We start from the raw sequence: 64,057 nt of genomic DNA on the forward strand, positions 1-64,057 counted from the left end.
CATGTTCTTGGATGGGAAGAATCAACATCATCAAAATGCCATACTACCCAAAGCAATTTACAAATTCAATGCAATCCCTATTAAAATACCAATGACATATTTCACTGACCTAGAACATATCCTCCAAAAATTCATATGGAACCAAAAAAGACCCTGAATAGCAAAAGCAATCTTGAAACAGAAGAACACAGCAGGAGGAATCACGATACCAGACATCAAACAATACTACAAAGCCACTGTGATCCAAACAGTCTGGTACTGGCATAAGAACAGACATACAGATCAGTGGAACAGAATTGAAAGCCCAGAAATAAACCCAGGTCTCTATGGTCAACTAATCTTTGATAAAGGAGGAAGGAACATAAAATGGAGTTAGAAGAGCCTCTTTAACAAATGGTGCTGGGAGAACTGGACAGGGACGTGCAAAAAAATGAAACTAGACCACCACCTTACACCACACATGAGAATAAACTCAAGATGGATTAAAGACTTAAATGTAAGCTGTGATACCATAAAAGTCCTAGAGGAAAACATAGGCAAGAAAATTTCAGATATCACACGTAACAATATCTTCACGGATACATCTCCTAAGGCAAGAGAAATAAAGGAAAAAATAAACAAATGGGACTACATCAAACTGAAAAGTTTCTGCTCAGCAAAAGAAAACATCAGCAAGATGAAAAGGAAACCAACCATATGGGAAAACATATTTGCCAATGATATCACAGACAGGGGACTGATCTCCAAAATATATAAAGAGCTTATACGACTCAACATCAAGAAAACAAACAACCCAATTAAAAAATGGGCAAAGGACCTGAACAAACACTTCTCTGAAGAGGACATACAGAAGGTCCATAGGCACATGAAAAAATGCTCAACATCATTGGCCATCAGAGAGATGCAAGTAAAAACCACAATGAGATACCACCTTACACCTGTCAGAATGGCCATCATCAACAAATCAACAAACAACAAATGCTGGCGAGGTTGTTGAGAAACAGGAACCCTACTGCACTGTTGGTGGGAATGCAGACTGGTGCAGCCACTATGGAAAACAGTATGGAATTACCTCAAAAACTAAAAATGGAACTGCCATTTGAACCAGTGATTCCACTGCTAGGAATATACCCGAAAAATCCTAAAACCCTAATTCAAAAAAACTTATGCACCCCTATGTTCATAGCAGCCCTGTTTACAATAGCTAAGTGCTGGAAACAGCTTAGGTGCCCTTCTGTGGATGAGTGGACCAAAAAGCGGTGGTACATCTACACAATGGAATACTATGTAGCAGAAATAAAGAAGGAACTCCTGCCATTTGCAACAACATGGATGGAACTAGAGAGAATTATGCTTAGTGAAATAAGCCAGGGAAAGAAAGCAAAATACCATATATCACCCAATACAGGAAACTAAAGAGCAACACAAACAAACGAACTAAATAGGCAAAGACTAGAATAGTTGTCAGTAGGGGGGAGGGGGGAGGGAGAGAAGGGGGATAAGTAAGGGAAGGCTCTAGTCAAGGAATATATATGAATGACTCATGGACATGGACAACGGAGAGGGATATAATTGTGGGAGAAGGGATGGGCTGGGAGGGGGGAGCAATGCGGGAAAAATGGGACAACTGTAATTGAATAACCAAAAAATAAAAATTAAAAAAAAAAAAAAGACAATTTTGGAAACCTTGAGAACCAGAGGAATTCACCCAAATGGATAGGTATTGCAGGCAAATCCAGATGGCAACAATGTGGCTTGGCTCCTTAATTCTGAGAGGCTAATTAGAGTTCAGCCTGGAGATTCCTTAAGAGACTCTGGCAAAGCAGATTTAAAAGGAGCCTATATGATCAATTACTGTTCTTGTCCTACTTTTGGAAATAGCAGGCCAAATTTATTGAAACTAGATTTATACATTGAATTTGTCTTGGCTATCTTTGGTAAAATGAGTGTGATTTTGGAGTGAAGAAATTGTTTCAATAGAAATTATAATACATAATTGTAGATATTAGATTTTGAACTGGATAATTATCTTTAAATTTTTTATTTATTTATTTACATGTGGACTAGACTGGATCCTGAATTTTTCTGATGAAAGCATTTAGCCATAGCATTCTAAACTAGTATTTTATTTTTCTCCCATCCTTTGCGTTGGAATTATTGAGAACTGGAACTTTTTTTTTTTTTTTTTTGAGCCTTGCAATTACAGACTATGACTAAAAGACATAATGTGGACTTTAGGAAAATCATCACAACAGGCTACCCAGTTGGAGGGAATGTACTCTGGTAATCCAAGTCAGATCTGAAGGCCATTAAAGAAACACAGGAAAATAGTGAAGAAGAGGACCCCTATAGTCCTGTGAGCCAGTCAAGGATCTCAGATTCTTCTTCAAAAAGCAAGAGCCTCACCTTGGCTGGGGTGGATCATTTGGTTGGAATGTTGTCCCATACCTGAAGGGCTGCAGCTTTGATTCCCCGTCAGGGCACATACCTAGGTTGTGGGTTTGATCACTAGTCTGAGTGCATATAATCCTGGGTCTGGGCACATATGGGAGGCAACTGATCGATGTTTCTCTTTCACATTGATGTTTCTCTCTCTCCCTCTATCCCTTCCTCTCTCTAAAAACAATGGAAAAAATGTCCCTGGTGAGGATAGAAAAGAGATTTTTTTTTTAAAAGCAAGAGCCTCACTAGAGATACATTAATGTATAGCAAGGCTGTTGTCACCATGGGCTTTGCACTTCTTTTCAGGTTTACATCCCTTAAACCAAAATCAGCTCTCCCACCCCATGAAAGGCCTGAGGGCAGACCTCAGAATTACCTTCCAGTTGCATTTCAAATCACCTAACAATGGGTGAATGGGCCTTTGCCCAGCTTACTTTCACTGAGAATACTTGTTAGCATAACTCAGCTGTCCTGAAGAGGGCACTGGGACTACTCCTGGCAAGTCTTGGGGCAGCCATAACACTGGTTTGTTCCATGGGGAGGATTTGCCTACCATGAGGCCACTCTCAGAAACCTTACCCAGGCCTAGAAGATTTTGCCACCAATTCAGGAGAAACTTTACAGGGCATTCAAAGATCACTTGACTTTTTGTCTAATGTAGTTCTAGATAACAGACTAGCTCTTGACTCTCATATAGCCAAACAGAGGGGAGTCATCACTATCATTGATAAGACATGCTGCACCTATATCAATAATTCAGATAAGGTTGAGACCACTATCCAAAAGACAGATGAACAAGCCTCACAACTACCTAGGTACTATCAGGGAACAGATCCTAACATTACCTGGGATACTATCAAAAGTGCCCTTCCTGCCTTCATCTAGTTTCTGCCTTTACTTGGCCCACTTGTTGTCCTGGTCCTCCTATTTATATTTGGACCATGTCTTTTAACCTACTTGTCAAGTTTTCATCCTCCTGGTTGAAAACAGTTTCATATGAAGCTTATAGTCATGCATGCAAGGCTTCCAACCAGTGCCCCTCAACCTGCCACTGAACTGTCAGAAGCCCTTATGAAGTCCCTTGACTTAACAAGGACTTTTTATTCTTTCTGGGTTTAGGACTACCTGTACTCCTTAGCAGGAATTTTAGAAGATACCTCCAGCCTTTATCACTTAAAATTAAGTAGAAAAAATATCTTTCTGGGAAGAATGAGACAGGCTGAGCCTCTCTTAAATGGATGGGAATGCTCTTCAGTTATTTTTTAAGCCTCTTCTAGTTAGGTTTAAAGTTTCTCTTCAGATACTTCCCAAAGAGCTCCACTCTATCTGCGCTGGTCTATACCAGCCTACAGCAGGAACCTGAAAAGCAAAGAGCTCCACTCTGCACATGTCTGCAGAACCCCGCCCTATGTAAGCCAGACCCTGGCATCAGTTTGGAAAGCCAAATTCTTCATTAGTGTATGTTCCCTTGGTTCATCAAGCTCCTTCTCTTTCTCTGTTCCCTCCCTCTTGTTTTCAGTAAACCTCTTATTTAAAAGTGTTTCATCTCCTCCTGTGATTTTATCTTGAGGGAGGTGCAAGAACCCCTATGCCCACAATAACACTTGAAATTTGTGTTAAGAATATATTCACGGACTTCTGTCCAAGATGGAGGCGTAGACAGACATGCTGCATCTCTCTCCACAACTAAGAAGGAATACAACTACCTCAAAACTAGAAACAACCAGAAGTTCCAGAAAATCGAGCTGCATGGAAGTCCAACAAACAAAGATATAAAGAAGAGATACTCATCCAGACAGGTAGGAGGGGCGGAGCTAGGGCAAAGAGGACACAGTGTGGTGGTGGTGGTAGCAGCAGCGGCAGCAGCAGGCCGTCAGAAAGCACAGTTACTCATTTTAAGAAGTTGGGAGGGACACCTGGGGAATGCTCCCAGCTCCTCACCAGATTACGCAGCTCATGGTCCCAGCACCGGGGAAAATTGAGCCTCATTGCTTCTGACTGTGAAAACCAGTGGGGGTTGGGGTGGAGGCAGAAACTGCTGGTCTCTCAGTGGAGTACGGTTGTTTGAGGGGCACCCATGATCCTAGAACATTCGCGGACCCACTCACTCTGGGAACAACGGCCAGGGCAACAGCTACAGGGGCTCCAGTCCCATATGGAAGTGGGAGAAGTGCCTGGAAAGGGGGCGAGTGCTGGGCAAGTGACATTGTTCCCTCTCAGACTCCTCCTCCACATATAGTGCCACAACATAGTGAAACTAGTCTCCCTGTACTGACAAATCCCTAAGGCTCCACCCCTTAGAACATAACAGGAGCAACAGCTCTACCTAAGACACAGAGGCAAACAAACACAGCAGCCTGTCAAGAGGAGGACACAGAAGTATGGCCCAAAAGAGGGAATGGATCAAGGTTCCAGTGGGAGAACTAAGTGACGAGGAGAGAGCCAACCTAACAGATGCAGAATTTCAAACACTGGTAATAAAGATGCTCACAGGCTTAACAGATATGCTTGAGTACATCAAACATAAGGGAAGAAGTGAAGGCTATGCTAAGTGAAACGAAGGGAAATCCACACAAAACCAATGGTGAAGGGAAGAAAACCAGGGTTCAAATCAATGATTTGGAACATAAGGAAGGAAAAAACAGTCAACCATACAGAAGGAGGAAACAAGATTTGAAAAAAATGAGGAGAGGTTGGGAACCTCTGCGACAACTTTAAACGTGCCAACATCTGAATCATGGGGGTGCCACAAGGAGAAGAGGAAGAGCAAGAAATTGAAAGCTTATGTGAAAAAATAATGGAGGAAAACTTCCCAAATTTAGCGCAGAAAATAGACATACAAGTCCAGGAAGCATGGAGCGTCCTGGGTGAGCTGGATCCAGAGGGGACCACACCAAGACACATCATAATTGAAATGCCAAGGGTGAAAGATAAAGAGAGAATCCTAAAAGCAGCAAGAGAGAAGCAGAGTTGCCTGCAAAGGGGTGCCTGCAAAGGGGTGGCTATAAAACTATCCGCTGATTTCTCAAAAGCCACTTTGCAGGCAAGAAGGGACTGGCAAGCACTATTTAATGTGATGATAAGTGACGACCTACAATCAAGATTACTCTATCCAGCAAAGCTATCGTTTAGAATGGAAGGGCAGATAAAGTGTTTCCCAGACAAGGTAAAGTGAAAGGAGTTCATCATCACCAAGCCATTATTATATGAAATGTCAAAGGGACTTACTTAAGAAAAAGAAGATCAAAACTACGAACACCAAAATGACAACAAACTCACAACTATCAACAACTGAATCTAAAAAATAAAAACAAAATCCAACTAAGCAAACCAGAATAGGAACAGAATCAAAGGTGCGGGGATCATTTGGAGGGTTATCAGCTGGGAGGGGGAAGGGGGAGAAATGGGAAAATGGTGCAGGGATTAAGAAGCATAATCAGTTGGTACAAAATAGACAGGCGAAAATTAAGAATAATGTAGGAAAGGGTGAAACCAAAGAACTTATATGCACAACCCATGGACATGAACTAAGGGGGGGGGATGGGATTGCTGGAGGGAAGAGGAGTACTGGGCAGAGGGGAGAAAAGGGGAAAAATTGGAACTACTGTAACAACATAATCAATAAACAGACTTGACAGTGACCAGAGGAGAGGGAGGAGGGGGAGAAGGAGGGGAAGATGGGAAACTGTCTAGTCAAGGAACTAGTATAAATAACACATGGAAATGGACAACAGGGTGGGGAATGACTGTGGGAGAGGGGTGAGGTGGGAGGGGAAGGTGAGAGCAACTGGGGAAAAATGGAACAACTGTAATAGAACAACAATAAAAAATAATAATAAAATATTTATTTATTTATTTTGTTAGAGAGGGGTAAGGGAGAAAGAGAGGGAGAGAAACACTGATGTGTAAGAAAAATATCCACCGGTTGCCTCTCACACACACCCCCAACCGGGGACTTGGCCTGCAACTCAGGCATGTAGTCTGACTGGGAATCAAACCAATGATCGTTTGGCTCACAGGTCTGCACTCAATCCACTAAGCCACACCAGCTGGGGATGAAACTTGTTTTACCTTGATTTGGAGCTTGTCCCTAGATTTGATTAGCAAATAGAGTTAACTTATTCCAACTGTTTTAAAATAATGATTTTTTCCATACTTGTCTCATGGCTAATGGAATTTTTAAGTGAAAAGTTCAGGTCTCTGGCTTTGCTTGTCTGTATATGTCTATATTTGTCTTCCTCCAGAGGAAATTATTGAAACTGTTTTTATAAAAAGAGCTGTGTTTATTTGACTTAAAGAAATTAAACACTTACATAAATTAAATAAAACAAACGCTTTTTGGGATCACATGGTCTAGTAAATTAGTTAATATGGAAACTGATTTAAGGTTTTTAAATTTTATCTTGGTTAACAAAAATATGTTCATGACTATCTCTGTTACTTACTTTAGGCTTGAAATTTTTTTGTAATATATTTATTGATTTTAGAGAGGAAGGGAGAGAGAAAAAGTGAGAAACATCAGTATGAGAGAGGAACATCTGTTGGTTGCCTCCCACATGCTCCTGAACTGGGGATCGAACTGGCAACCTAAGTATCTGCCCTAACTGGGAATCAAACCTCAGTCTTTTGGTGTACAGGATGACACTTCAACCGAGCCACACCAGCCAGGGCTAATTTTGGCTTTTAAATATAGAGAAACTAAAGATATCTGGATCTGTTAATAAAAATATTTTATGCTATATTAAGGAAGTACATATTTCTAAAGATTATGAAATATATTTGCCAATCAAAGAAACTATATTTCTAGAGGTTGTAAAGTGATTCACAAATTAGTCTTTTGGTTGTCACTAAAATTAAGGTTTAAGCTTTCACAGCTATTTGCCTTTCTGTATTTGCAAAATCTTTGTCACTTAGTTTAAGTAAATTAATGATTGATGCTACTTTCTGATAATGGATCAGCAATTCTTTCAAGGAAAGATCTTGGTCGAAAGAGGGAAAATATAAATAGTAATATAAATGGAGTCACTTTAAAGTGGAACTGGAGCTGTCTTACGCGTAATGTTAAAAAAAAGGGCAAAATAACTTTTGAACTAGGCCTAAGGAATCTCAATGTAGAATACTGTTTCTGTTTTTGTTGAAGCACCCCAATCAAGGCTAGTATCTCACTGACTTATAAGGAGAAAAAGGAATAGGACTTAAAAGTCCTGGAGTGGTTTCAGTCATGGGGCAATTTAGGGATTAGCCAGGAACTCAGTAAAATCAGCCCTCCCTAACATAACTTGGTTTCTCCCATTCCTAGGACCCCTCACAGCTATAATCTTACTTCTAATTTTTGGTATACAATTAGAAAAGGTAACTGAAAACTTAAATAAACATGTTAATCTTATTTTACCCACACCAACAGATAGTAAGTTACACCCATTAATCCAGGGAACTGGGTATACGTATTTAAAAACCTGGATATCAGGATCCCTGTAAGACCAACTGAACCCTGTATGTACAGGTTCTCATTTGGTATTATTAGAAAAATCATTCCGTTTTTAAACTATAAGATATAGCTTCCTGGATACATCACCCTTGAGTGAAGCCAGCTATACCAGCCAGTGGGAACAAGGAACCAGATCTACAGTTCTCCTCTGAACCCCTGTCTGACCACAAACCGTTATGTCATTCATGTTCTCAGGAATCCCAGAATCTAGGGGATCCTAAGACTTTCATAAGTCAGGTTGCCAGAGAATTTCTCTCCTCTAACTTAAAGATGTACTCCATCCATGTTCAGCAGGAAGCAATTACAGAAGTATTACGTACTCTCATCCTCATTCCCTTGAGAATGAGTGAAAAATATCAGGAGGAATTATTAGATAGGGCAAGTCTCAAGGTCTGGGAAGTTCTTATTAAATGCTATTCTTGCTAAATGTTAAAATGTAGTACAATGTTTTGCAGACACAGCTAGCTGTAACCAGATGAGCTTGACCAGAACCTTAACAGATAAGTTTAGCCAACTGCAAAGAAGACATTTACTTGTAATTAACAAGATCTGGGGAAAAATCAACATGTAATTAACCAAATAGGGTATAAAAGCAATGGCTAAGCCTCTGAGGAGACAGAGCTTTGGATGTGAATCCACTATGTCCTTTACTTGCTGTAAGTGAATAAAACTACCTAATGACAGCCATGTCTCATTCTTGAATAAAGTACCTCAAGCTGTGAACTCCTTGAGTTTGATAATGTTTGGGTGGATTCAGAGTTGCCTTGGTGACAAGTTTTTATGAGAATATTGATCAGAGAGGTTGAAGCGATTGACTACAAGATGTAGACCTAATAAGGAAATATGAAGCCATGCTGGAAGAAAAGTGGAGGGATCAAGGAGGTCTTGATAAGGTTTAAAAATTGGTACAGTGAGAAAAAGAGAATGAGCTGGAGAGAAACTATTAGACTAAAGTTCATTGTTTCAAGGGTAAAGAATTCTAGGTGATTACAAAGTTCAAGGTATGACCATGGAAGAAGGTCATTGGAGATAAGATGATCAAGGGAATGAGAGGCTGGGGTGTTGGATGAATAAAAATATGGAACCTGAAGTCACTTAAAATAATGGAAAAACATTGAGTGGAGAAGAAATTGAATATAAGGAGTGAGCAGGGGTCAGTAACTGACACAGGAAAAAGGCTGTGATGTGCTTTACCAGAGAAAATTCTTGTGTTAGATAAGCTTCATTCAGGCATGAGTTATAGAGTTATTGGTTGTGACTTCGGTTTATTGAATTAGGAATATAGTACATCCAGAAAAAGGAAGAGAAAATTTGCTGATTTATATGTGATGCCACTCCAGAAAGTGCTAAAGTAATATCTGTCATGTGTGATGACACTATGGAAAATATAGAAAAGCATCTAATTTTGTGGATTTGAGATAACAACTGAATTTTAAAAAGCATAATATGTAACATTGTTGCAAGGCTGAGAGCCAAAAAATGTAATGTTATGTTACTCAGAATCAAGAAAATGTTAAATCCTTCTCAGTCTTTTATTGTAAAGAAATACTGCATATAATGCATTATTTTTATATAAAATAAGGTGTCTAAACAGAAACACAGTGAAACAAGGTTATATATTGATTGGTTGACAGGAATGTGACCAGGAGTTTGCAAGAACCTCACTCTGTATTTCCACTATGAGCAATGGCTCAGTATTTGCTACTTCACTGATTATGGTGACTTTATTGAGACCATATATGGGAGTCATATGTGTTGGAGTATTTTAATACAAATTGCTGACATCCTAAACTTTTCTTTGTAAATATTTCAGTATGTAACCTTTTGGGATTGACTTTATTCACTAAGAGAAATGCCTTTGTGGTTCATCCATTTGCAATGTGTTATCAATAATTTGCTCCTTTTTACTGTTTAGTAATAGTCCATTGGATGGATGAACTTGAGCTTATCAAATCAGTAATTGAAAGATGATTGGGTTGTTTTATGGTTTTGCTATTATGAATAAAGCTTCTATGAATATCACATACAGGTTTTAGTATGAAGATCTTTTCATTTCTCTAGGATAAATGTCCAAGGGTGTCCTTACAGGGGTAATATAAAGGGGGGACCCCAAAAAACCTCAAGCTGTCTTCTGGAGTGTGAACCCCTTGTAATACAGGCTTCCCCTGCTAGGGGAATGTTCTAGGAACCCATCTGTATCAATGTACCAGCTGGTATTGTTGTGAGGCTGCGTTTGGCTTCACTGAATTTTTTTGAAGACTCTTTCAGCGTGTTTGCCCATTTCATTGTGGGTGATTTATGAGCACACCTGTCCACACCTCGCTGAGTATTCAGCAGTTTTTGACCAAAAACAGCATGACCTCTGTGCCCCACCCTCCCTCTTTAACAGGTCTTGACTTAGGTGACTTTTTTTGTTTGTTTCCCTGGATGAAAAAAATTCTCTAAGGGAAACATTTTGCCTATGTGGAAGAGGTGAAACAAAAATGGCAGGAGCACTAAAAGGCAACAAAACCAAGTTCAAAACTGTTTTGAGCAGCGGAAAAGAAGTCTCAATAGTTGTATTGCATCGAATGGAGAGTACTTTGAAGGGGCCTGAAGTTTAAACATGTAAGAGTAAATAAAATGTTTTATAAATAAATTCCAGGTGTTTTGGGTCCCCCCTTGTATGAAAGTATACGTTTAATTTTATAAGAAACTGCCAGAATGGTTTCCAGAGCCTTAGCATTTTACATTCCCAGCAGCATTGTATGAAAGATACCATTTCCCGCATCTTTGTCAATATTTGGTATTACTATTTTTTATTTTGGCAGTTCTAATTGGTGTATGCTGGTAGTTTATTATGTTTTTATTAAATTTAAATTTATTTTATATTTAGAGAGAGGGGAAGGGAGGGAGAAAGAGAGGGAGAGAAACATCAATTTATGGCTGCCTCTACGTGTACCACCAACTGGGGACCTGGCCTGCAACCCATGTATGTGCCCTGATTGGGAATCAAACCAGTGACCTTTCGATTCGCAGGTCGTCACTCAATCCACTGAGCCACACCAGCCAGAGCAGTTTATTATGGTTTTAATTTGCATTTCCCTAATGGCTAATGATGTTGAACACCTTTTCATGTGCTGCTTTGCTTTCTGTATATCCTTTTTAGGAAATTCTAGTCAGGTCTTTTGCTCATTTACTAATTGGATTTTTTAGTTTTTAGCACTGAGTTCTAAGATTTCTTTATATATTCTAGATACCAATCCTTAGTTTGATATGTGGTGTACATATATTTTCTGCCAGTTTCCAGCTTGTCTTTTCACCATTTTAACAGGGTCTCTTATAGTACAAGTTTTTAATTTTGGTAAAGTCCAATTTATAATACTTTTCTATTATGGATGCCATAGTTTTTGATGTCTTGTATAGGAATTTTTGACAAGGTCTAGTTCCAAAGATTTCTCTTTTGGGCCTGGCTGGTGTGGCTCACCGGACTGAGCACCAGCCTGTGAACCAAAGCATCACCAGTTTGAGTCCCCATCTAGGCACATGCCTGGGTTGCGGGCCAGGTCCCCGGTCAGGGGCATGCAAGAGGCAACTACACATTGATGTTTCTCTCCCTCTCTCCCTCCCTTCCCATCTCTCTAAAAATAAATAAAATCTTTAAAAAAATTCATTTTCTGCTAAAAGTTTCATAGTTTTACATTTTACACTTAAGTCTATGATTCATTTTCAGTTAAGATTTTTCTCTGGTATGAGTTCAGGTTGAAGTTTCTTTCTTTCTTTCTCTCCTTTCTTCCTTCCTTTCTTTCTGCATACCTATGGCTGTTTAATTGTTCAAGCACCATTTTTTTGAAAAAGCTGTTTTACTATTGAATTTTTTTATACCTTTGTCAAAAATGTTGGATATATTTGGGTTGGTCTGTTTCTGGGTTCTTTGTTTCCTCTAATCCATGCCTATCATTCCTCAAATTACACTGTCTCAATTTACTGTTTATAAGTCTTATCATTGGATAGAATGACTCCCCCATTTTTCCTTCTTTTTCAAAATTGATTTAGTTATTAGGTACTTTGCTTTTCCAGTTAAATTTTAGAATAAACTTGTCTATAACTATGAAAAAATGTTCCTGGAATTTTGATAGTAATTTTGTTAAATCTAGAGATCACTTTGGGGAGAATTGATATTTCTACTCTATTGAATCTTCTAATCAATAAATACTGCATATCTCTCCATTTATTTAAATCTTTGCTTGCATGCTTGCTTTCATCAGGGTTTTACAGGAAAAGATATACCTATAAAATGAGAGGACCAGTGTACTCTCAGGGGCTTCAATCTTGCTGTTAACTCCACAGCCTCAGTTACCTCACTTGTTATAGTCAAAGTCATTGCAAAGATTTAAAGAGACATTAAAGATCTGAGTTCTGCCTCTGACATGTTTACTTTCCTTCTTAATGTTCCTCTCTTTCACTTTCGGGCCCCTTGAATCCTTATCTGTGAACCCACATGCGATAATAGTGAGACTGACTTTGAAGGAGTTGTTGTGAGGAAGTGACATAAGAATTCAAGTAAAGCTCCAAGAAGACTGTCTGACAGAGTGGGGTACCATAAGCAATGGCTACATTAAAGTTATTATATAAATGTAGTGAGTTAAAACTGTACTTTCATTTTTTTTACTAAGAGAAACTGTTGCTAGAAATCAAGGAGCTGGTCCAAAGACCTGCCAGCACAAGGCAGGTAGCAGGATCTTGCTGAAGGCTTGGGACAGTGGAGGAAACCGCCCCCCCCAACATAGCAGACATGAAAGAGAATGTCAGGACCAAGTGTCTGCCATGGCCTGAATTTCGTAGAAAAAGAACGAGAACATATATGTTTGTGTTTGTGTTTGTGTAAAAGCAGATCTGGAAGAACACACACCAGACTGAACTGTGGGGAGTTGGGGAGACTTTTACTTTCACTTTGGCCCCTTCTGTACTTCTAAGATGTTTCATTTTTTAAGTATGTTTTATTGATTATGCTGTTACAGTTGTCCCAATTTCTTTCCCTTTGTTTCCCTCTACTCAGTGACCCCCACTCTCTCAGTTGCCCCCCTTTAGTCCATGCCCATTGGCTGTGCATATAGTTCTTCTCAACATCTTCCTATCTACTCCACTTCCTCCTACTATCCTTCTTAATTCTTGTACCATCTCCCTCCCTTTCCACTCTTCCACCTCCCTGCTGACCTCCCCCAATATGTTCTCCATACCTATAATTATTTTTCCACTCTCGTTGCCTACTTAGTTTGTCTTTGTTTTGATTCCCTAGCTCCTGTTGTTGGTTGTTGTGATACAGTTTTCATTTTAATGTTCATAGTTTTGATACTCTTGCTCCTAAACAAGTCCCTTTAACATCTCACCTAACAGTGGTTTGGATCTAATGAACTCCTTCAGTTTTACTTTGTCCCGGAAGCACTTTCTCTGCCCTTCTATTCTGAATGACAGCTTTGCTGGGTAGAGTAATCGTGGCTGTAGGTTTTTGCTTCTCATTACTGTGAATATTCCTCGCCAGTCCCTTCTTGCATGCAGTCTCCTTTGAGAAATCACCTGATAGTCTTATTGGGACCTCTTTGTTCATAATTCTCTTCTTCTGTCTTGCTGCTTTTAAGATTATCTCTTTACCCTTAATTTTTGACATTTTGATTATAATGTGTCTTGGTGTGGTTCTCCCCTGGGTCCAGTTGATTTGAGACTCTCTGTGCTTCCTGGACCTGTAAGTCTATTTTCTTCCCCAAGTTAGGGAAGTTCTGCTTCATTATTTTCTCACATACTTTTTCAATTTCTAGTTCTTCTTCTTCACTTTCTGACAATCCTATGATTCGGATGTTGGCCCGCTTATAGCTGTCCCAGAGGTTTCTGAGCCTGTCCTCATTTTCCTCACTTTTTGTTTCCTCTCTCTGCACTGGTTGACTGTTTGTTCCTTCCTTATGTTCTGATTTGCTGATTTGATCCCGGGTTTTCCTTCTCTCACCACTTGTTTTGTATGTGTTTTTGTTCATTTCAGCAGGACTAGCCTTCATTCCTTCCCCGTCTTGTTTAAGATCCGCTGTTAGTTCTGTATGCTGTCTTATAACTATAGCTCTGAACTGAGCCTCAGAAAGATTTTATATCTGCTGGTCCGATAAATCATATATTTGCTGTCTGGTCAGCTGCATGATTGGGATCTCTATCATGATCCCTGCCACCCTGACAGTTTTTGTATACTTTTCCTTCTTGGGCAGGGCTGTCACACCTCCTACGCTATAGGGGGCAGAGCCCCATGCACTCGTCACTACTGGGTGACCCTTCCCACCACACTGTGGCACTTTGTGTGGGGGCAGGGGTCAAAAATGGATTCCTGCCATTCACTCTCTGCTGAGAGACCGGGAGCCTCCTCCTCCATCCCCACGCTCTCTGGGCCTCACAGTCTGAGGCAATGGGGGTCTGCCTTCTCCAGCATTGGAATTGCGAGCTGATGGATTTGGTCTGTAGCCAGGGGTGCTCCCAAGATGCTTCTTGCCTCCCCTTAAATATGGGTGTCTGTGCTTACCAATGTCCCACTGCCCATCACCACAGCTGCCACCGCCAGCCCAGCTTGACCTTTCTGCCCCAACTTCACCCCTCCTATCCATCCAGATGAGCACCACTTGTTTATAACTTCATACAATGGACTTCCATGTAGCTTTGTTTTCTGGAACTTCTGGTTATTTCTAGTTTTGCAGTAGTTGTAGTCCTTCTTAGTTGTGGAGGGAGATTGAGCATGTCAGTCTAGGCCTCCATCTTGGCCAGAAGTTTAGCTGTTTCATTTTAATTGAGCCTATGTTACATTGAACAATGTTAAAATCATTTTTCAAAGGCCAACCAATTTTTTTTAATTAGCAAATTACATAAAAGAATCTCAGGATAGTTTCACTTAAAGAACTCTTCCATTCAGCCTCCAGCCTGGTTCTTGGGCTTCCTGACTCCTTGGCTTAGCAGCCCCCATCCACTGAGTTCCTCCTGCAGAGAAGTTTAGTTGCTATCTTCCTGTAGACCCAGGACATCTCAGCCAGGTCCAGAGAACCTCATTCACCACCACCCCCAGCTAAGCAAGCGTCCCTGCAGGTGTGTTACTAATGCAAAGACAATTCCTGTTCTGAGAGGAATTATTTGGTTAGCTTTTAAAGGATTTTATTCTCTCCCCCATCATACCGGTAAAGTAGCCTAAAGCTACTGAGTTCAATGGAGTTCCCTGTGAAAGGGCTGAGGGGGTTGGTTAGGTAATTAATCTAAAAGGATGTTCAGAGATATTAGAGACAAGCTTTTGGTGCAGTTACAATGGTATTTTGACATGACACAATTCATCAGGCACTCTTTTAAAGACTTTACAATGGAAATGGAGAGTGAAATAAGCCAGGTGGTGAAAGACAAATACTATATGATCTCACCTATAAGTGGAACTTAATGAACAAAACAAACCAGCAAAATAGAACCAGAGACATGACAACAAGGAACAGACTGACAGTGACCGGGGGTTGGGGGAGGGGGGGAAGAAGGGGAAGAATCTAGTCAAGGAACAAGTATAAAGCACCCATGGACACAGAGAACAGGGTGGGGACTGACTGTGGGAGCCTGGGGGTAGGGCAGGGGAGAACAATGGGGGAAAAATTGGGACAACTGTAATTGAACAACAATAAAATTAATTAAAATTTTAAAGTATATTTTATTAATTATATTGTTACAATAGTTCCAATTTTTCCCCTTTGCTCCCTTCTGCCCAGCAGCCGCCCTCTCCCAGCAATCGCCCCCCCCCAGTCCATGCCCATGGGTCATGCATACAAGTTCTTTGGTTTCACCCTTTCCTATATTATTCTTTTTAAAAATTAATTAATTAATTAATTAATTAATTTTTATAAGAATAAAAAATAACAATCCCCCCTCTCAGACTTAAGACCCTTTATAATCTTATAAAGGACTATGGGCAAATGTCTTGTGCTCCTCTAGTTGCTTTAAGCTGTGCATGGTCGTCGTCCTACCTACCCTTGGTCCAGAAATCCCTAATAAGTGTGGGGGTGTGGAGGGGAGGGTGGCCTTCCCACATGGGGAAGGACCTTGCAGACTCCAGGTCAGTTGGCTGTCCCTGGACAACAGTATGCTTGGTTTAACAGGCTGGCATCCTTATTTGCTTATAACCAGAATTTACTGAACCAACCTCCTTATAGATACTTGTTTCCAATATTTAGAAGTGAATGGACACTTCTATACAAAGTGCAGTATTCAGATTGGAATCACAATATCACTTCTCAAAGAACTCAGCCAGTGCCTAACTCCCAAAACCTGGTTTGAGGAACATGGCCTAGTTGATAAACTATAGCAAAATGTTCTGCTTAAAACTAAACTTATGATTACCTCCCTTTTCATCAATGTTATTGAGGGTAGTTGTATCCTCATTAAAGGTGTATTTAGGGTAGCCAAAGAAGGGTTATATTACGAGTACAGTAGTCTCATTCCAGAACAAGTGAGTAAGGTCAGCCTTTTTTTAGTTGAGTACTTCCAGATGTAGTATTCAACTAGGCCGAAACTAGAGTGGTTGGGGCTCTGGGTCTGGAAGTTTACAGAAACCTGTGTCCTTCTTGAGACTAAATTCTACCATTGATCTTAAGTGCCTGCATCTCCTGGAAATAAACAATAAAACATATAAAACTGAATGATAATGAAAAATCTGCCTTTCAGCCAAGCTTGTATAATGCACCTCAAACAGTACTCACAAACAAATTTAAAGCCAATGTGTGTATATTTAAAATGAAGAAAGACATAAAATAATACACAGCAAATGTCCAGTATAATAATTTAGGTAAAGTAGAAGGGAGGATCTAATAAAGATTAGTAGAAATTAATGTAGTAGAAGACAAAAAAATAAAATAAAACCAATAGAAAAGTAGGCTAAACCAATATAAATTTGTCCAAAACACTAGTAAACTTCTGGGAAAATTGATCTAGAATAGAGAAATTCACAAATAAAAAATTGAGTGTGTTCCAAATGCCACTAAATTGTACACTTTAAAATGGTTAAAATGGTAAATTGAATGTTATATGAATTTTACCCCTATAAAAATATTTGAAATGAAAAAGGGGAGATATAACTATGGATGCGGCACAAAAGAATCATACCATTTGATATGATATATAGAAAATTGCTTTAAAAACACCCCACTAAAAAAGTATGGGGGATTGTAGGTGAAACAAGATATGTAAAATGTTGATAGTTCTTGAAGCTGGGTAATGGGAACATGGAGGTTTATTATACCATTCTCTGTACTTTTTTGTGTATTTGAAAAGTTCCATTTAAAAAGCTAACAAAACTCAAATAATTTGAAAATTTAAGTAATTTGGTGATTTCTTGGAGCTAAATCAACTTTTAAATATAACATATTAAGGTTACTACCAGCTCAGAGTTTAAGAGTACAGTATTAGAGGTACATTAAGAAATAAGGAAAGGCCATCAATGTGAGCCAATGTTACCAAAGTAGGTCATGTTATGGGCTACCTCCCCCTCCAGTTCCTGTGGAACATAGTCCTTCATTCAGCAACTCTCCTTCTAGGAATGCATCCTCATGAAATAATTGGTCACATGTACAAACCTGTATGTGAATGAGAATGCTCTTCTTAGTAGGTTTATAATAGTGAAACATCAGAAACAAGGATCTGTAAGGTATTTGGTTCAAAACATCACGGAAATAAGCAAATAATTGGATATAATGCAGATATGAAAAATAATCTATTGAAATACCTGTGACCTTAGTCTCATTAATAAATGGTGAAAACCAAAGGAGAATAGAAAAAAAGAGGTACTTCTGAGCCAGTTTTATGAGGCTAACAAATCCTTGATACCAAAATATTACAAGGACATTACAAGAAAGGAAAATAACAGGCTAATATTTCTTATGGACAGATACAAATTTCCTAAACAAAATATTCACAAGTTGAACACAGCAATATATAACAATTATAATAAATCAGGATCAAATGAGGTTTATCCTAGGTATGACTGGTTGTTTTATTAGAAAACAAAACAATGTAATTGAACATATTAATAGATAAAAGAAAAAACTTGTGATCATCTTAATAGATAAAGAAAAAGTAGTCAGTAAAATTTAATATCCATTGAAGATTTTTAAAATTTTTAGTAAATTAGGAATATAAGGAAACATCTTTAATGTGATAAATGGTATACCAAAAATCTGTAGCAGGCATCATATTTATTGTTGAATTGTTGAAAGTGGTCCCCTTGAGTTCAGGAATAAGATAAGAATGACCCCTGACCACTTCTTGTACTCTAGGTCCTAGCCAGTGTAGAAAGGCAAGAAAATGAAATGAATATGGAATGGAAAAGAAGAAATAAAGCTTATGATAGTATTTGCAGATAATATGGTTGTATATGCAGAAAATCTCAAAGAACCTGCAGATAAAAATTTACAATTATTAAGAGAGATTAGCAAAATCAATATACAAAATCAATATCAAAAGCTCAATTATATTTCTATATACCATCAGTGAGCATTTAAATGAAATTTAAACAAATATTACATTTACAACAGCATATAAAATGAAATACAGGTTTCCCCTGTTATCTGAAAGTAGAGAATTCCTACTTACATTTCCCAAGCTGAAATGATATAAAGGGAAGCTATTACCATTAATTTCTTTGAACATTTTTTGAGCAATCCTAGACACAAAAAATAGTCTACCAAATGATAACAAATATGCTTAATTACATCCAGTTTTATAATGAGTGTAACACCCTTACCAGTTGTTGTTGTTGTTGTTGTTTTTTAGAATAACAATTTTGATAGCACCATACTCACTGAGAATTCTCAGAAAGTATTTTGGCATATATTATTTCCAACAAGTTTTCTTAGGCTCTTCTAATGCCTTAGGACACATTTTGCTAATGGATGCACAAAATAAACTAAGGTAAAGCACAGATGCTAACAGACAGTTCAAAGTTATGAGGGATTGGGGCTGAGATGCTAAGTGTAGCTCCTTGGAAGGGACTTGGCAGTGCCCCTCTTGCTGCTCTGCTTTTATAAGGGCTGGCTGCAAAACAAATGCTGAACTCTATTTTCTTTTTTTCTTTTTTCATAAAACCAAAAATCCCCTTTGTATTTTTTATTTCTTTCACTTAATGAAAACAGGTACTAATGTAGGTGTTCCATAAAAGCAAAGTGGTACAACATAAACTCTCAAAAATGGGAGATAACTGTAACTTGAACTAAATTTAATAAAATGTGTAAAACCTTAAGCGAAAGTTATAAAGCTTTATTCACAATACCAAGTGTTTATGAGGATGTGGAGCAACAGGAACTCTTAAATCCTAATGGCAAAAGTGGCAACTGGTACAACTTTAGTAGAGAGTTTGGTAGTATCTAGTAAAGTTGCAAATACACATTTTCTATAAGATAGCAATTTCATTCCTACATACATACCCTATGTGTGCATATGGACACCAAGAGGCAAAAAAAGATGTTTATAATGACATTTTTCATAATTGCACCAAACTGGTAACAACTCAAATGTCCATAAGCAGTGGAATAGATAAATGATTTATTTATTTTTTTAATTTATGTATTGATTGATTTTAGAGGGAGAGGAAGGGAGAGAGAAACATTGATTTTTTGTTCCACTTATTTATGGATTCATCGGTTGATTCTTGTATGTGCCCTGACAGGGAATTGAACACACAGCCTTGGCAAATTAGGACAATGTTCTATCCAGCTGAACTACCTGGGCAGTGCAATAATTTATTTTAAAAAATTTTTGAATTTATTGGTGTGACATTGGTTAATAAAATTACCATATATAGGTTTCAGGTGTATAATTCTATAACACCTCATCTGTATATTGTATTGTGTGTTTACCACTCCAAGTCAAGCCTCCTTCCATCACCATTTATCCCCCCTTGACCTGCTTCTACCTCCCCCAACTCCCTTTCCCCCTAGCAATTACCATACTGTTGTCTGTGTCCATGAGTGTAGCTCAAGAGCCGCAAACGAGAGCTGCTTAAGTGTCCATGATATTCCAAAAAACAAAAACAAAATAACAAACAAACAAACAAAAAAAACACCCAGTGGACTAGCAGTTGTGGACATGTCATTTATTACTCACATTACAGGTGAATGCGCCAATGGCAGTGGGTCAGTGCAAGAGAGGCCGCATTCCCCTGTGTCTGAGATTTGTTTTAAAGGGTTCAAGATAAAGGAGGCACATGTCCTATGCATGACTCTAAACTACATGGCCTGGCTGCTGTGGCTCAGTGGATTGAGTGCCAGCCAGCGAACCAAAATTTCCCTCATTTGATTCCCAATCAGAACACATACCTGGGTTGCAGGCCAGGTCCCCATTTGGGGGTGTGCGAGAGGCAACCAATCAATGTATCTCATGCACATTGAAGTTTCTCTCCCTCCTTCTCCCTCCCTTCCCCTCTCTCTAAAAATAAATAAAATCTTTAAACTAAATTACCTCTCAGAGTAAAGAAAAGGTCAAGAAACAGTCACAGGACAGGAAGGCACTCCAAAAATGTGATAAGAAGAGAATTAAAATCCATTTATAAAACAATACACATTCCACTTCCAGTCAAGATGGAGGTGTAGACAGACATGCTGCGTCTCCCTCCACAACTAAGAAGGACTACAACTACCTCAAAACTAGAGACAACCAGCCCTGGCTGGTGTGGCTCAGTGGATTGAGCGTCGGCCTGCGAGCCGAGTGTCGCTGGTTCGATGCCCAGTCAGGGCACATGACTGGGTTGCACGTCAGGCCCCCAGTTGGGGGTTCAAGTGAGAGGCAACCACACAGTGATGTTTCTTTCCCTCTCTTTCTCCTTTCCCCTCTCTCTAAAAATAAACAAATAAATAAATAATTTAAAAAAAAAAACAAAAAAAAAAACTAGAGACAACCAGAAGTTCCAGAAAATCGAGCTGCATGGAAATTCAACAAACAAAGATATAAAGAAGAAATACTCATCCAGACAGGTAGGAGGGGCGGAGCGGGGGCAGAGAGGACGCGGTGTGGTGGCGGCAACAGCAGGCCGGCGGAAAACACAGTCACATGTTTTAAAAAGTCGGGAGAGACACCTGGGGAGTGTTCCCAGCTCCTGGCCAGACCACACAGCTCATGGTCGAAGCGCCCTGGAAAATCAAGCCTCATTGCTTCTGACTGTGCATACCCATGGGAGTTGGGGCAGAGTAAGAAACTGCTGGTCTCTCAGCAGAGTCTGCTTATTTAAATGGCCCCCGTGGTCCTAGAACATCTGCAGACCCACCCACTCTGGGAACAATGACCAGGACAACAGCTAGATAGATGCCAGTCCCATACAGAAGTGGGAGAAGTGCCCGGAAAAGGGGCGAGTGCTGAGCAAGTGGCATTGTTCTCTCTCAGACCCCTCCCTGACATACAGCACCACCACAACATGGTGAAACTGGTCACCCTGTACTGACGAATCCTTAAGGCTCCACCCCTTAAACGTAACAGGAGCGACAGTTCTACCTAAGACACGGAGGCAAACAAACACAGGAGCCTGTCAATTTGAGGAGACAGAAAAGTATGGCCCAAAAGGGGGAACGGATCAAGGTTCTAGTGGGAGAACTAAACGATGAGGAGATAGCCAACCTAACAGTTGCAGAATTCAAAACACTGGTGATAAAGATGCTCACAGACTTGACAGATATCCTTAAGTATGGCAAACACATAAGAGAAGAAGTGAAGTCTAAGCTAAGTGAAACAAAGGAAAATCCACACAAAACCAGTGGTAAAAGGAAGAAAACTGGGGTTCAAATCAATGATTTGGAACATAAGGAAGAAAACAGTCAGCCAGTACAAAATGAGGAAACAAGAATTGAAAAAAAATGAGGAGAGGCTTAGGAACATGCCAATGTCCGAACCATAGAGGTGCCAGAAGGAGAAGAGGAAGAGCAAGAAATTGAAAACTTATGTGAGAAAATAATGACGGAAAACTCCCCAAATTTGGCGAAGGAAATAGACAATACAAGTCCAGGAAACACAGAGAGTCCCAAAGAAGCTAGACCCAAAAAGGACCACACTAAGACACATCATAATTAAAATGCCAAAGGTTAAAGATAAAGAGAGAATCTTAAAAGCAGCAAGAAAAAGCAGAGAGCTATCAACAAAGGGGTGCCTATAAGACTTTCAGCTGATTTCTCAAAAGAAACTTTGCAGGCAAGAAGGGACTGGCAAGAAGTATTATAAGTGATGAAAAGCAAGGACTTACAACCAAGATTACTCTATCCAACAAAGCTATCATTTATAATGGCAGGTCAGATAAAGTGCTTCCCAGACAAGGTACAACTTAAGGAACTCATCATCACCAAACTATTATATTAAATTTCAAAGGGACTTAATTAATAAAAAGAAGATCAAAACTATGAACATTGAAATGACAATAAACTCACAACTATGAACAACTGAATCTAAAAAATAGAAACAAAATCCAACTAAGCAAACCAGAATAGGAAGGAATCATAGGTATGGGGATCATTTGGAGGGTTATCAGCTGGGAGGGGGAAGGGGGAGAAATGAGGAAATGCTGTAGGGATTAAGAAGCATAATTGGTTGGTACAAAATAGACACAGGGTTGTTATGAATAATATAGGAAAGGGTGAAGCCAAAGAACTTACATGCACAACCCATGGACATGAACTGAGGAGGGTGGGATTGTTGGAGGGAAGGGGTTACTGAGCAGAGGGGAGCAAAGGGGGAAAAATTGTGATACTGTAGCAACATAATCAATAAAATATATTTAAACAAAATAATACACATTCCTTCTGGACAGGGGCCGTCTGACTAGCCCTAAGTCATGGGAGGGGGAAGGGCCATGTATTGACCCCACAATGAGCCTTTCTTTTGTTTTTTCTTTGCTTAATCCCTTCATCCTTCTCACCCAGCCCCCAAACCCCTCCCCTCTGACAGCTGTTAGTCTGTTCTCTTAAATTCATAGAATGGAATGCTGTACCTCAATGCTGAAAATGATGAACTAATGTTATATGCAACAAAGGTGAACTACAGAAATATAATTGTAAGGGAAATGAACCAGACATAGAAGGATACATGTACTGTTGTCCTATATATAGAAAATTCAGAAGGGAAGCAATAATGTTGGGAATTCATATTTGAGTGGTAAAGCTCTAAAGAAAAGTAAGCAAGTAGAAGTCATAACTGTCATCATTTTCCTTTAGAGGAAACAGGTTGTGATTTCAGGAGTTCTGGCAATATTCTATCTCTTTTTTTGCTTTATAATAACTATGCTGTATTACATTTTATACATTTTTGGATTGTAAACAACCAGCCAGGTAATGAGATCATAGGTATACACTCTATGAAAACAAAAGTAAGAACATACTGTTACGGCAGACAGCGACAATGGACCACTCGGAGACAGTGGATAGGGTAAGCAAGAGGTTTATTGAGAGCTGGCAGTTGGGTGGAGCCTTATCAATAAGTCTCCTGACATGCACCGACTCGGGTCTGGGGTCTAAATTGGGTTTTTATACTCATGGATTAAAAAGGGAAAAAGGGGAAGGGCTGAGGCAGGGGTCTGAGCAAGTCAGCAAGTCTGCAGCAGTCAGGAGATGTGGTCAGCACTCTCCAGTAAGTTGGTTGTGCAGTCCCAGGTTCAGCTTACTGCAGGAAACTGTACAAGAGAGCTCAGAGAAAAATCCAGGTTAAAGGCAAAGCTGACTAGGGGGTGGCTAGGGGGTCTGTTGGCCACTACATGTTCCCCCCTCTAGGCCCTAGTCTAATTTATTGGGCAGACTAAGGGACTAAAGTAACATAATCCCCTTTGCCCCTGTCCCTTGTGGTCAGAACAAGGAGCTGTATATCTGTTATGGCAGCTCTCAAGCGCCTGACAATGGTACACAGGGTGCAGGGAAGAATGGTGACTGCAAGGAGGAGAAGGACCAGGGGTTCCATGAGACCTGTTACTAGGATAGTTAACCAGGGGCTCCAATTGAATATATTCTGATACCAGGAAGATGTCTTCTGACAGTCATACTTCCTTTGTTCTATATGATTCTTGATGGTCTGTAAGGTACTTTTAATGACACCTGTGAAATTAGCATAGAAACAGCAATCTTCCCCTAAGGCTGTACATAACCCCCCTTGCTTCATGAGAAGGAGACCTAACCCTCTCCTGTTCTGGAGGACTACTTCAGCAAGGGACTGTAGCTGATCTGTCAGCTCCTCAAGAGTTTCATGTAAAGCTAATAGGTTCTGATCAACTGCGGAGGAGAGGGCTGCAAGTTCCATTTGGCTAGTCATGAGGCCTGCTGTCCCTGTAGCAAGGGATCCAGCTAAGGCAACGCCAGCCAAGATGGGGAGGATGGGCACAGCCCTTCGTACTCACGACATCTCAGGGGGGTGAAGGAGTAGGCTGCCTTCTTGCCCATTATAAACAGTAACTCGGGGAACAATTTGGGCTAATATGCAGGGTCCATCAATCAGGTCACTCTTGAACAGGCAGGAAGTGATGCTGGTAGGACAGACAAACCTAGTCCCACTTGGGGCCTGAAGATAGCCACCAGGGAATTGGATTGTTTGAGAACAAGCCGCAACAGCCAAAGTCCCTTGGGCAGTCTTTGTGGCCAGGCCTTCAAAACAAGTCCCATTTCCAAAGATGTCCTCAATTAGGATGAGTGGGATAGTGTTAACTTCTTTACACTGGGTGATGGTTGGGACAACTGGCGATCCTACTGCCATGTAGAAGGGTGGTCTCGGCTGGAAGCATAACCACCAATCAGCGGCTATTTCAGGTTGACTCACATTAAGGGCTTTGTGGGTTGCTGCTACTATCCCAGAAAGTCTGGGAGACTCCTTCTTAGATAGGAGCTGGCTTCTTTGGTGGGAGGTTCAGGTTGGTGACAGGGGGAATGGTCTTGGAGCTGTTCCCCATAGTTGTGTCCCAGACCTTGCTTCTGGAGCTTCATATTCTTGGTTTTGTAGTCTGGGAAACTGGGGGAGGCGATACCACATGAGCGGGGCTTGAGCCCGAATGGTAATGAAAGTGCCTGGATCAGGACCAGCACCATACCTAGCATGGAAAATGCGGTGACCCCAGATATGTCCAGTGCCCCTCCACTGAGGATCTGATGAATTTGTAATAGTCAGGTAATAGCTGACCTCAGACGTCTGGGTCAGTTGGAGGAATCTTTGATTATTTTTCCAGAATTGATTTCTGGCATAAAAGCCAATATCTTCACAGTCCCAATAGGGGCAGTAGTACTGAGCAATGTCCAAGCAATGTTCACTGGGTGCCTTAAGGGAGCAAAGATAAAGTCTTCTAGCATAATCTAGATATTTAGTTGCAGAAGGAGGGAAGAGCTTTCCCATATCTAGCTGCAGTGGAATTCCACCATGCCGAACTGAGCTACTGGCCCAAATCAGTTCGATACAGACTAAATAGTAGTGGTGGGCCTCAATGACAGCGGGAAGGGTGAAGGAGAGGAGGAAGCTGGCAAACTTCTTCTTGGGATCCATGACAGCCACCTGGCCCTTTATAGAAAACAATGAATTAATTCAAGGAGTGTACATACACAAATGTATAGAAAGCCAATGACTATTCTCCCCTGGAAGTTGTCCGGGGCTACAGCACCTAGCAGTAAAGCAAAGAGAACAATAGCAATGTTTGCTATGATTAGGTACTCTATGGGGCACTTCTGAGTCATTGAGATTTAAGTCGTGGTGGTGAGCAGGGAGGCTGCCCTGGGCTGGGTTCCTCTGCAGGGCCTGAGTCAAGGCCCTCTGGCAAGCGTCCTGGGTCTGGAAGGGAATAGGTTTTTACTCAAGAGTGATGTACCCACGCTGTGATACCTGACACCTTTAAAGCTGTGGGAGTAGTAAGGACAACAGTGAATGGTCCCTCCCACATAGGCCCTAAGGGCTGTCTTTTCCACACTTTGACTAACACTTGATCCCCTGGATTATGGGGATGCATGGGTGTGACTATGGGGATAGGGTGGTGTTCTAGGACCTGTTTCTGAACGGCTGCCAGGGTTTTCTGGAGTGCCCGCAATTGTCTGACTAAGGATAATTCCCCTTTAACTTGTAAGTTCTCAATTCGAGGTATGAGCAGGGGTGGTTTTCCATACATAATTTCAAATGGAGTCAGCCCATCTGAATAAGGAGTACATCTGGCCTGGAACAATGCGAGGAGCAAGAGTTCTGTCCATGGAGCCCCAGTCTCTTGATGAAATTTACAGATAGTTCATTTAAGAGTCCGATTCATGCACTCCATTCATGCACTCTGAGGTTGATAGGCTGCGTGAAGGTTCCATTTAATGTGGAGCGCCTGAGCTACTGCCTGAACAATCTCCGCTATGAAAGCTGGGCCATTGTCAGAGCCAATGCTAAGGGGCATGCCATAGTGAGGGATGACCAAGTTTAAAAGTCTTTGCTACTTCTCGGGCCTTCTCTGTGTGGGTCGGGACCACTTCAGTCCACCCCAAGTAAGTGCAAACCAGGACTAAGAGATACTTGTAGCCTCCTGGTGCTGGACTGACTTCTGTAAAATCCACCTCTATGTCTACAAACAAGGATGAGCCTTGCCGGCAGATTGCTAGAGGCTGGGACTTGCCTGCCTTGGGGTTGTTTTTCAGGCATAACTTACAGTGATTAGCAGTGGAGGAACAGATAGCCCATAGGTTTGGGATATAATATTCCTTGCCCAGTGAAGCAGCTAGGGCCCATTTACCAAAATGGGAAGTTTGGTGCAGTTCAACAGCAAGCTGAAGACCGACAGGATTTGGAACAAAAATCTTTCCATCCGGGAGGATTAGCCAACCATCCTTCTCATGAGCCCCCTCAGCCTGGACCCAGCTTGGGAGTAGTGTGGTGGTTCAGAGGCAATTACTAGTACAGGGATTTGGGGCCCATAGGAACCTGTTGTTTCCCCTTTAAGGTTGCCTCCTTGGCAGCCTGATATGCCAGCCGGTTTCCAACCTCTGGGTCACTGTTCCCCTTCTGGTGGCTCTTGCAGTGGACTACTGCTACCTGTGCTGTTTCCACACAGCTTGCAAGAGGGTTAAAATTTCTTCAGCATTCTTAATAGCTTTTCCCTCTGAGGTTAGTAACCCTCTTTCTTCGTAAATGGCTCTGTGGACATGCAGCATTGCAAAGGCATAGCGGGAGTCTGTATAGATTGTGACTCTTGTTTGCTGCCCCTTCTAGAGCCCAGGTGAGGGTGACTAATTCAGCACGTTGGGCCGACCATCCTTGGGGCAAAGGCTCTGCTCGAACTATTCTGTCCTTGGTGACTACCGCTGCTCCTGCATAGCAGATGCCATCCTTGATAAAGTTGCTTCCGTCAGTGAACAGGACCTCATTGGGGTCCTGCAGTGGGACATCTTGTAGGCCAGGCCGAGAGACACATATCTGGTCTATTGTTTCCTCACAGTCATGTTCTGGAGTTCCTTCCTCGACCGGGAGCAGAGAGGCCGGGTTTAGAGCTCATACAGCCTGCAAGCACAGCTGAGGGTCTTTAAGCAGGGTGGCTTGATAATGTGTGAGGTGACTACCTGTAAGCCACTTGCCCCCTGTTCCCAAAAGCAGAGTTTCTACTGCATGAGGGACGCTTACCATAAGGTCCTGCCCTAAGGTGAGCTTAACAGCCTCATTGACAAGCAGAGCAGTTGCTGCTATTGCCAGGAGACATGCAGGCCATCCCTGGGAAATGGCATCCAGCCTTTTAGAAAGGTATGCAACCGGTCTCCTCCAGGCGCCTAACATCTGGGTGAGGACCCCTCTTGCCACTTCTTTCTTTTCATGGACATAAAGATTAAAGGGCTTTGTTATGTCTGGTAGAGCTAAGGCCGGGGCCTGGGTTAATTCTTGTTGTATTAAATGTGGTCGAGAGCGCGGAAGCAATTCCAGCAAGGAGAATGAGTCGTGGTCAAGGGCGCAGAAGCAATTCCAGCAAGGAGAATGAGTCAGTTGGAGGGCTGCTGCATGCTCTGGCAGGTCAGCAGCGAGCGGCGCAAAGACCTCTCCTTTTACTGAGTTTTACACGTATAGAAATCAATAGGGAGAGTAAAGGATGAGCTCACGGGCACATTCCAATATTGATTATAATATACAATTACTGACTTGGGATTAAAACAAGAGGAGGTTAATATATAAACTATAAAGAATGATTTCTATCAAAAACAAAAAATAGGAATTCAATCATCTATTCTTTTAAGACTGTGGGAACGGCCACGCTGTTCCTTAAACATTAACAGAAAGCACGCAAGGTTAAGCACTACCAGCACTACCTGTGCTCGGCTTTGTTTGGTTTCCTTGTCAACATCAGGGAAGATGGAGTACTCAGCAAGATTCCTTTTAAGTCACAGAATATCTTGAAACCCTGAGGCCTGATCAGTCAAAGACTGTCGGTGCCAGCTCGGGTCATAGAACACCTGGACTGAGAGGCGTGAGAACATGCCTCAGTTTAGGAACCTTGATTTCCAGCATCAAATTCTTCCTTTAATTTCTGGAAAGCTGTCTCTTCCTTTTCTCCCCATTCCAATGGGGAGCTATGATTTCAAGTTGCCTCGTCTAGGGGCTTAGCAATAGCTGCAAAGTTGGGGATCCATAGACGGCAAAATCCAGCCAGTCCTAAAAATTCATGGACTTCCTTCTTTGTTGTAGGAGTTGGAATCTGCGTAATGACCACCTTCCTTTCTGCCGACAGCCTTCTGATACCCTCAGAAAGTATAAATCCGAGGAACTTTACTTTTTGCTGACATATTTGGGCCTTGCGCTGCGTGATCCAATAGTCCTTTTCTTGGAGTAAGGCTAATAAACTGGCTGTTCCTCCTCTGCAGTTTTTCTCAGACTGTGCAGCCAGTAATAAATCATCTACATATTGAAGGAGGGTTAGATGAGGATTAGCCTCTGAAAAGGGGCTGAGGTCCTGTTCTAGAGCCTCCTCGAACAGTGTAGGGGAGTTCTTGAACCCCTGGGGCAACCAAGTCCACGTAAGCTGTTGCTTACGATTTGTCTCTGGATTTTCCCATTCGAAGGCAAAGATATTTTGAGACTGGGGATGAAATGGCATGCAGAAGAAGGCATCCTTTAGATCTAGAGTAGTATACCACATTCTGTCAGGTGGCAGCAGGCTTAAGAGGGTATACGGGTTTGGCACTGTAGGGTGAATGGTCTCAACCACTGCATTCACCCCCTCAGGTCCTGCACTGGCCTGTAATCATTAGTCCCTGGCTTCCGAGCTCACAGAAAGGGAGTGTTCCAAGCCAACTGACACTCTGATTCCTTCTCAGAGCAGTCAGTCTACATGGGCTTAATCCCTAGCTGCGCTTCCCAGGAGATTGGATATTGCTGGACATGAACAGGCATGGCATTGCTCTGTAACTGGACCATAAGAGGTGGTATATGGGCAGCTAGACCAGGCGGATTGTTTTCTACCCATACCCTGGGAAAGGCTTGTACTAAGTCTTCTGGAATAGATTATTGCAGTGAGTTGTGTGGGTGACTCGAGGAGACGATACTCTTCCTCGATGGGGAGGGTGACTGCTAAAACCATCCGAGGGCACCTTGCAGCTCGGCGCCCTCCTGAAAGAAGGAAATGTGAGCTCTGAGCTTTTGGAGGAGGTCTCATCCGAGCAAGGGAAAGGGGCAATCAGGGACAAGCAGGAACAAGTGAGTGGTGGTGGCTTCCCCTAACTGCACCTTGCAGGAGGCACAGTAAGAGTACTCAGCTACACTCCCAGTGGCCCCTTGTACCTTGGTACGTTCTGTAGTAATAGGTCTGACTGGAGAGGTGACCACTGAAAGTTCTGCCCCTCTATCAACTAGGAAAGTCATAGGGTGGCCCCCAATATTTAGAGTTACCATAGGCTCCTGAGGGCCTAGAAAGAGGGAGGCCCGGCCCCTTCAGTCTGAGTCTATATCTGCTGCAGCCATGACCTTTGAGGAGGGCTTTTTCCTTCGCTTTGGGCACTCATTTTTCCAATGTCCCTTTTCCTTACAATATGCACACTGGTCAGTTTCCCTTTTCCTTGCCTTTGTTCTTCTTCTGGGCATGGGGCAACTGCGAGTCTGAGGCTTCTCAGAAAGCAGCAGCAAGCATCCGAGCCTGTCTCTTCTCCTTTGCGATCTCTCTCTTTTTACCAGCCTCATCTCGATTGAGGTAGACCTTGGTTGTGACTTCGAGGAGCTGGGCCATATTCATGCCCCACCCCCCCCATCCCTCTAACTTCTGTAATTTCCTCTGGATATCAACAGCAGCCTGGGTGACAAAGGTTGTATTGGAGGTGGGCATTCTTGGGGGGCCTCAGGGTCAAAAGGCGAATACATGTGATATGCCTCTTTGAGGCATTCAAGGAATGCACTGGGACTCTCCATTGGGCCCTGGCGGACCTCTGAAACTTTATTCACATTGGTGGGCTTTTTGGCTGTCTTGATCATGCCCTGGAGAAGGGCCTGGTGATGAGCCCGGTGGGCATCTATCCCAGCATGAGTATTTGGATCCCAATCACGGGGAAGATCAGGCAGAACTTCCCTAACTGCTGCCTCCTTTTCCTGTTTAATCCCTACAGCTCAGGCTCTCACATCCTCCCTAGCAGCCTTCAGAATCAGTTCCCTTTCCTCCACTGAAAAAAGGGTCAGGAAAAGTTGCTGACAGTCGTCCCAGGTTGGGCGATGGGACTGACAGTTAGATTCAAAGAGACCAGTGAGAGCACGGGGTTTCTCCGAGAAAAGGGGATTTTGAGCTCTCCAATTATAGAGGTCACTAATAGTGAAGGGGACATACACAAAGGTGGTTCTCAGATCACCTGGGCCAGGGTTAACCTCCCGCAATGGGAGGGTGGGGACTGTTGGTTGGGCCTCACCAGGACGGACCCCTGGCTGGGTCCCAAATGCGCTTCCTGGGTCTGAGATGGGAAGGAACGTCCTGAGTTGAATCTGGGACAGTAGGGGAAGGCTGGGAAGGTTGTTCCCCCTTCTCACCTGCATTGGTGGCGTAAGAGGGAGGCTGAAGGAGGTGCTCATCATCATCAGGGGCCAAGGGCAGGGGAGCCGGTTGAGGAGACTGATTCTTACTGTGAGTTTTTCGGGTTAGGAGAACGCAATGGGTCTTGGACCTGGCACACTGTCGGAGTCAAGAGGGAGGCGCCTCTGCAAGTTTGAGCCACCTAAGGATATAATCACTCTGATCTGGGTGCCCAGGGTTTCCAAAAATCACCCGCCGGACTCGGTTAATGGTGGGTATATCCAGAGTTCCCTCTGAGGGCCATCCGACCCTAAAAGTTGGCCAGTCCAATTCACATAGGGTCCTTAAGGTGCCTGGGTTCACTGGCCATCACCCTCTCCCCGATGATTAAAACCCTTAGAGAAATTCTTTAACATGCAGTCCAAGACTGTAGCTTTTGTCTTACTCTGACTGCCTCCCATTCTGACCAAAAGTATGGTTTCTGACAATACAAAGGACCTGAACCAAGGATGCCTAAAAACCACTCAAGGACATCACAGACCCCCCTCTCGGCACAGACAGACAAAGGAAGGGTGCTTCACAGAGGAAGCCACACTGATGCCCGCCTAGCCTCTCCTCTCATGAGGACTTGAGTCTGTCTTAGCTAAGGCTGCCCAAGCAAATTTCAGGTTAGATCCAGCTGTTATGCTGTATGACAGACTAAGGAATCATAGGTTGGGGCCCACTCGGACTCCACAGGCACAGGCCCGTGGAGCCACAGACTGGAGCACTGGAGGCAAGCCAACTGGCGTCCCACTTTCACTGACACACACACACACACACACAGAGGTTAACACATTTCCTCCCTGGTCCGGACTTACACCCTAAGATGTCCTGTGTCAACTGACAGGTGATCAGGAAAATCCAAATTCCTAAGAGCTCAGTAATTGTATGGCCTATGTCAGACCAATCAGAGTTCCACTACGGAGGACCTAAACTCGACCCTGCGTCCAGGTGCCAAGGGGCACCTTGCCCACTGATGATAGGTGTCCTCAAAAGACACCTATCCCCATGCCCTTACTCACCTGTCTGTCGAGACTGGATGTCTACTGTTGCTTTGCCCTGTACTGGGCCGCCAGAGGAAACCGTGGCCCTGTACAACCCACGAAGACACGAGGGATGCTCAACAAAGTCAGGGCATGTGTCCACAGTCTCGTTGCCATTCGGAGGACTGCACGGGGTCCACTGAGTTCCCAGGGGGTCCGCCAAAGATGGCACTGTACCCCGGATTGGGATATCTGGCTGGGGCCTCCAAAAATGTTATGGCAGATAGCGAGAATGGACCACTCAGAGACAGTGGATAGGGTAAGCAAGAGGTTTATTGAGAGCCGGTGGTCGGGCAGAGCCTTATCAATAAGTCTCCTAACATGCACTGACTCAGGTCTGGGGTCTAAATTGGGTTTTTATACTCATGGATTAAAAAGGGGGAAAGGGGAAGGGCTGAGGCAGGGGTCTGAGCAAGTCATCAAGTCTGCAGCAGTTAGGAGATGTGGTTGGCACTCTCCAGGAAGTTGATTTCGCCTGGCCTGAGCTTGTTCGTTGTGCAATCCCAGGTTCAGCTTACTGCAGGAAATTGTACAAGAGAGCTCAGAGAAAAATTTAGGTTAAAGGAAAAGCTGATTAGGGTGTGGCTAGGGGGTCTTCTGGCCACTACAATACAGGGTAATTCACACAACAAATCACAAACTAGTCTCTGAGTCTGCAAGACTGTTTTTTGAGAAGATATCCAGTTGCTTTGAGAAGACATCCAGTTGCACAGCCTTTGCTGGAATGAAAACCAAGGACAATTTGACAAATTTCTGATTATGTCACAAACCCAGTTCAACTTCCAAGTGAAAACAAAGTTTGAAGACAGCTGCACTAGACCAATGTCCACCCCTCAGCATTGTGATTTTCCTTGTAACAACTTTTCTCCTTAAGATCAATCTCATTGTCTTCAAAGGGACTAAATTAAGTCCAGTTTTAACTTTTGCCTGTTCATTTGCATAAACACAACAAGAGCAACAATCGATCACATAAGATTCTTAAGTCTGCTTTGCTGGAACTCACACGAGGAACCTTTAAATTGAAACTTAGTCTGCCCTTTAAGGCACAGAAGCCAAGCCACACTCCTGCCATCTGGCTTTTCCTGCAGTACCTACCTTCCTCAAGTCTTTGATGTTCCTGTTGTGTCTTAAGGTTCCTACTTTCCATCTTTCAGAAAATCAACCTTTGTTCTTCCCTGGAAAGACTTCCATGAACCACATGACCAGACCTGGTACGAGTCAATTTCTCCAGTGGGCTTTCGTTAGCTTTGAAATTCAATCTCAGTTTCTCAAGGCTTTCTGGTAACAACCAGAGTTCAGGCATGCTTCCTTCAGGCATGATATTCTAGTCAAAGTCTTGGTTAACAAAACCACCATTGGAAACTGGTCTTATTGGTTTATGCAAAGAAGCTATGCCATCTTCAGAGTGGCAAATTCTGGATGGATCAGGTAGGGAGAAAAATACAAAGCATGAAGGAAAATCCTTGTTCTTCTAATATCCACCAAAATTGCATCTCCATGCCTTATACCCTTCCATTTATTCCTGTCCCACTTGATGTCAATCAAGTTTTAACTTTTCCTGGGAAACCTCAATTTTTTTTCCCAGAACAGAAATGAAGCAAAATACAAAGCAAAGACAGAGTTCCAAAAGAAGAAGGGAGCCTTACAATCTTACCTCATTTCCCCCTGGTCCCACTAACCAGTCCCACAGACAACCTGTCTCGGGTCCCAAATGGCCCAAAGCCCACTGGTGGAGGCACTCTCTCAATACTGGTGTAGCCACTAGTCTCTTGGCAGAGACATGAGCTCTAACCACGTGGTCTTATGACAGACATGCTTTCTTGCCCCAAGCCAGATTCCACTGGCACCAAAAGATCCTTCCTAGGTTCCAAAAGGCAAAGGCATTCTCTCCAGCTGCCTTCACAGATGACCTCTTCTAGGTCCCAGTGGCCAAACAGCAGAGACAAAGGATTCCTGATTTACAGAGTTCAAACCAAGTCTCAATAAGACCAGAAAACAAGCAAAGAAACCAAGCAACCAAAGAATAATTATACCCAAGTGAGGTTTCCTTTCCTCCAGGTATAAAATGTTCACAACAATTCTAAATACCTTTAGTCATTCATATTTAGCCATAACTCACTTTCAACTCTTGTTTTTTTCTCCCACTGGGAACGACAATATTCTAACTCAGTATCTGGCAGCTAAGAGACCACAGCTTTCCAAGCACATAAGTAAAGTAAAAGAAACGTCACCCTGTATTGAGGTTCACTATCCTTTTCCAGAAGAGGAATTTCAAATCACGTCCTGGAGTACAGCTCCAGGTTTCTCTTTCTTTATCAACCACAGCCTTAGGGTCTGCATCCTCCTCAGGAGGTGCCCGTTTTATCCCTGTGTGGTGAATCCAGAGCTAGACTCCCACCAACTTTAGGGAAGAATGTATTGTCAACAGGACATCATAGGGACCAGTCCACTGTTCAGGTAGCTGCCATTCAGGATCTTGAGTCTTCCAGGTCTTCCAGGTCTTTCATCTGTCTTTGGGTATGGTTAGTACAAATGGCACTAATTATATTTCAGCTATCTGATTCCCCGAGTAGGGTGTTTTAAGTTATTTACCCTCTGGTTGAGGAGAAGAAGTGTCAACCATTTACTCTTTAAGTGTCCTTGGTTTAGAGAGGGTAGGATTTTGCAGTTTGTTAGATGGCTGTAAACTGCTTGGCCATTTAACAATCTATTTAGTTTCCCCATTCCACTTGTTCCAGATTACTGGCTTGTCTTACATTCATACAATTGATACAATGACATGAATAAATCTCAAAAAAATATTTTCCTGACCAAATAAGTGAGGCACAAGAGAATAGATACCATGTGATTTCATTTATACAAAATTCTAGTAAATTCAAACCTAATCTATCCTATGTTTCCTTTTTTTTTTTTAAGTTTTGGGTGTTCCCTTCTCCAATGGCCCTCCTCCTTGCAATAGGCACACTGATTGGCACATAGTGGGCCTTTCTTCCTTCCTTTAGGGTTCTGCTTCCTCCTTTGGCCTCGACTCTGTTTCTAAGAACATTGTGGCCTGCTTTACTTTCCTTACTTCCAGGGTACTACACTTTAAAGGCTATGTCCACCAGCTGAGAGGGATTCATTCCTAATGCTGCATCTAATTTCTGGAATTTCCTTCTAATATCCGGGGCACTTTGCCCAATAAAGGTCATATTCATCATCCTCACATTTTCTGGTGCCTCTTGGTCAGCATCAGTGTGCTTCCTGTAGGCCTGATAAGATTCTAAAAATTCAGAAGGGCCCTCATTCAGCCTTTGTTGAACAGCATGTTATTCAGGCTCTTTTGTTTGGGCACTCCTTTCCTAAGCCCTTCCAGTATATGCTTTCTGTGATGTTCCAGGAAGGTTAGGCCCTCACCATTTGGGTTCCAATTAGGCTGTCAAGAGAATTGCCCCAGCTGGGTTGGGGGTTCCACCAGGAGTCTCTTGGTGGAGATGTTACACCTCTTCATTAGCACTGTTTATAACTAGCCATCTCTCACTGGCAGTTAGCAGAATATTTAAGACAGCCAGTACATCTGCCTGAGTTGGATGTTAAGTGGCAAAAATGGAAGCGATAAGATCTGCCATTCTCTGAGGATCATCTCTGCATGAGGGGTTGGAATTCTTTGAATTCAGTAAGTCTGAGGTGGAGAATGGAGTATCAGCCCAATAGTAGTTAGCAGGCTGGCCTTAATGATGTACTCCACTTATAGGATATTGCCTCAAAGGGAAAAGCCTTGCTCCAGAAAGGGAGGCTCCCTAGCCAAATTAGGTGCCTTGATGGGACTTTGAGGGGGATACTCATCCCTTATCATATAGTAGTGGAGCCATTGCCCCCGTGGTCTCTACTTTAAGGGTAGATGGTGAAGGGGTGGTGTTGAGGAAGCTCCTCCTGCCACCAACACTGGGTCCCCTGGGTTCAGAACATTGATGAGGTTTATCTCCTCATCCTCCTTTTCTTCCTGTGTTTTACTATAGGGAAGAGGTTTTGAAGCCTCCTCCCTTCTCTGTACCGTCAAGAGCTTCCTTGTCCCTAGCAAAACCCTATTAAACAATGACATAAATACATTGACATGCCAGTAATTTCATCCCATCTGTCTAACTGTCGATGGTACAATAACCTAGGGAACCATGCACAGACTACCTTCCCCCACAATCCAAAACATACACAAGCCACACAATATTTCAATAATAAATCAATACCTCCAGTCTGCCAAAACCATACCCAGTGGGATCCCTCTAGGAGCCAGCGCAGAATCACCCTTATTAGACCAGATTTACAGGCCAAAATCTATAACCAGAAAAGTCCAAGAAACCTGAGAACATATAAACAAAACTGGTATCCAGGACTCCATTATTCCAAAAAGTACTCACAAGCAAATCTGCCAACCAATCTCACAAACTGTGGTCTGTACACATGGCTTCCCCAAAGCAGTCCTTACCCGAACCTTGTTTTTTGACCTTTTTCTGAACCCATTTTCTTTTCAGCAGCCAGGTATATTTAGGCAACTGATGCCTCGATGAGATGTGCAGAAAAATTCCCAGAGACTGGGGAACCCCACAGTCCCTCTCTTGGGGTGGACCAGCCACAGGCAGCTAGGACCCCACCAGAGTTGCCATTGCTGTTACTGAAGTGCAATTGGGGTCCCGCTGCCCGTCACCACCCTCTAGGTAAAATTCCAGAGCCAAAGGTTTGGTGATGAAGAGTTTTTATGTAAAAACTACACCATTTTGGAATAACAATTTTCCACACGCATTAGTCACTTAAGCGTATCCATTAAGGCTAAACTCTTTTAACACCTGAGTTCTCCCATAATTCCTCATGTTAGTTTTTAATTATCTTATTTCTATAGGGTTAGTTTACAAACTAAAACAACATAAGATACAAAAGCTACACAATGGGAAAATGGCAGGCTTCTGCCTTGGATTTCGTCCCCTCTAGAACACCCAAAGAATAACCCTGCCACCCTCTTCCAGGCCAGCCCAATCTTAGGCTATACCCAGAGTTTCTTCTCCCATCTAAAATCCATCCAAATTACCATTGTTTGGGAAAAGCAGGCAGCTGCAGCACAATCATCCAGGCATCCTTGAGTAAGAAGAGAAAGAGCCTGTGAGACAGAGGCCCAGAGTCAGGCTGTGCCCTCTTTTATTTCAAAATTTCTAGCCCATAATTCCATTTGCACCGGAGGTGTTCTGCTTCTCAGCCAGTCCTTTAATAGACTGCTTACCATTGCCTTGGGAAACCTCCTCCTAAGGCCCCTCCCTACTCCTCTCCAGTGATCTGATCAGATCTCTCTGCATCACAGAGATTTAATAAATATTTGCTTTCTTGCAATTATAAAAGAGATTGTTTTTTAACTTTTTATTACTTTTATAAGAACAAAATGTATTAATAAAGAATTAGTACACACACCACTTAACTCTCAAACTAATTTGGAATTCATGTTCAGTGTCATGGGACAAAGTAAACATCTTTTTTCTAGTCAGATACTAGAGTTTCCCTAGCACCACTAATTAGCAATTGATCCCTTCCCCACTGACTTGTGCTGTTGTCTCCTCTTGCATGTGATAAATTCACAACCATTTGCACCTAAAGCAAAGGCAGGAAACAACTTAGTGTTCCAATGGAATAGGATAATGCAACTGAAGGCAGGGGGGCGGGGGGGTAGAGGGGGGTGATTGCCAGGCAGCAGGTGGGTGAGATGAAACCCAGAGGGAAAGAAAAGGGAAGGTTAGAAAAAGCCTGTTTTTGGTCAAACAGGTGTTCCTTAAAAACTTCACCCTTAAGCCCTGGCTGCTGTGGCTCAGTGAATTGAGTGTCGGCCTGCGAGCTAAGTGTCGCTGGTTCGATTCCCAGCCAGGGCACATTACTAGGTTGCAGGTCAGGTCCCCAGTTGGGGGCGCGAGTGAGAGGCAACCACACAGAGATGTTTCTCTCCCTTTCTCCTTTCCCCTCTCTCTAAAAATAAAATAAGTAAACAAATAAATAAGTAATTAATTAAAAAAAAAAAAAAAACCACTTCACCTTTGTGTGTGACATGCAAGTTACTTGCTCTTAGGATTTGACTAATCACTTCATGTGTGTAGATCTGTGTCCTCATGAATCATGTGCAGATCATGCATCATGTGCAAATAGTGATAGTACCTACTGTTAGAAATAGTAAAAACCGAAACCAAGGAAGCTGAGATGCAAGATTTATTAAGAGGAACCTGCCGGGCTGTCTCAAAGGAGAGAACAGCAGCTGGCATACAGGCTGACAAGGTTTTAAAGGGAGGGATAGAGGATGACTGGAACAGGGTATTGGGGTGCCTAGTGATTGGTTTGGTCTGGGGGTAACGGCAGGAACAGTGGGTTGAGTCTGGGGGTAACGGTGTGAACAATGGTGGGAACAACGAGGCACTTGGTGTTCTGTTGGGTATGTTGTTCGGGAGAAGGTACTTGGTGATTTATTGGGCATGTTGCTGGGGAGAATAGAATAAGGGAGTAAAAAATTTCCTACCTCCTACTGGTGCTTTGCAAGATTTGAGGAACTTTTCACTGGACTGCTCAATAGTCATTGTTTGTGGTTTTTACTTCCTGCTAATCAACTTATTGGGTGGGGGTTTTTGAGGCTCTTACTGAACCTAAGACCTACATCATAGTATGCTCTGTACCTGAGAGCTAACCCAAGCAAGGAGCATATGCTTTGGAGTCAGCTGGCCAAGTGTCTCATCCCTGGCTCCACGACTGACTTAGCTGCCTGGTCCTAGTTAGAATTTTCCAGCCTCTTTACTCACCTGAAATATGTGGCAAGTAAATAGTAGTTAATAGTAATTTAGAAAATAAGAGTAATAACTATCTTATGGGATTGCTATGAGAATTCATTTAAAGGGTACCTGGCACATAAATACGCTTTCAATAAATCAGAGTTGTGTTGTGGTGATTTTAATTTTTCTTTCTATTATGGAAGGATCAGGAAGAGAAAGAAGATTCAGCAAAGGAGTCTGAGAAGGGGGTACCAAAAAGCTCTGGGAGGGGGAAACTATGAGACAGTCACACTGCTTTCACCCTCCCCAGACACCAATTTCATTGCCTGCAAGAAATGTGTTACACTCAGGCTGAGGTTGGCTGCCTGGAGCAAATGCATAACCTCCAGAGCAGGGCTCCTAAGGGTTTTCATCAGGCACTTGAGCTTTTCCTCCCTAGACATATTCCAATCTGGCAGGACCCTATTGACTTGGATTAAGCCAGTTTTCAAAGGTTTCTTCCCCTCTTGGAAAACAGCTTCTTGTTTCCATCTGCCATGTTGACCCTTAAAGGATCAAGGACTGCTTTCCAGGGACCCCAACAAGGAATGGACCCAAGTAAACAAGGGTGTGTTCTGCCACCAGCTATTGCCCACAGGTGCAATGATGCTAGCCATGACAGAATGATCAATGATCATCTGTATATAACAAGATGCTCAGGCTTTTCAGAAAAGCCCAATCTGCAGGAGGAATCCCCAAAGCAACATTCCTGGTGTAGGAAACAAGGACATAGTGACTCCCAAACCAGTACAAAATCAGCAATAACAAAGGGCAAATGTAATTAAAGGGTCTCTGAGAGGGGAGTTGACAGCACTGCATATCTACAAATCACAATATGGACATTTAGATAACCATGTTAGATTGTCGTCGTCGTTGTCGGCAGCCGTCCGTCTCGAGAGACGATGGTGTAGCTTCTTAAGAGTCTATCTGCACCGCCGAGAATGGTTGTGCAGTCCGACTCGGGAGTGACACGGTATACTCTCCAGTGAAGCTGAAGCTACAGAGCCTCAAGAGACGATGGTGTAGCTTCTTAAGAGTCTGTAACTCCAGAGTAACCAGTAATGGAGAAACAGGGAAGAAGGAGAGGGCAGGGGGAGCTAATTGCGTTAGGGCGGGGAAGCTAATCACTCTCACTTTAGGGCGAGGAAGCTAATCACTTTAGGGTGGCAATTTCAGGGTGGGGAAGCTAAGACTATGAAACCAGGTTTCTTTGTCTACTTGGTGCGCACATTCTCCTGGCTGTGAGGGTGCCCCAGGCTCTGCAGATTCGTGAATAAATGCCTTGCTTTACTGCTCAAGTCCTGTGTCCCAGTTTTTATTGTGAGCGTTTCTCACACTGGGCTCTGCCTTCCTTGTGTTACAGAACCCCTGGGCTACTCCAATTGAAACAGAACCCATGGGCTCTTTAGTTAGGGGCCCGATTGCCCGCTGCCAGAATTACAACTCTCAATACCAGAGTTTAGTGAAAAGAAAAAGAATTGTTTATTTAATAGTTATATAGATTTAATTATTTACAGATTTCTGCTGTTAAATCTTCTGTTCTTTAAAACATCCATAAACACATATCCTTGCCTCTCCCTGTTACAGAAACAGGGGAGTCCAAAAACAAACCCCAGAGTTTGCAGCTGGGAGATAGGGAAAAGGAAGCAGCTTTCAGGATGCCCTTGCATGCCTGGAGCTAGTGGCCGAAAACATTGTTGCAAAGATCCGCTTTACTTCCAAGGCTCAGGAAGATGGGAGGGATCTTGGACTGTGGGATGGTATGGAAGAAGCCTACAGAGCCTACGTAGGGTTCTGTGAATGATCAGTACTGCTTGCAACACCCACTGCGTGAGAGGACGCAGTCAGGGAGAGAGAAGCAGCTGTGGACATTTTAGCTGGGGCTCTGGGGCTGGCTCGCTCTCTGGCTCTCTCTCTCTCTCTCTCTGGCCCTGGCTCTGGTGTGCTCCCCTCCATGTGGCTTGGGGGAGAAGGGGTCTCCAGGCTGCTTAAAGAAGAAGCTCTCATCATGCGGTTTTGAGAATGTTAAAAATAAGGACATAGTGACTCCCAAACCAGTAAAAAGTCATTAGTAACAAAGAGCAAATGCAATTAGAGGGACTTAAGGGCAAATGTAATTAGAGGATCTCTGAGAAGGGAGCTGACAGCACTGGCATATCTACAAACCACAGAAGGGGCATTTAGATAACCATGTTAGATTGTAACTCCGAAGTAACCAGTAATGGAGAAATGGGGAAGAAGGAGAGGGGAGGGGGAGCTAATTGCATTAGGGCGGGGAAGCTAATCGCTCTCACTTTAGGGCAAGAGAGATAATCACTTTAGGGTGGCAATTTTAGGGTGGAGAAGATAATCACTTTAGGGTGGCAATTTCAGGGTGGGGAAGCTAAGACTATAAAACCAGTTTCCTTTGTCTACTTGGTGCGCACATTCTCCTGGCTGTGAGGGTGCACCCGGCTCTGCAGACTCGTGAATAAAGGCCTCGCTTTACTGCTCAAGTCCTGTGTCCCAGTTTTTATTGTGAGCGTTTCTCACAATTTGGGGGCTCATCTGGGATCCTCCGCCTGTGTAAGGGAAGGGTCTCTGAGCCAAGGCGGGGAGACATGTCCTACCTGCTTTTGGGTGGCCCGCTTGACCCAAGGCCCACCCACTTCAGTGTCCGGAAACGACCCGAGACTTCTTGTTGGGACAGCAGTGGATCGATGCAGGGGGAAACAAAAGCAAACACTGCGGCAACCAGGCAACCTTGTGCACGGGCCAAGGTAGGAAAATTGGACTTAAGTACTGCCTTGGTGGTTGGGCATCCTCAGGAAGCTGATTGTGCATGTGGCTGGTACGAGTTGTGTATGGCTGGTACGAGTTGTGTGTGTGGCTGGTACGAGTGTGGAGTGCCTCTCCGCTGGATCCGCTATCCCGTGAGGGAGACGGCTGGAGTGCACCTCCGCTGGGTCCATTCTCCCATGAGGGAAATGGCCGGAGTGCCCCTCCGCTGGGTCCGTTCTCCCGTGAGGGAAGCGGCCGGAGTGCCCCTTCGCTGGGTCCATTGTCCCATGAAGGAAACAGCCAGAGTGCCCCTCCGCTGGGTCCGTTGTCCTGTGAGGAAACGGCCGGAGTGCCTCTCCACTGGGTCTGTTGTCCTGTGAGGAAACGGTTGGAGTGCCCCTCCGCTGGGTCCATTGTCCTGTGAGGGAAGCGGCCGGAGACGAACGAAGCATCTCGGTCTGTGTGCAAGTAAGCGAGTGTGGAGTGCCTCTCCGCTGGGTCCGTTCTCAATAGATCTCTGGTGAAGGAGGTTGAGAACACAACCGGATTCAGCCACGGGAATCAGCTGAGGATGGGAAATAGAAATTCCAGGCCTAGGGGTGGGGCCAAGGAAAGCCCCACAAACATCCCATCAAACAGTCCATTAGGAAGAATGTTAGAGCATTAGGGAGAGGATCCCCTGACGAAAAGTAAGAAAAAACAGACAATGGTAAATTATTGTTGTTTCCTTTGGCTAAAGGAACCCATTTAGGAGAAATCTGTCTTCTAGCCCCAATTTGGGTCTGATGAATGTTGGGTTTGTAAAGCCCTGGTCTTATATGTGTGTTCAGCTTTTTTGGATTGTTTGTTTGTTTTTGGAGAGAAAAGAGAGGGGCATCGCTGTGTGGTTGCCTCTCGCTCGTGCCCCCAATTGGGGACCTGGCATGTGGCCTGGTCGTGTGCCCTGATTGAGAGTTGAACCAGTGACACTTGGTTCGCGGGCTGGTGCTTGGTCCACTGGGCCACAACAGCCAGGGCCAGGCATCAGCTTTTAAGGAAGAGAGGGAATATGCTCTCTGCTGATCACCACCTACCAGCAGATCCGCAGGTCTCTTCCCTGTAAAAAAGAAAAAGATAAGGCCTGGGACCCTCTGTCCTGTCTCCCACTGCCTTATAGCCCTGGCCAGCCGGCAGCCAACTGGGCAGAGGCACCGTGGACGGACAGTACAGACGGAAGAGGCCAGGAACACCTAGCAGATACCCCACCAGTATCCGCCCCCATGAAACCTAAGGCGCTGGTGGCAACTTATCTAAATTAAGAAAGGAATTGAAACAATGTAAGCAAGACCCGAAGAACTTCCCTGTTCCCTCAGAGCAGCCGGTTTCCCCTTAGGGAGGTCTCCATGGGCCCAGGACATTATTGGATGTGTGAAATGCTCCTTCAACAAGCACTGAAGTTAGAAACTTCAAGCGCAATATGAAGCGGTTGGTAAAGGACCCCCTTGGACTGGCGGAATAATTAGATCAGTTCCCTGGACCCAGCATATACACATGCACAGAATTAATGTCTATACTAGATATCTTCAGTGGGGAAGAGAAGGGAGTGATCAGACGAGCTGCTATGAGGATATGGGAAAGGGAACATTCCCCACCCCCACCCCAGTCAGGAAATTGTCCCGGCCTAACAGAAGTTTCCCGGTATAGACCCTGATTGGGATAACAGGCTGGAGGCTAGGGCTCAGATGAGAGACCTTAGGAGCCTTGTCATCGGGGGAATCAAGGAGTCCATTCCCCGTGCACAGAATGTCTCCAAGGCATTCGAAATACAGATCCATCTGATCACTGCAGAAGCTCAGGGACAAAATGAGGAAGTATTCTGGTCTAAATCCAGAGAGTGCTGTAGGACAGGGACTCTTAAAAGTCACCATTGTAACAGAAACTGGCCAAATATTTGTAAGAAATTGCAAAAAGTAAATGAATGGGCCAATTAAAGCAACTGAAAAACTCCGTAGGAAAGCTCAGAAAGTGTATGTTAGAAGAGAGGAGGAGAAGCAGGAACTTCAAAAAGCTGCAGAATATCTCTGCAAATCTAGGAACTTTTAGCTGCCAGATACTGAGTTTGAGTACAGTCCTTCACCGTGTGGAAAAGAACAAGGATTGGAAGCATGTTATGGTTAAATCTAAAGCAGTAAAGGGTATTTGGAAAGTTTGTGAATGCTGCAGAAGGTCTAAGAAAAGTTGTAATAATAAAAGGGAAAGTTATGGAAGCTTTAAACTTGGGAAAAGGAAACCTCAGCTGCTTGTGTTCTGTTTATGCTCTGAAAGGAAAAATTGAGGTTTCCCAGGGAAATTTTAAAACTTCACATGAAAGAAAGGGAACCAAAAGAAGTGTAAAGCATGTAAATGAAAAATTTGTTAGAAATTTATGAAGGTTTTGAGAAGAAATTGTATGGTTTTAGTAATAGAAGGTATAATGCATGGAAATGCAGTTTTGAAGGACAAGGATTTTCCTTCACGCCTTTATATTTTTCTCCCTACCGGAACCCTCCAGTATTTGGCATTGTAAAGAAGTAAGAAGTGACATAAGGTTCCTTTGCATAAAACTAATAAGACCAGTTGCTAATGGTGGTAATGTCAGCCGAGGCTTTGACTGGAATGTCATGCCTGAAGGAGGCATGCCTAGGCTAATGAAAGCCGATAAGGGAAAGGCCTAGCATCTTGGTTGGTTGTGCGGTCCATGGCAATCTTTCTAGGGAAGAAACGAAGGTTGCTTCCCTGATAAATGGCTAGGAGGAAACTTAAGGGACAATGGAAAGCTTGAAGAACTTGTAAAAAGCATGGGTTTTACAGGCAAGGCCAGATGGCAGGTGTGTGGCTCAGCTTCTGTGCCCAGAGGGCAGACTAAAGGTAATCCTGAAGGTTCCTTGTGTAAGTTCCAGCTAAGCAGACTTAAAAGATTTATGCTATCAATGGCTGCTCTTGTTATATTTATGCAAATGAACAGGCTAAATTAACACTGGACTTAATGCAGTCCCTTTAATAACAAGGAGGGTAATCTTAAGGAGAAAAATCGTGATTTGAGGAAAATCACAATGCTCAGTGGTAGACTATAAACTAGTGCAGCTAACTGTGTCTATAAAGTTTATTTTAATTAAAAGTTTGTTTTCATTCGAAAGTTAAACCACGTCTGTGACAGTTTCAATAATGCTTAATTTACAGGCAAGAAGAATATCAAATGCCTTGCAACTGGATGTCCTCCCAATAAGACAGTCTTGCAAATTTAAAGACTGGTTTGTGAATTGTGTTGTGTGAATTAACATGTGTGTGTCTTTCTGTTTTCATAGGGCATAAGCCTATGATCTCATTTCCTGAGTAGTTGTCTGTACATACAAGCCGCACTTAAGAAGCCCATCTGCATTGCTGCCTCCTGAGATTCAACAGTTTGGCTGAACTAAGTGGTTCGGTTGGTGAAGTATGGGTTGGTCAATGGGCTTCATTTTAAAACTGGTCTCTTTTGCCTAAAATAACTTTAAGCAAAGAAGCTCCTCCCCCAAACTGCCAGCCTCTCCAGTGCAACCCTCTTCTAACACTTAACCAGCCACAGGCCTTAAGTCAGGAACCCCATGTGGCTGCCAGAGTTTATGGCTTAGGACCGGTTGTATCTGGCATAGATCCAGTAGGGTGGCTAGGTCTTCAATTAGTGACAACTCCTCCTTCCCTAGAAAATCTAACTTCTCCCAGCTAGACCTCAGAAACTCCTCAGAAAAGACCCCAGAATAATCCAGCCAAGGGAAAAGTTTTTAAGGTATTAGATCTCAGACAAACCTTAAAGATAGAGACTGGGTATGGAGACGCAAATGCTTGGGTAGAATGGGTCAAATTTACCGTTAAATCCCTGAATAAAAGCAACTGTTATGCTTGTACCACAGGGAGACCCCAGGTACAGGTTGTACCATTTCCACTAGGCTGGGACTCTGACCCCTCGGGAATGGCCTGTATGCTCACTCTCTACTAGGATAAGAATGCATGGGGAAACGAGACTTGCAGAAGCTTGTCTCTCCTCTTTCCCTCTATAAGGAGTAATGGGACTCAATCCCTCCCTTCATACTCAGTGGGGACCATGAATTACTCTTCTTGCCTCTCTAGGTAGGAAGCGAATTCGGGTACCCCTGCGGAAGAACTCCTAACATGCACTCATACCAGAAATGTGAGCCACCTTCACAGTGGGGCTGGCAACTATATTCCCCTCCAAATCCCCAGAAAAGATGTCTGGTGGTATTGTGGGCAGAGGAGTCTCTGGAAAATCCTACCTCACAGGTGGAGTGGAACCTGTGCCCTGTTCAATTGGCTATCCCATTTACCCTAGCATTTCCAAAACCAACCAGAACTGCCCGTTAAGAAAAAAAAAATGTCAGTGGCGCCTGGTGAATCCTATAATCCTCATATCTATAGTGACACCATTGGAGTCCCCAGAGGAGTTCCAAATGAGTTTAAAGCTAGAAATCAGATAGCAGCAGGGTTTGAGTCAGTGCTCTTCTGTTGATTAGATAAACTATATTTATTATAACCAACAGAGGTTTATCAATTATACTAGAAATACTATAGAAGGAATCGCTCAACAATTAGATGCCACCAGTTGAGTGGCTTGGGAGAACAGGATGGCACTGGATATGATGTTGGCAGAAAAGGGAGGTGTATGTGTAATGCTTGGGGGCAGTGTTGCACCTTTATCCCTAATAATACAGCCCCTGATGGATCTATCACTAAGGCCCTGCAGGGACTAACTACCTTAGCAGATGAGCTGGTGGAAAACTCAGGTATTGACAATCCCATAACAGGATGGTTAGAAAACTGGTTTGGCAACTGGAAAGGAATGATCTCATCAGCTCTGGTATCCCTCATAGTGGTAGCAGGTGTCCTAACAGCTTTAGGCTGCTGTATTATTCCATGCGTCAGAGGTTTGGTTCAAAGGCTAATTGAGACTGCACTAACTAAACAGATGCCAGCAACTTTTCATAATCTCCTCCTCCGAGAGACCAAAGGGGATCCTAACTATGAGGAAGAAAGTCGAGAAATCCTCCTTAGATTTGAAGGGATAAATAGAACGGTTTGAGTAGTCAATTTTCCAAAAAAAGACAGGGGGGAATTGTTAGAAATAAGGACATAGTGACTCCCAAACCAGTAAAAAGTCATTAGTAACAAAGGGCAAATGTAATTAGAGGATCTATGAGAAGGGAGCTGACAGCACTGGCATATCTACAAACCACAGAAGGGGCATTTAGATAACCGTGTTAGATTGTAACTCCGAAGTAACCAGTAATGGAGAAACGGGGAAGAAGGAGAGGGGAGGGGGAGCTAATTGCATTAGGGCGGGGAAGCTAATCGCTCTCACTTTAGGGCAAGAGAGATAATCACTTTAGGGTGGCAATTTTAGGGTGGAGAAGATAATCACTTTAGGGTGGCAATTTCAGGGTGGGGAAGCTAAGACTATAAAACCAGTTTCCTTTGTCTACTTGGTGCGCACATTCTCCTGGCTGTGAGGGTGCGCCTGGCTCTGCAGACTCGTGAATAAAGGCCTCACTTTACTGTTCAAGTCCTGTGTCCCAGTTTTTATTGTGAGTGTTTCTCACAAAAGGAGAGGAGATCCATGTGGTTTTACAGGAAGAAGACAGTTTACAAGGAGGCTGAGTATCCAGGCGGTTCTGCATTGAGAGCTGAAGGGCACCACAGCACAGAAAGGACCTCCCCAATCAGATTTGAGTGATTGGCAGCTACTGGTAAAGCTGAACTGTGTCTAGGAAGTAGGGAAACGGTGTTTCTGACTTTCCTAAGACTGGCCAGGTCTGGGAGGGGGAGGCAGAACTATGTGCAAATAAACAATTCTTTTTTCTTTTCACCAAACTCTGGTATTGAGAGTTATAATTCTGGCAGTGGGCAATCAGGCCCCTAATGAAACAGCCTGTGGGTTCTGTTTCAATTGGAGCAGCCCAGGGGTTCTGTTACACCCCTACCAAACCAGGCTAGTTTTAGAAAGTTAGAGATGCCGTTTCCCTACTTTCTAAACACAGTAAAACTTTACCAGTAATTGCCAATCATTCAATTCTAATTGGGGAGACATCGTCTGTGTTATGGGGTCCACAAGCTTTTAATCCAGAACCTTGTGGATTCTTAGCCTCCTTGTAAACTGCATGGTTAGTCCTTTGTAATCCACATGGAGAACGTTCCTTTTTTTCAAAGCAGCAAGTTACGTCCTTTCCTTAAAACTGCATTGTCAGTTGTTAAATTCGCATGGTCAGCCTGGCTAAAATGTCTGCCACTTATTTTTAAATCCCTGACTGCGTCCTGTGATGAAGTGGGTGTGGCAACCAGTTCTGACCATTCACAGAACCTCAGGCAGGCTCTGTGTGCCTTTTCCATACCATCCCAGGGTCCAAGCCCCCTCCCATCTACCTGAGGCCTTGGATGCATTAAAGCCATTTTGCATAACAAAGACACTAGCCCCTAGCCTCAAACATTTGAAGGCATCCTGAAAGCTGCTTCCTTCTCCCCATCCCCCAGCCGCAAGCTCTGGGGGTTTTTGGACACCCCTGTTTCTGTAACACTTGTCCCTCAGTAGGAACTGTAAAGAAAAGGTGGGGGGATGTCAACAAGGTAGTAGACCTCAGGGGCAGTTCGCTGTAAACTTTCTCAACTTTCCTGAATGCCCTGCAGTACATTTTATATTTGCCCACCGCCCTAAAATTACCCTGCAGGAAACTTGTTGATTACAACCTTATGGAGCTAGAAGGTATCCCTTGCTAGCAAGGATGCTTTTCAGAGCCACATCCATCCCTTTCTGCCAGTTCTCCAGAAGGGAGGAAGGTGAGCAAACTGTAGCTTCTAATTTCAGGTAAAATAATGTATGGATCTGAACTGGGCTCTCAAAATAGAATACAATGGCCTAAGTTTCACAGGTTTGTGGTAATAAGATGTCCATTAAGCTCTTGATCTCAGGTTTCAACTATAGCCCCTTCTCAAAGTTTGCCCGCTATTTTTCAGATTCTTACCTGGGCTCCAAAACAAGTGCATGCTTTTATTTCACATCCAGTCTCTGCAACAGGCGCCCTCAGTGTGTGTGAAAATTCGGTAACAGGGTAGATCAACCTTTAACCAACGGAGGCTGACTACTCCAGCCCTCAGGCCATCAACACTGCATCATCACAGAGGGCAAGGCAGGGAAGAGGAGAGTCAGAAGCTGCTTCATTCCCTCATCCTGGTCTCCCCCTCCAACCTCCTCTGTAGCCAGATGGAAAATTCCCTCTCCCCTGTTATGAATACAAGACAAAGCGACCCCTCCGTTACAGTTCCCCAAGGAAATAGTCGGCCTACCAGCTCTGCAATCAGCTGCACAGCGTTCAAGTTCTCATTCGGCTACGATGGGCTGCCACCAAGAAAGGGAATAGGAGTTGGACACAGGCACCTACATATTCCTCCCCAGGAAATGATGAGATGCAAAGAGGTTAAAGGCAGATAGCTAACGATTCTTCCCCCGCCCCTCACCCCCCCCCCACCAACAGATGCCTCCTTCTCAATCCAGGCAAATCCTACCCACTAGGCAGCATTCACTGGCACCCCACCTCCTCCCTCAGCGTAGCCGAGCTGCGGGGAGAGAGAGCTCTTCCCCTGGCTCGCAGTTTTCGATTCACCAAACATGGAGCCGCCCAGTCCTGATGGGGCTTCCCTTTGGGTCTCTCTCCGAACTGGGCAGCCGCACCCTCTTTCTTTATCTGTACTCGGCAGAGAGAAAGCGGATGGTCCCGCGTGGACCGCAGTGGTTGCTGCCTTGGGGTCTCCGAGGGCCTGGGGCGGGGAAGAGGGTGGGGAGGATGATGCCTCCCCGGCCGCTAAGCGACTTGGGGATGCTAGAAAAAGCTGCTCCTCCCTGCCGCCCAGAAAGAGGGAGCTGAGTGGAGGCCGCACGATTCCCACAGCAGCCCTATCCGCCCCTGCCTACACGCTGGGCCTTCCCAACAGCCTCGGCTTCTTTCAGCCTTTGCCCATTGAGACAAAAGAGTGTGATGAGCCGGGAGGCTCAGCCAATCAGTGGGGCGCGGAGGCGGCCTCCCCGCGCAGCCTCGGTTCCCGAGGCCATTGCTAGCATAAGGTGGGGAGCCACCGGGCGGGGGCTGCGATACACAGGCGCGGGAGCCAGCGCGGTGTCAGGTGCAGCTCGGACGCACGGAACCGGCTGATTTGTATTTTACTCGTGAGTTTGCTGCTTCTCCCCTCGCTTCCCTTCTCCCTCTCACCCCCTACCTCACTTTCCTTCGCGCTTTGCGCCTGGATTCCTTAAACACGAGGTAGGATAGAAATCAAGTGAACAATAACAGTTCCTCACATTTGTATAAGGGGGAGGGGGAAAACATTTACTGATCGCTTTCTGCGTGCAAGTGTGCTTGCATGAACATTCATTGACTCTTCTCAGCAGCCTTGAGAAGGAGACAGCAGCATGCCCATTTAACAGACAGGGGACTTAAGCGCCCAGGCCATACAGTTAGGAAATGTAGAGCTCCTGCTCAAGTCATGTCTGATTTCAAAGGCTGCCTCTTGTAAATACCCCTCTCTCCTCTCAGACTGAGGGTTAGTGGAGAAGAGCCAAAATGGAGATGGAAGGGCCCATTTGGAATTATATAGAATTAGTGAGCAAGGATTACTATCTCCATTTTACAGATAAGGAAACAGACACAGAGGTTAGGTATCTTGCCTGGAATCACACAGCAAATAACTATCAGCATCCTATTTTGCACCCAAGTCTGTTGTTCTTCAAATGATACTTGCCCGACTGAGCTGCCTAGAGAGCCTTTTTACATTGGTGGTCTCAAACCTTATCAACAGCAGTCTTGGCAAGCTGGTAGTGCAGAGGGAGGGAATGAAGAGGCAGTAGGGAGAGTGGTGGTGGGGGAAGTTGTGGGCAACTTTTTCCATATTTATTGTACCTAAGAGGAAACAGAGACACTTTCTCTAGTTTTACACGTTTTTTATACTACAACAAGCTGCCACTTTATTTATAAAAGTAAAACTATTTCTACAGCCTATGAACCCAGAAGGAGATAAGACTCAGAGGTTAAATGATGCCTGAAGTTAAAAGATGAAGCCAAAATTTGGACCAGATGTGGTGCCAGAACCCATACTATTAACCAAAGTATAGGCCAAGTCTGGCTGTTTCAAAATCATTTTGGAGAGTTTGTGAGAAATGCAGATTTCTGAGACCCACCTCTGGAGCATTTGGGTTTACTAGAACCAGGGTGTGGAGTGTGATTTATATTTTTAAATGGTGCCATTACGAATTCTGGGTTATAGAGGTTTATGAACCACTGTCAAAAACACCACATCATGCTGATGGTAATAAGTGAGTTGGCCACTGCCAATGTACCTGACCACAGCATATCTGTCATGAGATGCAACTCCAGGGAAGGTTCTTCCTAAAGCTATTGGCAAAGAATTTCGACTCTGTGTGTCTTTCTGAGTTCACAGCTTGGTAGATTTTCAAACGAGTCGGGGGGCTCAGAACCACTCCTCTACAGTCTTTCTTTGTAACAGCTTCCTCTTTCAACTTGAACTTGAAAAATAAGTGTGTTCTCAACACAATTTGACCTAACCCCCAACCACAGCTCTCTGCCACTGATAGAGTTCTTTCATTTCCTGGCTTCAAGACAGGTTGTTAGGTTGCCCTTCTGTGAGCTCTTGAGGGGACCTATCCTTTGCTGTGTTTGCCATCACTGACCCCAGAGAAGGAGAAACTCCATGGAAACAGCATGTAGGACTGCCCAGAGTGAATGGGTCATGAAGCCAGGGGCTGGGAAACCTGCTCCATTTTCCATTACTTCTGGCTCTTGAAGAGCAGGTCTTTACTTCCCTTATGTCAACTGTGGCTAGCAGGCCCACTGTGGGTCTTGTTCTAGACTCCTGATGCTTGAAAGTAAATGAAGAATCTGATGCCCTTGGAATGCTGAGTTGGTTCATCTTCAGTCTGCTGAGGTACTTCACCTGCTCCTTTCTGCCTTCTTATTTACAACCCCAATACTTTGAGTTCCTTGAAGTAAACAATTAAGATTTGGAGATGAAGAACCTTCCATCTGAAGACCGTGGACTTTCTCTTGTGGTTGGAACAGGTGTGGGGGGGGGGAGTAGAAGGTTCACCTCACATTGTCAGGGGTGATGCACAGTTGCTCTTGGGTTTCCTTTAGACTCTTGCTTCTGCTCCCCAATCCCATGACATGTAACCCAGGGTCTCAGGAGACTATTCTCTGTTTAAATTGGCTTCCTCACCAAATTAGATGATCTGCAGTTGGACTTACTGCGGTGGATCAAATAGGGCAAAGAGTAGATCTTAGAACTCCAACAAAAAAATAGTTAAAGGAATGGATTATGTAAAGGTGCCTGGATCAGGCCATTAGAACAAAGTGCGGTCCCTTTGTGCAAGGCTGGGAGGAGGATTTGCTAATCTGACTCCAGTTGGGTACAGAGCATTCTTTATCTCTGGCCTTGTGTGGGAGTGTGTTCCAATTTATGGCTCTAATATGACCACATTTTCCAATTTCCACAAAGGAACCTTAAAAGCCAGAAGGTTTGGGAGATAAGAGCTTTCAGTTGAAGCAATAATTGTTGCCTGTGGCTGCTTGCCTCCTCTGTGCCAGGAACTTTCCATCTGTTATCTCTTTTAAGCTTCTCAGCAACCCTGTTGATCCCATTTTGCAGATCCAGAAACTGAGTTTCAGAGAGGTTAAGTTGAATAAGGTCACACAACTGGTTAGTAGAAGTACTGGGACTCCAGCCCAGGGCATTTAGGCTCCAAAAGCCAGGAACGACATATTCTTTGCTGTCTTTCAAATAAATAATTGAAAATGGACTCTGCAGATAACCCAGTGCATTAGACTGATTTCAGCCTTTAAAACAATGTAGTTGTAATCTTTATTCCTGGGATCTCATTTTTTTAAAAGTGAAACTACTAATGTAACTTATAGAGCAATTTGAATAATAGGTACCATGCTAAGTATTTTATATACTTCATCTCAAGCAGCCTTCATGACAGTCACTTTACAGATAAGGATACTGAGGCACAGAGAGGTGAAGAGACTTGGCCAAGGTCAAAAAGCTAGGAAGTGGCACTGCAGAATTCAAACCCAGAGCTATTGGACTCCAGAGCCTATGTCTGTAGGCCACCATGCACTGCAGTGGGGAAAACACATACTGGCCCTCATTCTAAAGTGGCTCCTCTCATCAGCCACATTTCTCTTTCCTTCCCACAGCTTGCATCCAGTGCCATGCACCATTCATGCTTTTAGGCCACTGTGCCTTAGGCCTCTTCCTCAGCTTAGAATGCCTGCTTTCACTCCTCCACCTAATTAGAGTCTGCTCATTGGTTAAGGATCATGTCAGAGATGCCCTGCTTGGAGAAAAATTTTGGCTGCTCCCTGTCACAGGTGGAATGCATTGCTCTTGTCTTTCTGCTCTGACCTTGTTACACAGTTTATTTTGCCTTCCAGTATAGGTTAGCTCACTGTTAACCTATCTCCCCCACTAGATTCCCAAGCTCTTGAGGGCAGGCACCAAGTTCTATTTACCTCCACCTCCATAGTGATTTACCCACCGTGATTTAGTAGATGATCAATACATGTTTGTGGGCTAACAAAAGGACTGCTCAGGTATGCCCTGAATGAATGGACAAATGTGGGGCTGGATCCTGGGATGATTACACAGCCTGTATCATCTGGGATAGACTGGCCAGGGGAGTCTGGAACCTCCTGGGTTCACTTTACTAGGCTGTAAATACAGGAGGCACATCTAGAGTATAGGAGATAACAGCTGACTCCAGGCCCATCCTGTGGTCTTGAGTTTGAAGCTCATCTTAAGGGGCCAGGCTGTCTGGGATTGTGTAATAAACCTTGCCATTCACAGAAGAAAAGTCTTTCCTGCCTCCCAATGGACATGGGATTGGTTCCATTATACCATGTCACTTAGTTTTGGCTGGCCTGAGAGTGTTCTGCAGGAACATTTGCTCTGTGGAGACAGATGTGAAGTCAGGAAGCATCTTTTTTATAAAACTTTTTGAATGAAAAATATTTAAACTATTTTTTCTTTTTTGCTCAATCCCTCCATTTCCCCACCCCTACCGCCCTTGCAATCACCACACTGCTGTCTGTGCATTTTTTCTCTCTCTTTTTTTCTTTTTTGCTCAATCCCTCCAACCCTCCCCATTCAGCCCTCACCCCAGTTTACTGAGGCCCCCATGCTATGGATGCTCAACCACTTTATTTCATTTGATTTTATTAATCTTTGCACCAACATTCTGAAGGAGACCTATTGTCCCTGTTTTGTAGCTGAAGGAACCTAGACTGAGTGAAATGTCTTGCAAGGTTACACAACTAAGTAAGTGTGGAGGCAGAACTCAGTCTCAGGTCTGTCTGCCCCCAAAGACTAACATCTTAACAGAGAAAAGTGGACTCTACCCTCCCCCATTACATAGGAAAAAATAGATTTATCAAATGACTAATTAAATGTTTAAGGTAAAATATTTTTAAATTATTCACCTTTAATCCATGAAAATGATTGACAAAAAGGCAGAAAAAGCAGGGATGAAAAAGTACAATTAATTCCTCTATCAAATATTTGCCCAAATATTTCCATGTCACTCCCTGACATGCACAGTATGAGGATGCTTAGAGAGCATTTCACCCTGTTTGTTCATTTTATAACTCAGATGGAGGAGGCTCCAAGATGTAAATGAATTTCCAAATGTCACACAGGAAGTTGATAACAGACTAGCACTTAGAATCCTGGTCTGGCAAATCCTAGCTCAGTTTTCTTCCTGCTATAAAAGAAGGGACAGACATTTCCCTCACCACCCATCTTTACTTACCTGCAGGTAAAAGATAGGGAAGAATTCCCCTAGGAGGACAGCTGGGGAATTCTGGGGCTTTGGGAGCCTGAGTGGAGTTTTCTCCTGCCTGGTGACAAGGGAGGGGGCCCCTTTGGCTCTGGAGAGATTGAGGTCACTTCCAGGGCCCCAGGAGTGCCCCAAAGGGATGCAAGAAGTCAGCCTCTTGATCCTTTGCTCCTGGTAAGTTCTTAGCTCAAGAGTCCCAGGCAGAAGGGCCCTCTTAGTTTCCTTCTGGTCATGAGGGTGAGGAAGTAAGGCTTAAAGCAAACAGGGAATGTGGAGTGGGTGATGACACAGCAGAAGAGGCTGAGTCTTCCCTCCCCCTCAACCAAGGGATGGTGTTAGCATGTGGCTTAGGGTGAGGGTTGTATGATGAGATTTTGGGATCATGGATGGAACTGGAACAAGATGCCAGAAAAGAGATGATGGGTTGATTCTATAGGGAGGAACCCTTCAAGGCAGGTTCTGGGTACAGCTGCCCAGGGAAGGCTGCAGTGGGCTTCTTGCAGTGCCTGGCTTCTCCCCCTCCCTCTGGGCCTCAGCCTAGGGTAACCCTTTGTCCCTAGTAAGCAGGCCATCAACTGCTAGCATAATTAGAGTTCCAACACCTCCCTCCCCTCAGGACCACACAGTCCAGGGTTCTGTGTGAATCTTCTGGGTCTGCAGTTCCTTCCAGACTTCCTATCAATCTAGATGTGAGTCCCCAGCCTGGTCACCTGCTCTTTCCCCCAACATACATCTATTCTTTCTTTCCTCCACATACCATCTCCCACTGCAGCATACATACCCTGTCCTCTCAGCCCAGCAGAGCCCCTGTTTCCTTCCTAACAAACTCCCTCAGGTTCTCAGATCTGCACTAAGCATTCATTTCTTCTTCAGTACTGCTTCTCTTTAGTATAATGGTTCTGAACCAGAGGCAATTTTGTCTGCCCTCTCCCTGAGACATATGGCAATGTCTGGAGATATTTTTGGTTGTCATAGCTGGGTAGGTCACAACTGGTGCTACTGGCATCCAGCAAGTAGAGGCCAGGATACTGCTAAATATTGTATGATGCAGAGGACAGGCACTAGAACAAAGAATTATCTGGCCTAAAATGTCAATAGCATCAAGGTTGAGAACCTCTGCTCTGTCATGTGTACAAAGTTAGGCTTGGAAATCGCCAGGTGCGGAGCCTTTTGGCACTGAATTTCTAGGAACAGTTCTTCTCTCTGTTCCTTATTCTGGAGAGGGAGCAGTTTGTTGCCATGAAATAGCTACAACATTGGCAAGAATCTACAGAAAGAGAGTAGAGGGAGACTCCTTGCTCCCCAAATTTCTACCAACTTTTAGAGAAAGTACAGGACTATAACTTTTGAATGCCTTTCTGCCTCAACAAGATAGTACTACTTTTCAGAAAGCGAATAACAACTTATTCTAGCAATTTATCAAATGTGAATTTTCATTTAGTAGAAGTTGAATGCAACAGGTTTTGGAACCCTCCTTCTCCAATTTTATTTTTTTCAATCTTAAACCTTCTTTGAATATTAGAATACTTGCTGTGTCAGCCAAACACTGTAGAGGTAACTCTGATCTGTCCAGAAAAACTAAATGCTTTTGTTTTAATGATTCTTTCTTAAATTAAAAAAAATTATTTATTTATTCTTATAGAGAGGGGAAAGGAGGGAGAAAGAGGGAGAGAAATATCAATGTGTGGTTGCCTCTCGCACACCCCCAACTGGGGACCTGGCCTGCAACCCAGGCATGTGCCCTGGCTGGGAATCAAACCGGCACCCTTTGGTTCGCAAGCCAGCACTCAATCCACTGAGCCACATCAGCCAGGGCTATTTTTTTTCTTAAGAGTGTGCTTATGTCTCAGAACTGGCCTAAAGATAGGCTTATTTCCTTAAACAGAGTTTCTTGGGGCTCTCTTTCTAACTAAACAGCGAAAATGCTCACCAACAGATACAATGGTCAGCCTAACCTCTCCCCCAACAACTCTTGCCAGTTTCTTCCATCTGCACCCAGTTGTCTCCAGCATGGGGGAACAGAACCACTCTTCCGGGAATGAGCTTCAGCAGTGGACACAATCAGAGACTCCTGGAAAGAAAAGCTGGCACTCCCAGGCCTATGCGCTTGGGGCCATTTCCAATTTTATGTCTACTTTTCTGACCTTTCCTATATACAAGGTTGTGTTCCGGCAACAGATTCATGCTGTGGCAGTGTCGGAGGCTCTGCGACAGCTTTGGCATGAAGGCCCCCAGTACTTCTACCGGGGAATCTACCCACCTCTTCTCTCCAAGACGTTGCAAGGGACTTTACTATTTGGGACTTATGATAGCCTGCTGTGCTCTCTCTTCCCTGATGGGCCACACTCCCTGGGACACCGCTGGGCTGCAGGGCTCATGTCTGGTGTTGTGGAGGCTGTGGCACTCAGCCCCTTTGAAAGAGTGCAAAATGTGCTCCAGGATGGTCGCAAGCAAGCTCGCTTCCCTACCACCTTCAGCATTCTCAAAGAATTCAACTCTTATGGGCTTTGGGAGCGGCTGTCGCTGGGCTACTATCGTGGTTTCTGGCCTGTTCTTCTCAGGAACAGCCTGGGGAGTGCTCTATATTTCTCCTTCAAGGACCCTATCCAGGAAGGCTTGGCAAAGCAAGGCCTACCCCACTGGGTTCCTGCCTTGGTTTCTGGGAGTGTCAATGGAACGATCACATGTCTAGTTCTCTATCCTCTCATTGTGCTGGTTGCCAATATGCAGTCCCATATTGGCTGGCAGAGCATGCCCAGCCTTTGGGCCTCTGCCCGGGACATGTGGGACTCTCGGGGCCAAAAGGTGTTCCTGATCTACCGTGGAGGCTCCCTCGTCATCCTAAGGTCGAGTGTAACATGGGGCCTCACTACTGCTATCCATGACTTCCTTCAGAGGAAGTCTCATTCCAGGAAAGAGCTGAAAGACTGACTAGCTGCAGGAAGCATGGCCATGGCAATGTTGTTATTCTAAGCCTTCTCAGGTTGGCCTAAATAGCTTACTTCTTTGGCTTAATTACCTAATACAGTCATTCTTTAGCATCTTTGAACTGTCAGTGCACTGGGGAGATTCCCAACTACCAGCTTGTTGGGCACAAACAAAGCCCAGCTAGCTTCCTTGGTCAGAAAGAGCAAGTCACTCCTGCCTATCCACAGCATCAATAGCCTCACACCAAGAAGGCCTTGAAATAATGTAACCCAGATGAAATGTCATTACTTAAGGAATTTTTTGATGATAAGAGAAAACTATAAAAGAATTTTAATTAGGCACTGTGAGTTTTGAGACCCTTCCAGTTGTCCTCTGCCCCAAACTGAATGGAGGACCAGAAACTCCAATTTCAAAGAACTAAGCTTGACTCTTGATGATGGGGATTACATAGTACTTCTCAGATGGCAACATTTTCATGATATTTTTTGCTACACCTACCACCACTACTCTCACTTCTCACAGGTGTGGGTCCTAGCTTTAGAATAGCAGTTGTAGGTGGAAATCCTAAACTAGATTTGCTTTAACTGAGTAGGTGCCAAAAGAATTGGTGGGCTGAAGATGAGAGTGGGTAGAGCTGCAGTCCCTGGATGGATAGAAAGAATAGACTTTGAGGGAAGAGATGCAGTTGCATGTAAAATAGAAAAAGTTACTATAGATTACTTGGGTTTATCTGCTGGGACATTTTTGATAGCAAAACAATGACGTTGCCTAGAAACCACTGTAGTTTCCCTAAGAAACTTGGAAGTGAAATGAGCATGTTACTTCACAGATCATTGCATATTTTATTGCTGTAGATATATACCAGGTAGTTACTGTGACATAAATTAACAATCAGAAGAAATCTTAGCGTGTAGTTCAGGGCCATTCAAAATATGGTATTCATATAACCTTCAGCATTTTATTACACCACTCCCATTTACATAGGTTTCACATACCAGCCAAACTGAACTATTGTTTTCTCCCCCAGAATGCCACGAACTTTCCCGTGGCTGTGCTCTCACCCATACTTAATTCTCTTCGCCTCCAGTGCCTCTTCTCCATATGCCAATCTGCTGAAATCCTTCCAGAACCTCAAAGCCCAGCTTAGATGCCACCTTCACTGTGGATCCTCTCCTGATTTCCCATAACTGAATGTGATGATAATCTCTTGTGATAACATTTCATACATGGCACTGATTCCATTATGTCACTGATCTCATGTGGCCCTCCCTGTGTTTTTGGTGTTCTTCAATGCCTCCTACTAGACTGCACAACTCCTTAAAAGCAAGGATTCTTGTACACATTTTAAAATCTTCTATTGTGCTTAGGTGCTCATTAATGTTAGTTGAATTATTGAATTGATTATAATGCTGTGATATGGCCATTATCTTCAGGGTGCTGTCTGTTGTACATGAAGATAATGTTAATAACTCACTGACAGTAAGACACATGCATTTAGGGTGTAATTTTGTTTTCTTTTATTAATGGATTTAGTTTTGTGCTAATGATAATGATGCTGCTGATGATAATAATGATAATAAAATGACTTTCAATTGGAACATTTGACCAGTTTGTGTTATTGATGGCATGTTTGCTATTAGCAACACTGTAGGAACTGAAATTTCACCAAAAGAAACATATTGTTTAATTGTCCCATTCTTTTAAACTGGAATTTTGATGATTTCCAAGATAACATGTTGTAGTTTTCCTCTTATAGATATGAAAATGACCTCCACTTGCACATCTTTACTGAATGGAATTTGTCATTTGTAATGACCTGATTGTAGATCTTTGTAGTGAGAATTCCTGACTGCATATCACGGAAATTAAAGATAACACTATAGGTGATAAGAGAGCAGACAGCATTTGCCAGCAAGTCAACAGAAAGTGGCTGGTCCAGAATAGCTGCAGATGAGTTCCCATGTTTGATCCCATGCAGACTTAGATGGGGTGCAGCAGTATTCTGCTTGTGGATTCAAGGACGGAGGACACAGAGTCTTCACAAGGGAAGGAAAAATAAGACAGCATCTGGTCATATTTCAGGGCTAGCACAGAAGAAAGAAAATATTATTTACAAAAATATTCATAAGTTAGCTATGACTTTGGTTTTTAAGCTAAAGAGGATAAACTACTGTATTCTCCCACATTTTTATGCAAGAGATGCATTAATTTCAAAGTACGCTGTCAATTTCCACTTACATCATTGCCAATTTATGTCCCTTTCTTCATTATAACATTTAGAAATAATTTCAAACTTATAGAAAATTTATCAGCATAACTAAAGTATAAATAACACCCAAATACCCTTTACCCAAATTTAGCTACTGTTAATATTAACAGTTGTTTTATTATTTGAAAATTCCTTCTCTATCTACACACACTCACAATATTTTTCCTGAAGTATCTGAGAGTTGGCAATTGTAGTATTCCTAGATTCAATGTTTGTAGATTCCAGTCCTTTAAAAAACTTATCTCTATGACAATGGCGCAGTTATTATAGAATATTAAAAAATGAAATCTCATGGCGTATTTTAAACCTACATTGGTGGTAATTCTTTCAATTTACTATATTTGACTATAAAGACTTTTTAAAAATATTTTATTTATTTATTTTTAGAGAGAGGGAAGGGAAGGAGAAAGAGAAGGAGAGAAACATCAATGTGTGGTTGCCTCTTGCATACCCCTAACTGGGGAACTGGCCTGCAACCCAGGCATGTGCCCTGACTAGAAATCAAACCAGTGACCCTTTGGTTCACAGGCCAGCACTCAGTCCACTGAGCCACACCAGCCAGTGCTAAAAACTTTAAATTTACTTTAGGTATGTTAATACTTGAAGGTATGGCACTACAGTATAAACATGTTCCATACCTTCAGTATTATACCTTCAAGTTTCATATCTTCACGTATTATAGTTACAATAATTTAAATAATTGATATTTACAAACTGGTTAATATAAAAACAGGAAATCTGATAAAATTATATAAACCTATCAACTTTTTCATTTAAATCTGAGTAAAGTATAAGAATACAATAGTTTCAGCCCTGGCTGCTGTGGCTCAGTGGATTGAGTACCGGCCTGCAAACCAAGTGTTGCTGGTTCAATTCCCAGTCAGGGCGCATTACTAGGTTATACGGCAGGTCCCCAGTTGGGGGCACAAGTAAGAAGCAACCACACAATGATGTTTCTCTCCCTCTCTTTCTCCTTTCCCCTCTCTCTAAAAATAAATAAATAAACAAGCAAACAAATAAATACATAAATTATTTTTTTTAAAGAATACAATAGTTTCTAGTTATTTTAAATGTCAATATTTAACTTGGTGATGTTAATGTGGTTATATTTTCTGAAATTTAAAGTGGCTTTTGAAGTTGAGATCAATAAAATAAGGAAGTAATAAATACTGATATCTTTAAAACTCATAAAATATAAAATTTAACAATAAAGCTACTTTGTATGAAAAGTTGAAAGAAAATAATAAAATTCCCTGCCCTGACCAATGTGGCTTAGTTGGTTGGGTTTCATCCTGCAAAGCAAAATGGTGGCAGTTAGATGGCACATTCCTGGGTTGCAGTTTCAGCCCCTGGTCAGGGCATGTGCATAAGGCAACCAATCAATGTTTCTCTCTCACATCAATGTTTCTCTCTCTCTATTTCTCCCTCACTTTCCCTCTCTCTAAAAATAAAAGTAAAATTAAAAAATAATAATAAAATTCCCTGTATAAAGTCTGTATTTTTGTCTTAATATAAACAACACCAGCTTTTCTAAAATGCAAGGTGAAATAATAAATGACTAATGCATTAAAAGTGTTATCATAGTTATATGGTTTATTAAGACTTAATTTTGCTTTAAAATTTATTTTGCAACATTAATTTAACTACATGTTTAGGATAACTGCATATAATGTAGTATATTTAAGTTAATAAAATAATGTTACCTCATATATATAATAGAAAAAGCATAACAAGTCAGGAAATTGTGAAAAATTTTTATAAGAATAAAATTAAATAAATACTATATTTCTCTACTCTGTTCATTCTCCCACTTGTCTGTTTCTTTCATATCATTTTCCTTCTCATCAAATCTTCAGCAACTCTTTTCTCATCCTCAATCCCAGTTGGTGACCTTGCTTTCCATTTCATTAAGAAAGGAGAAACATTCAGAAGAGAGCTGGCAATTGAAAGAACATTTATAAAGCTATCAGCCATGTAAGGAATATCCAGATTAAGAAGTAGAACACTTTAGTAACCTTCATCCCCTTACTCTCCATGCCCTCCAACCCCAAGTAATGACATTCCTCCACCATCCTAGAGGTAATCCCCATCCTGACTATTGTGATATCATTTATTTACTTTTCTTTATAGGTTTATCTTCCATATAAGTAAGCATCCCTAAACAACACAGTTTTGTTATACAGATATTTAAACTGTATATACTTGAAAGTGTGACTGTATTCTTTCACTTCACATTATTTGTGAGGTTAATTCATGTTATTGCAAGTAGTTGTAGTTTGTTCAATCATGACGTTAATTTAAAAAGTATTTGTTTCTTAGAGCAGTTTTAGGTTCACAGCAAATTTGAGAGGAAGCTAAAGAAGCTTCCTATACATTCTCTACCCCCACATATACATAGCCTCCCCCATTATCAACATTTCTCATCAGAGTAGTGCATTTTGAACAATTATCACTCAAAGTCCATAGTTTACATTAGGGTTCACTTGCAGTGTAATTTCTATGGGTATGGACAAATTAATAACGACATATATCCACCATTATAGTATCATACAGAGCGGTTTTACTGCTCCACCAAATCCTCTGTGTTCTACCTGTTCATTCATCTCCAACTTCTGGCAACCACTGATTATTTTGCTGTCTCCATAGTTTACATTTAACAGAATGTCTTATAGTTGAAATCAAACAGTATGTAGCCTTTTCAGATTGGCTTCTTTCACTTAGTAATATACACTTAAGATTCCTTCTTGTCTTTTTATAGTTTGATAGCTCCTTTATTTTAAGCGCTGAATAAATGGGTGTATCACTATTATCCATTCATCTACTAAAGGACATCTGAGTGGCTTCCAAGTATTGACAGTTATGAGTAAAGCTGTTATTAACATTAGTGTGCAGATTTTTGTGTAGACATGTTTTCAACCCCTTTGGATAATACCAAAGAACAAAATTGCTGGATCATATAGTAAGCATATGTTTAGTTTTTTAAAGAAATTGCCCAAATGTCTTCCAAAGTGGCTGGCTGTACCATTTTGCATTCCCGTCAACAGTGAATGAGAGATCCTACTGCTCCACATCCTTGTCAGCATTTGCTGTTGTCAGAGTTTCAAATGTTCCAAATTTTGAACATTCCGATAGGTACGTAGTGGCATATTGTTGTATATTTCATTGTATGAATAGTATAATAAAATACCACAATTTATCCATGATAACTTTGAGGGACCTTCTGGTTGTTTCCTATTTTTGACTGTTAAAAAACAGTGCTGCCATGAATATTCTTGGTAGTGTACACAGGCATCTCTAGGATATTTACCGAAGAGTGGAATGTATGGTTTATAGGGTATTGGCACTTTCAACGTTACTAGATGATTCCAAACTTTTTCTAATGGTGATGCAATTTACACCCTGAGTAGCAGTGTTTAATGGTTCCCATTGCTCCACCTGCTGGCCAACAGACTTTAAAATTTTTGTTCATCTAGTGGGTGTAATACGGCCTCTCATAATTTGGTTTTCCTGATTACTAATGATGTTGAGCATCTTTTAATATGCTTATTGGACATTGAGGATGTCTTGTTTTGTGAAGTATTTATTCATGACATTTGCCAACTTTTTTCTATTGGGTAGTGAGCTTTTTTCAAATTGATTTGTAAGAGGTATGTGTATTTAACTGTAGTCCTTTGTCCTTTACATATGTTGCATATATCTTTCCCCAATTTATCTCTTATTATTGATAATGTAATTGATAGATTTTTTTGCCATAAACAGTTCTTAATTATAATACAGTCAAATAAATCCTTCTCTATCCCAACATCATAAAGATAGTCCCTTATATTAACAATTAAAATTTTCATAGTTTTATCCTTTACACTTAGCTTTTTAATATTTTTGTAGTTAATTTTTGTGTAGAGTAAGAATAGACACCCAGTTTTATTTTTTCCATACAAATACCCAGTTGCCCCATATCATTTGTTTAAAATCTCTCTTTCCCCCTCTCATTCACAATGCCAACTCTGTAAAATATTAGGAGTTCATATATTCTTGGGGATATTTGTGACCTCTCTGTTCCACTCCATTGATCTATTTGTCTAATCTTGTGCCAGTGACATTGCCTTAATTACTGTAGCTTTCTAATAATTCTTGATATCTGATAAGAAAACTGTTTCCTACTTCATTCCTGTTCTTAAAGAGTTTTTTTAACTACTTTTATCAATATCTAAAAATATATAAATCCTGAAATTTTATTTTCTACAAAAACTATTATTGAGGTTTTAATTTTCTCAAAAGTAACTATTTAGTTTTGACTCAAACAAAAATAATGGTTGAGATTTTAAAGTTTAATGTTTCTCTAAGTTTCATAATATTTTTCATAGTGTCTAACATATCTTCTATTGAATTTTTTATCAGTTTCTGAGATT

At 42.8% G+C, this 64,057-nt stretch overlaps 1 protein-coding gene across 1 annotated transcript; it reads left to right on the forward strand.

Moving 5' to 3' along the window:
• The first annotated feature begins 56,461 nt into the window (after window positions 1-56,461).
• On the forward strand, window positions 56,462-58,925 carry SLC25A53 (solute carrier family 25 member 53). The gene has a single exon (XM_090264732.1). The coding sequence runs from the start codon at window positions 56,462-56,464 to the stop codon at window positions 57,380-57,382; it is 921 nt and encodes a 306-aa protein (XP_090120858.1). The 3' UTR covers window positions 57,383-58,925.
• Window positions 58,926-64,057: the final 5,132 nt, after the last annotated feature.

Source organism: Furipterus horrens, unplaced genomic scaffold, assembly GCF_987537825.1.
Source record: "Furipterus horrens unplaced genomic scaffold, mFurHor1.1.pri manual_scaffold_17, whole genome shotgun sequence".
Lineage (NCBI taxonomy): Eukaryota > Metazoa > Chordata > Mammalia > Chiroptera > Furipteridae > Furipterus > Furipterus horrens.

Coding starts and splice junctions, on each gene's coding strand:
- SLC25A53 (XM_090264732.1), top strand. CDS start 56,462: ATGGGGGAACAGAACCACTCTTCCGGGAATGAGCTTCAGCAGTGGACA.